We start from the raw sequence: 72,089 nt of genomic DNA, 5'->3' as shown, positions 1-72,089 counted from the left end.
CACATGATTTGGCTAATGTGAAAAAAAACATTCCACAAAAAGCTCGTATAGGGCCCGTTGACCCGCCTCATTTCGGGACCTCTCCTCCTCAATCAATCGTGCCGTGGTCTGGTCCCTCTCATCAAGAGCAGCCTGACTTGCCAAACTCTCTTTCTCAAGAGCAGCCTCAAGAGCAGCCTGGCTTGCCAATCTCTCTTTCTCAAGAGCAGCCTGGTTTGCCAATCTCTCTTTCTGAAGAGCAGCCTGAAACTCCATTCCTCGTTACCACAGTAATGATCTATGGTGACACACATAATGAAATGGATGAAAGTGTTCTTAGTCCGTACAACTAACATCGATGGCAAGATCAACTGGCCGTGGACGACGCATTATCTCAGGACAGCTACTCGCCTGGCGCGCCTTGATCTCCGGGAGAGTGAGTGGACAACGTATTATCCCATCTCCAATGGCTATCGAGCCATGGGGCCTCCCGCCACCAGATATCATCACCAGCTCTGGATCCAAAGGTTCCTGGCTAGGGTTAAAGTCATCCCCTTTCGTAGCCTTCCCCGCGTCCTTGTATGCCACGAGCTTCTGGTGGGATGATATATTGGTGAAGTTATTGGGATCATCCAGGTCAGACTCATAGAATGCCTTCGCCTTCTTGTACGAGGCAGTATGGGCCATGCCATAAAGGTCATACAAGTGTGGCATCTCCGTCTTATTGTGATGCGCCTAAAAGAGAGGAACAAAATATTAGCATCAAGAATGAATTGCATGAATCATGAAGCAAATCACATACCCAGTTTTGTCCGAACTGAAGTAAGTTGGCGCTGCCTTGATGGTGTGGCACACCAACCATTTGGCTACGCCGATCCTTCGCATTGTCGTGGACGGCTCGCCAGCTGCCTGTGCACCACTCATCAACCAACGCCTCCCAACAATACATCTTATCGCACACCATCTCGGGGGCACCTGTAAGTTATTAGAAAGAATTTTCAGCGCTACGCCTATGAATGAAATCAAGAAAACTACGTAGAAGGACATCAGAATAGGTAATTACCTTCATGTATTGCTCCTGCTTCAGAAACTCTCCGCGGCAATCCTTCTTCTTCTTCTTAATACCACGCGTGGCGTAGTAATCTCGAATAGCCTGCGGTCGAGCCTCGTGGCGCAAGTTCTGTAGTAACCGCCTACACTCGGCCTCGAGAACCCTGGCCGCCTCCTCCTCATATCCATCCTCACACCAATAGAAGGTCTGCAATCAAACGTGAAAACACCGATTAGTACAATAATTAGCTATATTGTTAATTTTAGATTCTGTAAAAGGATAATTTACCCAAAAGCTCTTGATCACCATCTCGGCCCTCGTGTGGCAGAAGACACCATCTATAATCTCCTACGGCGGGGCCTTCGCAGCCTGGTAGTGCTCCGAGGAAAATCCTAGTGTAGGAACCTGACCCTCACTAGGCAACGTGACAAACTCCGGGAAATTTGTCCGGCAAAGCACACCAAGGACGGAGTTCGGCCTGCGGACTCCAAGAGGGTGTACCCATCCCCTGCAGTATGATAAGGTCAACGCATTAGATATTTGAACAAACTTGAAGGCAAAAGATAAAAAAAGAGTAAATGTACTTACCTATCTCCTTCAGGTTTAATCACCGGCCTCTGCTCGCGGGTAGCCGACGCGACCGGGAGACGTGTACTACCACGCTTGTACACGGTGGCCCCGTCCACCTGCACATCGCCCTCACTATCCGTAAGGTCATCCCCGCCATCCCCGCCCGCTGAGCCACCCGGAACCTCGGTCCAATCCGGCAACTCGGTACGATCCGACCAGGTCTCCCATCCGGGCCTCTCCCCGTCGGGTGAAGCCTCCGGAACCGTAGTCTCGTGGGCCGAATGCACCTCGACCCGAGGCTACTCCTGGACCGGAGTCTCATGGGACGAATGCCCGTCAACACCAGGCTCCTGGAACGGAGTCCCCGTAGCCTCCTCCACAAACGGGTCGACCATAGTAGTCCTATGCTCATGTGAATGAGCTGGTGGTAGTGGCGAGGACAGCTCAACAGTCCTCCTAGATCTTCCGTGGCCACCACTTCTCCCTGTACCCTTCCGCTTCTTCCCTATCCGACCAGCACCTCCTCTCCCACGGGTGGTCTCATTGTGGGCAATGCCGCCGACAAAGAAGAACCCACGGGTGGTGTCGACAGACTGTCTTCCAAGGCTCTACGGAGAGATAGGGGTCGAAGGGAAGTACCACCCCTCATGCGGGGCGCTTGGGAAGAACCCGTCGAGCGATCTGGACCAGCGCCCACCATCTTTCCACACTTGGTGACCTGCCATGATAAAGATTAAAAGAAATTAGTACAACATAAAAAATTGAATAACTCACATGAATAATAATATGTACATGAATAATAAAGATTAAAATATATATAATTTAAGTTGTGAATCTTACAAACTAATAATCATCATCAATAAATGCATCATCATCATCACTATCACGCATGTCTTCATGAATGACGTGCTCGTCGGGTTCAACGGCCTGAAGTTGTGAAAGACCTTCCTTTAATCGTTGAAACATTGACAGGTCATCCGCATCAGTAACCTCTACGAGTTCCAGGTCTTCAGTTTCCGGCTCAGGGCTGGAGTCTGATGCATTGTCGTTGTCTACTTCCATGTTCTTGGGTGAAGCACGGCGGTTCTTGAAACGCTTCTTGGAAAGACGTGTTTCTTGGAAGAATTCTCCATTATATGTGTTTGGGTTAATGTGAGGTTCATAATCCTGTTCATTTGGGAGAGGTGGTCTAACATGTGGCGACACTTCATAAACAACATACCAACCTTCCAGATTCTTATCCGTTTGGCATGCCCACGGTAGATAGAAAACTTGGGTCGCCAGTTGAGCCGTAATATAGACATCGGGAACATCTAAATGGGTGTTTGGATTGATTTCGACTAGTCCTATATGTTCATGAGTCCTTCTAGTCTTCTTCGGCTGGAACCAATAACATTTGAAGACTACGACGTTTGGTGGGTTTTCACCATAGAATTGAAGTTCATAAATTGCTTCAACTCTTCCATAATACTGGATAACACCTTCGCCGATAGCAGAGACACCACAATTTGTAGATTTCCGGTCAGGCATAGATAGCTCTTTGCCAAAGGTACGAAAGAGATACCCGTTGATGTTGTATTTCTCAAATAAACGGACCTTATAGTCAAAACCATTAGCAACTTGTCTCAATTCGGCGTCCATAGACTCTGAATTAGCCTACAAGTTTAATACAAAACGATTGCTGCATTAGTCTCAAGTTAGACCAAGAAATGAAATGGTCCATTATTGATAATTACTGTTTGTTCGAACCAAGAGATGAAACCGGGATAGTTATGGGAAAATGAGCCGAGAACTCACTCGATGTACGGCCGCACTTCTGTTAGGTTGTTGAAGATATACAACGAAATGTTCCGCCATTCTTCAACATCCAACTTTATTGGTGTCGAAGCACCGTTGGTGCGAGCTTCCCTTTGAATAGGCTGAGGTTGGACCCACCTTATTTAGGGTCTGCATCATTGTGCCGAGGCTTCAGATTATGCAAATGATGACTTTTGGCTTCGTAGTGTGCTGTCACAAAGTTTGCCACCTCCTCAGTAATGAATGCCTCAACCATCGATGCTTCAATTCTACGCTTATTTTTACATTTAGCTCGAAGGGTCTTCTGCATCCTCTCAGTTGCATAGCACCAACGATCTTGCACGGGTCCACCCAATCTTGCCTCGGTCGGTAGATGTAAAATCAAGTGTTGCATTGGATTAAAGAAGCCCGGTGGAAAGATCTTGTCTAACTTGCACAACAACTCCGGTGCAAACTCCTCCATGTCTTCTACCACGCCAGGCGACAATTCTTTCGCACAAAGAATACGGAAGAAATAGCTCAGCTCCGCCAGTACTAGCCATTCATCCTCAGGAATAAAGCCACGTAACATCACCGCATTACCCGCTCTAGCCATATGTGCCAATCATGACTCTTGAGACCAAAGATTTTTAATTTTTCAAGACTCGCTCCCCTCTTTAGATTCGCTGCATACCCATCGGGGAACATCAAGTGCATTTTGACCCACAAGATAATTTCCCTCATAGCTGGCCTTCCAAGATTGAACCATGCCTTTGGCTTCGACCACTTCTGCTTTCCTTTGCCTTCTCGCATGTTTTGTAACGGTCTATGACATGGTGTCTCTTGATCGACTCTAGCCTTAATATTATCCTTTGTCTTCCCATATATGTCGAACAATGTACCAAAAATAGCCTCTCCGATATTCTTTTCAGTGTGCATCATGTCGATATTGTGTGGAAGAAGGAGGTCTTTGAAGTAAGGCAGATCCCAGAAGCATGGCTTGTGAGTCCAGGCATGTTTTGAATTATACCCCTTGAAATACCCTCGACGCTCTGGATCAAGCTCGAGGGCGTTTAACTGATCCAGGATCTGTTGGCCTGTGAACGCAGGTGGTGCCAAGTTTTTGACAACTTTACCTTTGGTAAAGTTCTTCTTGTCTTTTCTGAACTGATGGTCAGGAACCAGGAACTGTCTATGCAAGTCAAAGCAAGAATACTTCCGACCCTCCTGCAACCAATGAAATTGAAGAGCTGCCTTGCATTGGGGGCACAGGAACCTTCCATGCACACACCATCCAGAGAATAGCGCATAAGCTGGCAAGTCATGCATAGAGTACATGTACCACACATGCATTTTGAAGTTTTCTTTTCAAGTGGCATCGCATGTCTTGACCCCATTATCCCAAGCTTCTTCCAATTCATCCTTAAGCGGTTGCAGGTACACATTCATATTCTTCCCCAGATAATTTGGCCCTGGAATTATCAACGTCAGAAATATGTTCTTTCTTTGCATAATCTGCCCGGGGGGAGATTGAGTGGAATGACAAATACAGGCCAACAACTGTATTGGGTGGCCATCATGCCGAAGGGATTAAAACCATCTGTGGCAGCGCAGACTCGAGGATTCCTTGGATCTGCCGCTTTATCCTGATGCAATCCATCGAAATGTTTCCATGCTTCCCCATCCGATGTGTGTACCATCATCTTATTCCCATCCGCATCTAGTTCGGTTCTTTTGCCCAATTTGTGCCATGTCATCTGTCTGGCTGTCTCTTCGACCATGAAAATAAGTTGAAGTCTTGGTACGATTGGCATATACCAAAGAACACTAACTATGATTTTGGTCTTCCTCTCCTCACCCATACCGTTGTCTACCACAAGATACCTGCAAGACTCCCAATTGGGACAATAGTCCAAGTGTGCATACTCCTTCCTAAATAATACACATCCTTTCTCACATGCATCTATCTTCTCATAGGGCATCTTAAGTACACGAAGTATTTTGTCCGACTGGTACAGGTTTGCAGGCATGACATGGCCTTTGGGTAGGAAGCGTCCAAATAGTGTCATCATCGCGTCGTAGCATTCTCTTCCCAAGTTGAACTGATCCTTCAGAGCCATTACTTGTGCAATTGCATCCAGCTGACAGAGCTCAGTGTGCTCATGGAGAGGACATTTTGAAGACTCCAACATTTCATAAAAGGCCTTTGCAGATTCCTCCATCTCATCTTCTGAATCCCGAGCATCATCAAAGTATTGCACCATGTCTTCGATCCCGTTACCATGCTCCTCCGTGCGACGATGGACCACCTCAGCTCTTGTGCGTTGTATAGACTCACCATGAAATGTCCACACCGTATAATTCGGCTTAAAACCCCTCCTCTACAGGTGTTTAATCATTATAGCCTTTGTCGTCTTTTTATAGTTGTCGCATCCAGGACAGGTGCAATAGTTTCTTTCCTGGCCATTTGCGAATGCGACTTTCACAAATTCCTTTGTTTTTACAAACCATTCTTTCGTCATCTCTTTCTGACTAGGGTGACCTGTATACATCCACGCACGATCACCCATCTTGCATAGCTACTAAAGACAGAAGAAATATATTTATATATAATTTAGCATTTATATTCATCGGTTAATCAGGTTCACCATTTTTATTACGTCCAGGCAACCTACATGCTAATAGGTAAAGATAGGTCCTAATCCCACCCAAGTATATGTAGATTGGGTTCATTTTCCCATGCTCTGCTCCGGATCCAACACAAAATTTCGGCAGCACCTCCCCGCTGTTCTCCTGATACACGTCTCCGCAATAAACAGAGAGGATGTGCATCCGGAGAACAACAGGGAGGCACTGACGAAATTCCGCATCGGATCCAGAGCACAGCATACGGAAAAACAAACCCAATCTACACATACTCGGTCTGTCCATGGATAATGTTGGAAAATTCGAAAGGATGGTGGTTATAAATATGCTAAGACATGCATATTTATAGATGTCGCCCTTTCGAATGGGAGACGCATACTGGTCACGCATACTGATAAATTAATTTAATTACCTAAATCTAGAAAGTTTCATCCGGAAACCGAGCCACAGTAAATGAAGGGGCGGGGAGGATATGAAATTTGTACCGACCCACGAATGTAGGGGCGGAGCTCGTACAACGCACGGCGGGTCTTCGCACAGCAGACCTCACAGCGACGAGACAACTATCACATGTAAATCCACCCGATCAACACAAATATTCTAATTATGTCATTTTAGAGGAAAACAAGTTAAGAATATAATATTCATGAGCTAACCAAGGTTTTTATGCCATTTTGCAGCTAAATGGGCTAATTATCTCATTGTTGGGGAAAATAAGGTCAGGAGAAGAAGATAGAGGAGAAGAAAGAGGAGGAGGAGAAGAAGAATAAGAAATCAAGAAGAAGGAGAAGGAGGAGGAGGAGAAGAAGGAGGGGAAGAAGGAGGAGAAGGTATTCTTCTTCTCTTCTTCTCTTCTTCTTCTCTTCTTCTTTTTTCTTCTCCTTCTTATTTTTGTCTTCTCCTCTTCTTCTTCTTCTTCTTCTTCTTCTCCTCCTCCTCCTCCTCTTCTCCTCTTCTCCTCCTCCTCCTCTTCTTCTTCGTCCTATTAAGCTAACTAACTAACTAACCAAGCTAACTAAACCTATCGCTAAACCTAGATAGCACTAAACAGCAAAAAAAGAATCTACCACTAAGTAACTAAAAAAGAATCTAGCTACCACTAAATACCAAACAATAAAAAATCAACTTCTTCTTCTTTTTTCTCTTCTTCTCCTTCTTATTTTTTTCTTATTCTCTTCTTCTTTACTTCTTCTCCTTCTTATTTTTTCTTCTCTTCTTCTTCTTCTTCTTCTTCTTCTTCTCCTTCTTATTTTTTTCTTCTCCTCTTATTCTTATTCTTATTCTTATTTTTCTTCTCATCCTCCTCCTCCTCCTCCTCTTCTTCTTCTCCTCTTCTCGTCCTCCTCCTCCTCCTCTTCTCCTCTTCTCCTCCTCCACCTAACTAACCAAGCTAACTAACTAACCTAACTAAAACTACTAACCTAACTAAATCTACCACTAAAACTACTAACAATAATCTAGCTACCACTAATTAACAAAACAAAACTAATATGTAAATTAGCAAAAGAAGAAAAAAATGACTCACCGGAGGGAGGCGGTCGGGGAGGAGGAGGGTGCGGCGATGGAGGAGACGGCAGTGGTGGCGGAGGGGCGTGGAGAAGGGGTGAGCTCTGACGGCGGTGGTGGAGTAGGAGGTCACGGGGAGGAGGAGGGGGCGTGGTGGAGGAGGGGCACAGGGAGGAGGGGGCGCAGGGAGGCTAGAGGAGGGCGCAGGGAGGCCGGAGGAGGAGGGGGCAGCAACGCAGGGAGGACGGAGGCCGGAGGAGGGAGGAGGAGGGGGCGCAGGGAGGCCGGAGGAGGGGGGGGCGCAGGGAGGCCGGAGGACGGCGCGGCGGCGGTGGTGGTGTCGGGGGTGAGAGAGAGGGGTGTCGGGGTGACCGTAAGGGGTGAGAGAGAGGCGTGTGGGGGTGGGGCTAACGACCGTTAGGGGGGCACCCTCTTTGCCGTCCGCCTCCCGACGGCACAGAGGAGAAAAGCGGATGGCAAAGAGAGAGGCCGTTAGGGGGGAGAGGGGATACGGGGTGGGCCACCCATGCTCTTTGCCGTCTGCTTGAATGCTCTTGCCGTGAGCTAGCAGACGACAAAGAGATGGCTGATGGAAAATAGTATCTTTGGCATCAGCCTGCTCTTTGTCGTTTGGTTTTTGGTAGCTGGTGGCAAAGAGGGTCTTTGCCATCAGCCAGGAGAAGGCAAAATCTCTGATTTCAGTAGTGTCCACGGCTAGCCGAATCCACGGGTGCCCTTGATATGTCTCCAACTTATATATAATTTATGATGTATTCATGCCATGTTTACAATAGTTTTATATGATTTTGGATGTTTTTATTAGAAGTAACCCGGACAAACGTTGTTTTCAGCGGAACTACCGTGGTGTTGTTTTTGTGCAGAAATAAAAGTTCTCGGAATGGGCTGAAATTTACGGAGAATATTTTTGGAAAATATAAAAAAGACTCCAGCAAAAAGATACCGGAGAGGAGTCCCGAGGCAGTCACAAGCCTAGGGGCGCCCCCTAGGGCGCGCCCCCTCGCTTCTGGGTCCCTCGGGAGTCCCCTTGACGTGAGACCGATGCCAAAAATTCCTATAAACTCAAAAAAACCCAGAAAGAAACCTAGATCGGGATTTACACCATCTCAAACCTCTAGAGCCATGAAAAACAATCGGGAGCCCGTCCCGGCACCCTGTCGGAGAGGGGAACCATCACCACAGGCCATCTTCATCATCTTGGCGGTCTCCATGACGAGGGGGGAGTAGTTCACCCTCTGGGCTGAGGGTATGTACCAGTAGCTATGTGTTTGATCTCTCTCTCTCTCTCTCGTGTTCTTGAGATGGCACGATCTTGATGTATCGTGAGTTTTATTAATATAGATGAATCATATGGAGTTTCCCCTCTCTATCGTCTTGTGATGAATTGAGTTTTCCCTTTGAAGTTCTCTTATCGGATTGAGTCATTAAGGATTTGAGAACACTGATGTATGTCTTGCGATGGGATATCCGTGGTGATAATGGGGTGGTCTATTGATCCACTTCATGTATGTTTTGGTGGTCAACTTGCGGGTTCCATGACCTTGGGAATCTATGCATAGGGGTTGGCACATGTTGTCGTCTTGACTCTCTGGTAGAAACCTTGGGGCACTCTTTGAAGTTCTTTGTGTTGGATTGAACATGATGAATCTGAAATTGTGTGATGCATATCGTATAATCAAGCCCATGGGTACTTGTGGTGAAATTGGAGTATCTAGGTGACTTTCGGGTTTTGGTTGATGTCTATCTTAAGGTGTTATTTTAGTACGGACTCTAGGGCTGTTCGTGACACTTATATGGATAGATCATAAAATTGATCGGAAAAGATAACTTTGAGGTGTATTCGTACCCTAGAATAATTTCTTCGTTTGTTCTCCGCTATTTGTGAATTCGAAGTGAACTCTTTATCGCATGTGAGGGATTTATATATGATTCAACTATGTTCGTATTGTTGGGAGAACTTGCAATAGTGGAAGTATGGACCCTTGGCCTTGTTTCCAAGCATTTACACAATGTTTTGCTCACTTTTTACTATTTGTTACCTTGCTGTTTTTATATTTTTAGATAAAAAAACCTATATCTACCATCCATATTACACTTGTATCACCATCTCTTCGCCAAACTAGTGCACCTATACAATTTGCCATTGTATTGGGTGTGATAGCGACACAAGACACTCTTTGTTATTTGATTGTAGTGTTGCTTGAGAGAGACCATCTTCATCCTATGCCTCCCACGGATTGACAAACATTAGGTCAACTACTTGAGGGAATCTTTCTATTGTCCTACAAAACTCTGCACTTGGAGGTCCAACACGAGTCTACAAGAAGAAAGTTGTGTAGTATACATCAAGCTCTTTTCGTTGTCGGGGAGGTAAGTGCTTGAAGGTATATCTTTAGATCTTGCAATCAAATCTTTTAGTTTCTTTTTTTTCAATAGTTTGGCTTTATAATAGAAAACCACAAAAATGGAATTGAGGTTTCCTCATATGCTTCGTCTTTGTAATATCTTTCGTGAAAATGATGGAAGGGAAAATTTGCTACTGTCCTACAAAACTTTGTGCTTGGAGGCTCAACACGAGTCTACAAGAAGAAGGTTGTGTAGTAGACATCAAGCTCTTTTCTGGCACCGTTGTCGGGGAGGCTAGGTAAGCGCACTCACATCCCGTCAATGAAGCTCTTTTCTGGCGCCTTTGCCGGGGAGGTGAGTGCTTGAAGGTATATCTTTAGATCTTGCAATTAAATTTTTTTGTTTCTTATTTTTTCACTAGCTTGGTTTATAAAAGAAAACTACAAAAAATGGAATTGAGGTGGCCTCATATGCTTCATCTTTTCGATGTCTTTCGTGAAAATGATGGAAAGGAACAATGTGCTCAAGTGTTAGAAGAAGAAGTGATTAAAATGTTTGGCACTAAACTTTTAGTGATGAGCATAATAGCAATATTGCTAGTATATATGAATTCTCGGAATATTCATGATGCTAATGATATGCAAAGCCACAAGCTTGGGGATGCTATGCTTGATGAATATGATATTTTTAGTCTCCCCAAGTTTTGATAAGCTTATTATGATAGCATGCCTCCTATGTATGATGATTATTGTGTGACATGTATGCTATAAATAGTGATAGTAACCATGAAACTTCTTATCATGATTTTAATATTCAAAGTGGTTATGTCAATCAAGTACCTCATGATAGTTATTTCGTTGAGTTTGCTCCCACTAATATGAATGAGAAGAAGTTTGTTTATGTGGAGAGTGATAAATTTTATATGCTTGTAGATCATGAAAATAATGCATAATGTGCTGGTTATATTGTGAAATTCCTTCATGATGCTACTGAAAATTATTATGAGGGAGGAACATATGCTTGTAGGAATTGCAATAATATCAAGTTTCCTCTCTATGTGTTCAAAGTTTTGAGTTATGCTTGTTTTGCCTTCCCATGCTAGTTGATTCTTGCTCCCATAAGTTGTTTGTTCACAAAATCCCTATGCATATGAATGGGTTAGACTTAAATGTTCTTGTCATGAGATTCATGATGCTCTTTTGGATGTTCTAATTATTATTCTTATATGAGCATCATTGAAATCATCATGCCTAGCTAAAATCATCATGCTTGTTGGGAGACAACCCAACACTTCAACTTTCTGTTTTGATGTGTTCACATGAATAATGTACTATAGTAATCATGTTTTATGCCTTTTACTTCAATAAAGTGCCAAGCACGGCCTTTGGGATAGTGTCGATGATAGTTGACTTGATTCTGTGCAAAAACAGAAACATTTTCTCGCAGTCCAAGAATTTTGTAAATTCACCGAAACGTGCTTTCAATCTGGATGCTGTACACATGATTGATATAGAAATTTTCGGGATTGTCCTATTTTTTCAGAATTTTTAGAGACAGGAAAGTATGGTTACGCTATAGATCTTGAGAGACTGTTCTGTTTTTTGACAGATTTTGTTTTGCTTGCATAGTTTGCTGGTTTTAGTGTTCCCATAGCTTATATTAAGTGATATAAATTATGGGAATAGTATAATACAGTAGGTATCATGTGGGAACAATTTTGAATCTCTTATTGACAGTACCTATGTGAATGATCATTATTTATTATACTAACCCATCTCACGAAGTTTCGTTAAGTTTTGTATGATTGAAGTTTTCAAGTTTTGGTTGAGACACCGATATGAGGAGAATAAGGAGTGACAAGAACTATGCTTAGGGATTCCCAAGGCACCCCCAAGGAAATAACCAAGGAAGACTCAAGCGCCTAAGCTTGGGGATGCCCCGGAAGGCATCCCCTCTTTCGTCTTCAACATTATCGGTATATCTTACTTGGAGCTACATTTTTAGTCGTCACATAATATGATTTTTGCTTGGAGTGTAATTTTATTTTGTTGTTATCTGTTAGATGTTATTTATAATATTGTTTTTCAATGAAAGGTTCCAAGAATTGCATTAGGATGCTTGCATTGCATGCTTTCATTGGTGTTGTGTAAAAACAGAAACTCGTGGTGTAGTGTTTGAATTTTCATATTTTACTGGAACGTGAAAACTTTATGAAATTTTTACAAGGTGTTTTCATATAAATTTTGTATCATGCACAAAACATTTATAATTTTTTCAGTTACATAAGTACACCGTTATCATAAATTGCTTTAGACTGTTCTGTTTGGACAGATTGGTGTCGTAGTTTTGTTATCTACTTATCCTATAGTTTTCATAGCCTATATGGATAGATAAAAATTGTGGAAATGATAGTAAATAGTATATGATTTTATTAATTATTACGCAAGTTGTTTTGGCAGGTTATAAAGAGTTGATTTATTATTACGTGTACTAACCTATCTCACGAGTTCCTTTCAACTTTTGTGTGGATGAATTTTTGAGAATAGGTGAAACCGGGAAACGAGTGGATTGAACAAGATACAAACGCTCAAGCTTGGGGATGCCCAAGTCACCCCAAGTAAATATTTCAAGAAGTCTCAAGCATCTAAGCTTGGGGATGCTACACATCCAACCTCTCTTCATCAACAATTATCAGTTAGCCTATGTTGAGCCCAAATTTTTTATTCGTTCACATGATGCGTCCTATTCTTGGAGTGCTATTTTTTGTTTTCCTTGATGTTTAAATAAAATACTCATATCTGAAAATATTTATTGAGAGAGAGATAGGAAGTCCTCACATAGCTACTTGATCATTTCACTACTCATTGATCTTCATTTATATGTTTTGGAGTAGTTTTGTCATTTACTCTCATGCTTCACTTATATCCTATGAGTAAATGGTTGAATGAATTGGATATCATAAATCTCAGATTATATATGTTTTATATATTTATTCCATGGGAAGTAATGAATTCACATATAAGAAGTGTAGGTGGTAAAATTTACTGAAAGTTATCAAACACTGCATTGGTCACTTGAACAATTCATGAAAGAATATTGAAGGAAGAGAGATTTCACATATAAATATACTATCTTGGACATCTTCTATGATTGTGAATACTCGTCAATTATTTTCAAACTTGAGAAAATTAGATGAAGTTGGACAAGGAAGACAACATAATGAGTTATGCTTGGGTATATTTGTATAGAAGTTATATTGTTATGGATCCTCCAACATGTGGTGCTTGCTTCCACATCATACTAGCCAAAACTTCTGCACCAAGTAGAAATACTACTTTTGCATCCAAACACCCTTAAACCCAAAGTTGTTCCATATGAGTCCACCATACCTACCTATATGCGTTATTTACCTATCGTTCCAAGTAAATTTGCTTGTGCCAAACTCTAAACCTTCAAATAATATTCTGTTTCCTATGCCCGGGTCGCTCAATATAGTGACTAGAGGTTGTCTGTATCTTCCAACCTAGGTGAGTTATTCTCACGATATGTGTTGATTCACTATCATTCACGAGAAAGTGGCTGGTATTCGGGATGCCTAGTCCCATGCTCAAAAAAGCAAATCAAAATATAATGAAACAAAACTCCCCCAGGATTGCCGTTTGTATGGATGGTACCCGTGGATTCGGCTTGCAGTGGAGTTTGATTGATTGGTGGAGGGGGGTAAAAACTTTACCATTCTATTTGGGAACCTCCTATAATATATCTAGCATGGAAGATACCGAGATCTCTCGGTTGTTATGTTGACAATGAAAGCATACCGCTCAAAATTATTATTCGTCTCTGTTTTACAAGCTTGAGCTCTAACATCTCTGCAAATCAATGCTTCCCTCTACGAAGGGCCTATCTTTTACTTTCTAACACTTACCTTTATAAAAGAGTCGTGGTGATCTTCACCACTTCCTATATTTCGCCTTTTTCTCTTGGCAAGCATCATGTGGTGGGGAAAGATCCAAGTATATATGGCCATTGAAATAGATTTGATCATGAATTATTACTGTTGACAATTATCTATATGATAAATAAATTGGGAGGCGAAACTTTAAGCACCCTGCCGGAGGGGGAATCCATCACTGGAGACCATTTTCATCATCCCGGTGGTCTCCATGACGAGGAAGGAGTAGTTCACCCTCGGCTCTGAGGGTATGTACCAATAGCTATGTGTTTGATCTCTCTCTCTCTCTCGTGTTCTTGAGATGGCATGATCTTGATGTATCGCGAGCTTTATTAATATAGATGAATCATATGGAGTTTTCCCCTCTCTGTCTTCTTGTGATGAATTGAGTTTTCCCTTTGAAGTTTACTTATCGGATTGACTCTTTAAGGATTTGAGAACACTTAATGTATGTCTGGCGATAGGTATCCGTGGTGAAAATGGGGTGTTCTATTGATCCACTTGATGTATGTTTTGGTGGTCAACTTGCGTGTTAAGTGACCTTGGGAATCTATGCATAGGAGTTGGCACATGTTGTCGTCTTGAATCTCCGGTAGAAACTTTGGGGCACTCTTTGAAGTTCTTTGTGTTGGATTGAACATGATGAATCTGAAATTGTGAGATGCATATCGCATAATCAAGCACATGGGTACTTGTGGTGACATTGGAGTATCTAGGTGACAGTATGGTTTTGGTTGATGTGTATCTTAAGGTGTTATTTTAGTATGAACTCTAGGGCTGTTCATGACACTTAGCTCATAAGATTAATCGGAAAAGATAACTTTGAGGTGGTTTCGTACCCTACAATAATTTCTTTGTTTGTTGTCCGCTATTTGTGACTTTGGAGTGAACTCTTTGTCGCACATGAGAGATTTATATATGAGTAAACTATGTTAGTATTGTTGGGAGAACTTGCACTAGTGAAAGTATGGACCCTAGGACTTGTTTCCAAGAATATAATGTTTTGCTCGCTGTTTACTTTTTATTACTTTGCTGTTTTTATATTTTCAGATTACAAAAACCTATATCTACCATCCATATTACACTTGTATCACCATCTCTTCGACGAACTAGTGCACCTACACAATTTACCATTGTATTTGGTGTGTTGGGGACACAAGAGACTCTTTGTTATTTGATTGCAGGGTTGCTTGCGAGAGACCATCTTCATCCTGCGCCTCTCACAGATGGATAATCCTTAGGTCATCCACTTGAGGGAAACTTGCTATCGTCCGACAAAACTATGTGCTTGGAGGCCCAACACGAGTCTACAAGAAGAAGGTTGTGTAGTTGACATCAGCCGTCCATACCAACAACAATCCGGGGGGAGTTTTGTTTTATTATTTGTGATTTATGATTTCGGTATTGGGAGTCCCTTTTTACCAGCCACTCTCATGCAAGGACGAGTGAATAAACACTCATCATGATAATAACACGCTTAACATGGAAGATACTAACCGACCTATGTTGCTCCATGATCGGTCGATGCACACAAATCAAAATTTCATTTGAAGTATTAGAGGTGGCACATGCAAATTTACTTGGAACGGTAGGGTAATACCTCATATAGGTCGGTATAGTGGACTCATTTGGAATAACTTTGTTTCAAGGGTTTTGATGCACAAACAGTATTCCTGCTTAGTACAAGTGAAGGCTAGCAAATAGGTTGCAAAGCGACTAGCTAGAGAGCGAAGACGGTCATGACCATTCTTTATGAATAATTATTGTTGCACGGTAGCATGAGTAGGATATAAACACCATGAACATAAATATCGTGGAGGGTATGTTGGTTTTGATTCAACTAGATGCGTGAATATGTGCCAAGTCAAGCCACTCGAACATTCAGAGGAGGATACCATATCATCGTACTACATCACAACCATTTTAATGCATGTTGACATTGAAGATAAATCATCCACTCCTAGCTACTTAAGCATGGCATGAACAACTATAATATCCATTTGTTATTGCAAACATGTTTTTTCATGATACGCTGAATCATGGATACTGGTCTAAACGTATTTCCAAAAACAAAAACAAGTTGAGGTCATACCCACTTCTCTTTGCCACAGTCACTTCATCAAATATCATCATATTTCCTTTCACTTGCATGATCAATAAGAAAATAATAATAGTGCAAGAGTGTCATGGACTAAGCTGGAATCTGCAACATTTTATTCAAAAGGAGAAGACAAAGTAATATGGGCTCTTTATTAGATCAATAGCAATGCGTATGATGGCCACTCAATATTTTCATTACGGTCTTCCCCTTGGGTATAACTTAAATAAGGGAAAAGTAATTAAGAGAAACACACTAAAATATTGTTGAAGTTTTTTGTTTTTAAAGAAGAAAGCAAATTAAGGATGGGAAAACTAAAATAAGAAAAACTATTTAGATGAGAAAGCTCCGAATAATTAAAGAAGAACAGAGAAATCTTTTTGGGTTTTGTGCAAGTTTTTCAAACACACAAGAAGAAGGCATGAAAATAAATCTAACAAGGATAATAACATGCAAGAGTGTGAACACCGACAACTAGAATATGTGAGGATGAATGTAAAGTCGGTGGAAACACGTACACCCCCAAGATTACGTTTTTTCGCCTAGCTTGGTAATCACCACCCATAGTAGTCGTCTGACCTCATTTAAAAGTGTTTGGGAGGCGGAACTAGAGAGTCCCACACCTGGGGCTCCTACTTGGCCGCTGCGTGGGCATTCCAGTAGGCAATAATGTCCTCCGACATGATCATGTATTCGTTCCTGGCAATAGAATCAAACAAAGCAGGTGCAAGCAACGGTATAATATCTCCGGTAACCTCACTAAAAACTAAGTTATAGAGAAGGTTATCCAAGGAATCATCACTGTCAATAAGTTGATGATCAACCATAGACTAGCCATCTAGATAAGCTAGTGCTAAAAGAGAGTCATCATGACGAAAAGGGATGTTAAAGAGTTTTGCTAAGCGAGTGGCAAAAATACTATCGTGGATTTTACCCTTAGATCTGTTGTTATGTAAACATCGAGCAATAATAGCTCCCAAATTAAAGGTGTGATCATGCATATTTACAAAATAGAAATTTTAAACAAAGGATATAGTGAGGGTATGGTATTTGTCACACTTATTTGCGGTGAAGTTGGTCGACCCAGCTTTTTCCACGAATTGCACAAACTCATGGTGGAATCCGGCTTGTTCCATGAAGGGAGTTTGTGGCCATTCGTACAACCGGACCTCCGTCAATCGTGGGGTGGTGAGTTCATCACCATATGATTCACCAATAACCCCCTTGGCATTCTTCTTGGATGAACTCCTCCTAAAGAGGTTCATTTTTCCAAGAACTAATTTCAAGGAGCAATCCCCCCAAATAGTTTCAAAATGGAGTTTCGAGCAAAGAGATAAAAATCCACGGGTTTGAAAGCAAGAACATGATAGGGCGTGATACATGGATTTTTTATGGAGGTAGGTGAAGAAGTGATCTCAAAAAATAAGTGAGGGGGCCGAGGAGCCCACTAGACACAAAGCCACGCCTCCTGGGGGTGATGCGCCCTGATGTCTAGTGGCCACTTGGGACACCCTCGTGTAGTGTTTTTAGTGCCAGATATTCTCAAATATTCAGAAACAATCGTGTGAAAATTGCAGGTCATTTGGAGAATTTTATTTTTGGGCACTTTTTCATTGCACGGAAAATCAGAGAAGAGGATAATCATGACTTTTATTGCATTTAGCGAAAATAACAGGAAAAGTAAAATGGATACACAGAGTTGTGCCTACTAAATTCATCGACCTCGTGCCTCTTGAAAATGATTCTTTAACAAGGTTGACCAAGTCTTATTAACAACCACTTCCAATTAGCATGATCCCAAAGAAATTTCATAAAACACTAAGTTACCTTAATGGGGATGTGCATGTCCCCAACAATAAGTATCTCATATTTATTCTTGGCAGTAGGTAGAGGTAGTTGAAAACTTTCATTGGTGGTAGGTGGAGATTTTTCAATAACATTAACACCATTCACTTGAAATAGTTTCGTCGGAAAATGCATCGTATGTTCTTTACGATTGACATGGAAAGTGATCTTGCTTTTGTTACAATCAGTAACAACCCCTGCAGTACTTAAGAAAGGTCTACCAAGAATAATCGACATGTTATCATCCTCGGGCATATCCTCGGGCTTAACAAAGTCTGTCAAGATAGTTACATTTGCAAAAACAACGGGCACATCCTCACAAATACCGATAGGTATGGCTCTTGATTTGTGAGCCATTTGCAATGAAATTTCAGTAGGTGTGAGTTTATTCAAGTCAAGTGTTTTGTATAAAGATAAAGGCATAACACTAACACCAGCACCTAGATCACATCAAGCAGTTTTCACATAGTTATTTTTTATGGAACATGGTATAGTTGGTATTCCTGGATCTCCTAGTTTTTAGGTACTCCATCCTTAAAGGTATAATTATCAAGCAGGGTAGATATTTCAGCTTTAGGTATTTTTCTTTTATTAGTGACCGTGTATTTCCTATACTTATCATAAGGGGCCATCCTTAAAAGATCAGTCAAACGAATACGCAGAAAGACTCGCCTAAGCATTTCAGAAAGTGTTCAAATTCTTCATCATATTTTTCCTTAGTTGGTTTGGGTGGATAAGGCATGGACTTTTGAACCCATGGATCACTTTCTTCTCCATGCTTTCTAGCAACAAAATCTCCTTTATCATAACGTTAATTCTTAGGTTGTGGGTTATTGCTGCGGCAACAAAAGTCCTTCCCTCGCGCTTAGGAATTCTTCTTGTTACTTCTCTGGTTTGCGTCTGTTTTTCCCTTGCAGAGGAAAGGGTGATGCAGCATTGGAGCAGTAAGTATTTTTCTCAGTTTGTGAACCAAGGTATCGATCCAGAAGGAGGGCCTCGTCAAGTCCAAAGTACCTGCGCAAACGCAAACTAGCTTGCACCCAACGCTTCAAAGGGGTTGTCAATCCCTTCAAGATTGTTTGCAAAGTGAGATCTGACGGCAGAAAGTGCAATGAAGTAAAGAGTGTAAGGCTGAAAATATGGTGTGGAGTAGACCCTTGTCACATCCCTAACCCTTAAGCAAGTTAGTCTTGTGCTCATGTCTTCTTTGCATTTGCATCTAAGAAGTTTCAACAAAAACAACAAAGTGGCAAAGGAAAAACTCAAAACCCTAGCCACTATTTCAATTAAAGAAAATCTCAAACTAGTTCAAATCAATGAGCCCAAAATGGCCTCAAGAAATGTTCAAACTTTCTGATAAATCATGAAAGTAAATGAGCATTGGAGAAAACTATTTTCTTGACACTTTAAGCATTTTAAATAAATGCAAAAGGCTACTGGTTTCATGTTTTAAATTTGAAATCAGAATCTATAAATTTCCAAAAACGTTGAAAACTTTGGAAATGGTTGGGAATGTTATAAGAATATTTCAGGAGGTCTAAAATAGTTTTTACTTTTTGTTTAGCTGCTGAAATAATTAGCAAAACAATAGTTAGCAAAACAGAAAAACAAAAACAGAAAAAAATGGGAAACCCTTACCTGTCGCCTAGCCTGGCCCATCTCCCTCGCTCGTCCCCTCCCTCGCGCCAGTAGGCAGCAGGAGGTGGCCGCCGCCTCCTCCGGCGTGGCCACACACCTGTGCGCCTGCCTGGCCGCCGCCTCGTGCTGGCAAGGCCGGGGATAAGCCCCCTGAGGCCTCCCCTATCCATTCCCCGCATCGGCTCTCTCCCTCCTCCCGGATCTCTTCCTCCTCTTTGCTGCCGCTATTGGAGCCGAGCTCGAGCTCGAGCCGCAGCACCTCTAGCCATGGAAACCCTCCTCCGAGTAGTCTGTTAGCTCCGCCTCGTCGCCCTGGTCATCTCTGCAGAAGCCGAAGCTTCCCCAAGCTCTGCATCGCCCCCAACGCCGTCGTCTTCCACCTCCGGCCGCCGGACCTCTCCCGTCGATTCGCTACCTCCAGCGCATCCCCGAGCCCCTCTTCAGCACCATCGGAACCGCCGTGAGCTCGTCGTCGTTTCCCCTCTCGCCCACGCTCTCCCGTGCATCGTAGCCTAGTTCCCCACCAAGGCCGAGAGCTTCTCGCCGCCGGTCATGTCGTCGCCGTCGCTGTGATGTCCGATCCACGCGCTTGAGCTAGGATTCGAGCTCCTGGAGCCTCCAGGAGTGTGTCGAGCCCTCCAGCTGCCCTCCCCGTGCCCTAGAGCCGTCTCTCATAGAAGGCTGAGCTTCGGCCGCCGCTCCGGCTCGTCGCCGGCGCCTCTTCCGGCGACCCTAGCCTCCCCTGATGCCCCTGCCAGATCGGCCACTTCGCCAGCGTGCCGTAGCTGCAAACCGCGTGCGTTTCTGTGCTGTGCAGCGCCGTTTAGGTCGCCTCCGGTGAGCCCTCCGTCGCGGGCCTGGTCGCCGGCGACCACCCTCCGGTGGGGGTCGACGTGGCAAAGCTAACCCAGCAGCTCAGGACTTAATCACTCGCTGACAAGTGGGCCCAAGGCCAAGTCAAACCTCAATTAGGGCTGGTCAGCGCGGGATTAGTCCCAGAGAGGCTGACCAGTGAGGCCCCCCTGTCAGGTTTGACCTGAACAGGTCGGCTGACCTGCTGACGTCAGTCTGATGCAATAATTAGAATTTCCAGTATAAAACTAATTCCAGGAAATTGCTAAAACTTGTAAAAATCATAGAAATTAATCTGTAACTCCAATGAAAATAATTTATATATGAAAAAGTATCAAAAAAATTCAAGGATTCTGATTATGCTATTTTAAGCTATGTTTGAAAAAGTTACAGAACCCTAAATTGTGGAATAAGGAATAATTCAATTCTTATAATCACTTTTTAAATGGAATTTGTAAAAATATTCAAATTTTTATATATACAACGTTCACCACTGTCCTAATTACAAATCAGTACCATAACATGACATTTCATGCATGTTAACATCAAGTTGATCTGAGCATCAGGTCGAATCAATTAAACCGGTATTCGAGAATACCCCGTTTGAATTGCTATTCGAATGTGATTCAAATCAACTCTAAACCTAATACATGTTGAAAATAATAACTTATCACCTTGCATTCTCATGCCATACTCATGCATCATTTTGAGTGCATATGATTGTTATTCAATGATGCCATTCATTTCGGTAGGCTCCGCACCCCCGGATTCCACCGAATATCCGTCTGCCGGATATCGTTCCTCCTCTGAGCAACAAGGCAAGCAACCTTTTTGATCATCCCGATAAATCCCTTGTTCTTGCTCCTGCACCTATTTATTGCATTTAAGATCAAATGCTTCAACTGCTTTTGCCACGATAGTTGAACCCACTTCCTTTGCATGACTTAACCTTGTCACAGTAAATAGCCAAACCTTGCAACCTAGCATACCTGGTAGTTGCTTGAGCTATGATGTGCCTTATACTGCTATACATGCTATGCTTAGAGTTGTGTATGGTCTGTCATCTGGGAGATGAACAGAATTGTGGAACGTGTTTGGTGAGCAAAGGTTGTGTGTTGAACTTGAGTTGGTAAAGGTACCGGTGAAAGGCTGTGTAGGAGTACATGGCGGGTTGTTTCATTGGAACCGTCCATAGGAACTGAGTTCCGTGTATGTAATCCAAGACTAGATACTACCACATGCTGGGCCCTGAAATATGACCCCGCTCGGCCTATTAATCGCTTAGTACTCGGTCCAGGAGTTGCAAGTAGTTTCTGGTGTTTATAGTAATGCTGGAGGCCGTGCATGGTGCTGACCTGAGAGGTGGGCCGTGATGCGGTAGGAAGTGGCACGGTGTACCAAGTGGCACCCGGATGGTGGGCTTGGGAACCCTGCGCACATCGTTTGAGGCCGTGGCGGAAACCTCGGCCGGACTTCCGTACGGGTTACTCTCAGATAGGTGATAAACCTGGACTAGGTACTAGTGTGGTTAACGGTCGTGGCCGACTCCCTCACTGGGCTTCCGCTTGAAGGTTGCCGAGGTGCATGACGTGCACATGACGAAATACACCCCTACAGGGTTATGATCTATTCGAATAGCCGCGTCCGCGGATATGGACTACTTGGAGACATATGTTGTTCATAGATAACTTCAATGGCTACTCATAAAATTGCCAAGATAAGCATGAGTGTTGTGGACGGCATTTCCGTACGGAGACGGAATGATTCCACGATAGTGTATTGTTGTGGTGTTAGTGGACTCGTGTGCGAGAAATCAAGTTGTCAAAATTATTTAAAAAAATGCAAGTTGTCTAGCCACGAGTCAAATGCTGGCTTTCCGCATGAAACCCCACAACACCTTTTGATACCTTGCATGAGTAGTTAGTTATCCTAAAGTCTTGCTGAGTATATTCGTACTCATGTTTGCTTAATAAATGTTGCAGAGGTTTCTAATGACCCTAATGGAGGGTTCTTCGTAGACATCGACGACGACGAGTAGCTGGTGTCCCAGCTACGATCTGGCCCTATGTTGGATCTGTAGTATAGTCAGGCCATGTGCCTTCTAGTTGCCCTGTCTGTACTCAGACAGTTTAAACTCTTCCGCTGGCTTGTAACTGAATGACTGCTATTATGGGTCGTGAGACCCTTAATGTGTAATATTATATGTGTGGCTCTTCCGAGCCTTTTAAATAAAGCTTGTATGTTTATGGTTATGTTGTGATGCCATCGATGTATCTATACATATCGGTATGCCATGCGTACGTGTGTTATACTTGATATGTATGGGGTTCGATTACTTAGTCGTGAACTTTAGTAGCACTCCTTACAAGGAAATGCCCCTTTGTGATCCAATGAGCCTTGGTAGTTCACTACTCTCCGGATACATTGGTTGACCGGCATGTGTCCTTCTTAGCTGGTGTGTCTGTCCCCTTTGGGGAAATGTCACGCGATGTAATGGAGTCCTTGTAGCATGCTACGACTCGTCTACATTCGCTGATGACCGACACCTGCTTTGTTGGGTCATGTATGCCTGTCCTTGTCCGGTACTGCCACTTTGGTTTATGACTAGACATGTCGATCCGGGTTCTTTGACATTGGATTGCTAGAGAAACTATCACATACGTGAGTCAAAAGACGCAAACGGTCCCGGCTAAGGTAAGGCTGCAGCCGTGGAGTTAACCGTGCGTGAGACCACAAAGGGATGCGATGTGTTACAGGCTGGATTCCTATGGCTTAGGATCGGCGTCCCGACAACCCTGGGGGCCATAATGTTCACTAGAGGCTTCTCTCATAATAGCAAATATCACGGTGGGTGAACAAATTACTGTTGAGCAATTGATAGAACCGCGCAAAGTCATGACGATATCTAAGGCAATGATCATACATATAGACATCACGTCCGAGACAAGTAGACCGATACTTTCTACATCTACTACTGTTACTCCACACATCGACCGCTATCCAACATGTATCTAGTGTATTGAGTTCGTGACGAACAGAGTAACGCCTTAAGCAAGATGACATGATGTAGAGGGATAATCTCAAACCAATGATGAAAACCCCATCTTTTTACCCTTGATGGCAACAACATGATGCGTGCCTCGCTACCCCTTCTGTCACTGTGTGAGGTCACCGCACGGTATGAACCCAAAACCAAGCACTTCTCCCATTGCAAGAATCACAGATCTAGTTGGCCAGACAAAAGCCACAACTCGAAGAGAATTACAAGGATATGAAATCATGCATAAGACAGATCAGAAGAAACTCAGATAAGATTATTAGATAATCTGATCATAAATCCACAATTCATCGGATCTCGACAAACACACAACAAAAGAAGATTACATCGGATAGATCTCCATGAAGATCATGGAGAACTTTGTATTGAAGATCCAAGGAAGAGAAGAAGCCATCTAGTTACTAGCTATGGATCCGTAGGTCTATGGTGAACTACTCACGCATCATCGGAGAGGTCATGGTGTTGATGAAGAAGCCCTCCGTGTCCGAATCCCCCCTCCGGCAGGGCACCGGGACGTGCCCCAGATGGGATCTTGCGGAGACAGAAGCTTGCGGCGGCGGAAAAGTACTTTCAATGATTTCCTGTTTTTTGGGATTTTAGGGAATTTATAGGCGCAACCCCTAGGTCAGGGGACGCTCAGGGAGCCCACAAGCCTGGATGGCACGACCTCCCCCCTGGCCACGGTGTGGGGGCTTGTGGGGCCACTGGGGCTCCCCTGCCTTGGCTCCCAACCTCCCCGATCTGCTTCCGTTCCAGAAAAAATCTTTTCGGGGATATTCGTCCGTTTGGACTCCGTTTCAAAATCTCCTCTGAAAGGGGTCAAAAACATGGAAAAAATAGGAACTCGCACCTGGGACTGAGTTAATAAGTTAGTTCCAAAAAATATATAAAAGGCATGCAAAACGTCCAAAGTTTGACAAGATAATAGCATGAAACGATCCAAAATTATAGATACGTTGGAGACGTATCAAGCATCCCCAAACTTAACTCATGCTCTTCCTCGAGTAGGGAAGTGATAAAGAATGAATTTTTGATGTGGAATGCTACCTAGCATATTTGTCCTTTGCAACTTCTTTCACGTGGCATGAATGTTCAGATCCGTAAGATTCAAAACAATAGTTTGCTATTGACATGAAAACAGTAATACTTTAACCAAACTAGCAAAGCAATCATGAACTTTCGAAATAACAAGGCCAAAGAAAGTTATCCCTACAAAATCATATAGTCTGGCTATGCTCCATCATCCTCGTACAACTAATGTGAATCATGCACAACCCCGGTATTGGCCAAGTAATTGTTTTCGCACTCTTACTTTCTCAAACTTTTTATAACTATCACGCAATACATGAGCGCAAGCCATGGATATAGCACTATAGGTGGAATAGAGTGTGGTGGTGGTTGTGAGACAAAAAGGAGTAGATGGTCAAATTGACTCGGCGTATCAATAGGCTATGGAGATGCCCATTAATAGATATCAATGTGAATGAGTAGGGATTGCCATACAGAGGATGCACTAGAGCTATAAGTATGTGAAAGCTCAAAAGGAAAACTAGTGGGTGTGCATCCAACTTGCTTGCTCACGAAGACCTAGGGCAATTTTGAGGAAGCCCATCATTGGAATATACAAGCCAAGTTATTTAATGAAGATTCCCACTAGCATATGGTAGTGACGAAGCAAGAAGCTTTCTATCATGAAGAACATGGTGCTATCATGAAGCACAAGTGTGGAAAAAGATAGTAGCATTGTCCCTTCTCTCTTTTTCTCTCGTTTTTTCATTTGGGCTCTTAGGCCTCTTTTTTTCTTTTTCTTTGGGCTCTTTCGCCTTTTTTTTATTTCCTCACATGGGAAAATGCTCTAATAATGATGATCATCACACTTTTAGTTACTCACACCTCAAAGATCACAATGATGATGACTCCATAGGAAATGCCTCCGGCAGTGTACCGGGATGTGCAACGATCTAGCATGGCGTATGACGTTGAAACATCTCTCTAGCTATCTTACAATCATGCAATGGCAATATGAGAGTGACGGCACAAGTCATGAGACGGAACGATAGGAGTTGCATGGCAATATATCTCGGAATGGCTATGAAAATGCCATAGTAGGTAGATATGGTGGCTGTTTGATGAAGGAATTTGGTGGGTTTATGTACCAGCGAGAATTGTGCGGTACTAGAGAGGCTAGCAATGGTGGAAGGTGAAAGTGCATCTATACCATGGGCTCACATTAGTCATGAAGAACTCACATACTTATTGCGAAAGATTTTATTAGTAATCGAAACAAAGTGCTAAACGCACACTCCGAGGGGAAGGGTTGGTAGGTGTAAACCATCGCGCGATCCCGACCTCAACACAAAGGATGACATAGTGTTCACTAGAGGCTTCTCTCATAATAGCAAATATCATGATGGCTGAACAAATTACTGTCGAGCAATTGATAGAACCGCGCAAAGTCATGACGATATCTAAGGCAATGATCATACATATAGGCATCACGTCCGAGACAAGTAGACCGATACTTTCTGCATCTACTACTATTACTCCACACATCGACCTCTATCTAGCATGCATCTAGTGTATTGAATTCATGACGAACATAGTAACGCCTTAACCAATGATGAAAACCCCATCCTTTTACCCTTGATGGCAACAACACGATGCGTGCCTCGCTACCCCTTCTGTCACTGGGTGAGGTCACCGCACGGTATGAACCCAAAACCAAACACTTCTCCCATTGCAAGAATCAAAGATCTAGTTGGACAGACAAAAACCACAACTCGAAGAGAATTACAAGGATATGAAATCATGCATAAGAGAGATCAGCAGAAAGTCAAATAAAATTCATAGATAATCTGATCATAAATCCACAATTCATCAGATCTCGACAAACACACCACAAAAGAAGATTACATCGGATAGATCTCCATGAAGATCATGGAGAACTTTGTATTGAAGATCCCAGAGAGAAGAAGCCATCTAGTTACTAGCTATGGACCCGTAAGTCTATGGTGAACTACCCACGCATCATCGGAGAGGTGATGGTGTTGATGAAGAAGCCCTCCGTGTCCGAATCCCCCCTTCGGCAGGGCACCAGGACGTGCCCGAGATGGGATCTTGTGGAGACAGAAGCCTGCAGCGGCGAAAAAGTACTTTCGATGATCTCCTGGTTTTTTTGGAATTTTTAGGGAATTTATAGGCGCAACACCTAGGTCAAGGGACGCTCAGGGGGCCCACAAGCCTGGATGGCGCGGCCTCCCCCCTCGCCGCGGGGTGGGGGGCTTGTGGGGCCCCTGGGGCTCCCGTGCCTTGGCTCCCAAGCTCCCCGGTCTTCTTCCGTTCCAGAAAAAATCTTTTCGAGGATTTTTTTCCGTTTGGACTCCGTTTCAGAATCTCCTCTGAAAGGGGTAAAAAACATGGAAAAAACAAGAACTGGCACTTGGCACTGAGTTAATAATTTAGTTCCAAAAAATATATAAAAGGCTTGCAAAACATCCAAAGTTTGACAAGATAATAGCATGAAACCATCAAAAATTATAGATACGTTGGAGACGTAACAGTTATCAACATCAACACCAAGTTCTATCTCAACATCATTATCTAGTTCTTTATCATTGTTAGGTTGAGCATCATCATTATAATTTTCATTATCACTAGGTGAATGCTCACTACCATATTAGTTTCGGCATCCGAGATAGCGATAACATTAGCATTAGCAGAAGGTTCACTAGAAGTATGCAAGCTCCTATCATTTTTATGTTTGTTTCCCTTCCTAGAAGGACTAGGTGCATCAATATTAATTCTTCGTGAATCTTGTTTAGTTATTTTAGGATGACCTTTTGGATATATTGTATCTTGAGTCATTGTTCCTCCTCTAGTCATTACTCTAACAACACGATCATTCATATTATTAGTCATTTCATGAAGGAGCTCACTTTGAGATTTAGCAACTTGTTCTAATTGGCTTTGAACCATAGAAGCATCTTCTCCTACACCTCTTACATCATTGGTGATTATAAATAACAAGTCATTCAAGCGAGCAATCATATCCGAGTTTTTTTCAATTGTTTCATGACATAAGAGTTGAGATGATCTTGCTTTATAATATAATTATCAAACTCATATAAGCATTGACTAGGATGTTTATTGTAAGGGATGTCACTTTCATCAAACGTTAAAAGATATTTTACCTCCACCAGTTGCGGTGGTGTTTTCAGACCATGGATTTCTTTGATACGTGGTAAATTCTTAGCATCTTCAGCTTTAATGCCTTTTTCCTTCATAGATTTCTGTGCCTCTTGCATAGTTTCAGGACTAAAGAATAACACACCCCTCTTCTTCGGAGTCGGTTTAGGCGGTGGTTCACGAATCCATTCACCATAATTCTTCAATATATTAGTCAATAATTCCTCAGCTTATTCGACAGTTTGTTCCTTAAAAACTCAACCAGCACAACTATCTAGGTGGTCCCTAGAAGCATCGGTTAGTCCATTAGAAAATATATCAAGCATCTCATTTTTCTTAAGAGGATGGTCAGCCAAAGCATTAAGTAATTGGAGAAGCCTCCCCCAAGCCTGTGGGAGACTATCTTCTTCAATTTGCACAAAGTTAAATATTTCCTGTAAGGTAGCTTGTTTCATATGAACAGGAAAATATTTTTCAGAGAAGTAATAAATCATATCTTGGGGACTGCACACACAACCAGGATCAAGAGTATACCAAATCTTAGCATCACCCTTTAATGAGAAGGGGAATAATTTGAGGATATAGTAGTAGAAAATTTCCTCGTCATTAGTACATAGGGTGGCTATATCATTTAGCTTGGTAAGATGCGCCACAACAGTTTCCTTTTCATAGCCAGGAAAAGAATCAGATTTAACCAAAGTAATTATCTCTGGGTCGACAGAGAATTAATAATCCTTATCGCTAACAAAGATATTTGAAGTAGGAAACTTAGGATCATATTTCATTCTAGAATTCAAGGATTTTTATTTCAACTTGCGTAGTAGTTTATTAAGATCTTCTCTATCCTTACAAGCAAGAAAGTCTCTAGCAATTTCTTCATATATAACATAACCTTCAGGTATTTCAGGCATTTCAGTTCTAGGATACTCGTGTCTAAAAGGTATTTCAATATTTTTGGTAGCAAATACTGCATCAGTTTCAATAGTATCATCAATTTCAGTATGCTCAATTTCTTTAGCTCTAGCAGTTGTTCATCAAGAAATTCACCTAGTGGCATAGTATCATCAAGCAAGGTACTAGCATCATTATAATCATCATTCATAGGAGAGGTAGCATCACCAATAACTTGTCACATATCATGATTAAGAGCATGTGGTGGTGGTGTTGCAAGTCTATTCAAAACAAACGGGTGAATCAAGTGCAGAGCTAGATGGAAGTTCCTTACCTCCCCTCGTCTTAGAGGGAATGATCTTGGTTCTTGGGTCTTTGAGATTCTTCATAATGATCAAAAAATAGATATCCCAAGTGACTCAGCAAATATAAATATACTCCCCGACAATGGCGCCAGAAAACGTTCTTGATAACCCATCGCGATAGTTTTCGAGGGTAGAGTATTCGACCCAAATTTATAGATTCCACACAAGGGGAGCCAGAGAATATTTGCAGGTATTAGCAGATGAGTTGTGAATTCAACCACACTTGCAAATTTAGTATCTGCAGCATAGTGATTAGTAGCACAATAATATGATAGTTTTGATAGTGGTGGTAGTTGGAGCAGTAACGATAACAGTGATAGCTGTTTTGTAGAAGTTATAACAGCAATAGCAATAGTAGTAACATAGCAAGCACAATATGTGGAAAGCTCATAGGCACTGGATTATTGATATTGCTGGATAATATTCACCATATAAAAGTCACGACATAGGGTGTTACAGAACTAGGTCTAGTTCATTGATATAATGTAGGCATGTATTATGTTAGTCATACGTGCTTATGGAAGAGAACTTGCATGACATATTTTTTCCTAACCTCTATGGCAGTGGGGTCCATAAGGAAACTAAGGGATATTAAGGCCTCATTTTAATAGATAATTACAGCAAAGCGTTAACTCATAGTGAATACATCAGCTCCTCATACTACGGTAATCATCGGAAAGAATCCCAAATATTGTCACTTTGGGGTATGCGGATCTTAACACGTAGTAGGTGCCTATAACTTGCAAGATCGGATCATGAATAGAGATATAATGGTTAAAATATAAATGGTTAAAATCTGAGATCATGGCACTCACGCCCTAGTGACAAGCATTAAGCATAACAAAGTCATAGCAACATCAATCTCCCAACATAGTGGATACTAGGGATCAAGCCCTAACAAAAACAACTCGATTACATGATGAATCTAATCCAGCTCTTCACTGACCAGCAAGCCTACAAAAAGATTACTCACTCCCGGCGGAGAGCATCATGGTATTGGCGATGAAGGAGGGTTGGTGATGAAGAAGACCGAAGATTCCCCTCTCGAGAGCCCCGAACGGACTCCATATTAGGCATCCTGGTGAAGAAGAGGAGGTGGAGGCGGCTCCGTATATTGAAATGCGATGAAACTTCAACTCTTATTTTTTTCTCCGGAAATAGGACTTTATAGCACTCGAATTAGGGTCAGTCGAGCTCCTTGGGCCCCACTAGATACCAAGCCGCACCACGGGGGGCTGGCGCGCCCTAGTGTCTAGTGGGCACGTGGGGCCTCCCCTTTGGTGTGTCTTGGTTCAATCATTTTTCCTTTATTCTAGAAAATATCTCCAAAATGTTTCGTTCCATTCCGAGAAGTTTTATTTCTGCGCAAAAAAAACAGCACCATGGTAGTTGTGGTGAAAATAGCGTATGTCCGAGTTCGTTTCATTCAAATCATGCAAATTAGAGTCCAAAACAAGAGCAGAAGCGTTTGGAAAAGTAGATGCAATTGAGACACATCACGAGGATAGAGTTACTGGGGTAGAATAGAGCTAGCAAATGTTGTGGCAAAACTTTGGGAGCAATAAGAATATTTTAGAGTCAACTTCGTTTGTCCACAAGCTTGTGCTAAAGGTGTTTGATGCTATCCTAGGGCATCTAGGGGTATCCAATCGCCTTGGACTTACGAGGGATAAATGGTTAGACAAATGGGTCGTGACCACCAATTTAGAGATTATTTGATGAAACTTGACAATACAAACTTTTTAAACCCTAGAAATGGACATAAATGGATTTCCTTAGGTTTATTCAAGCAAATGTAATCTCCCCTAATGCACCACTTGGTGTTGTGACATCATTTGGGGATTAGAGCATTCCCAAAAAGTTTGGGACTAATTGAGGAAACTTGATAATGCAAAATTTCCCAATTATAGAAATCGGCACAAATAGGTTTTAGGGGATTTAGACAAGTGGATGTGTTCTCCTTGATTCACCACGTGGTGTGGATCTACACAAAGTTTAAGAATGATTGGAGACACTTGGCAATGTAAAGTTGTTCAAGTTTGGATGTGGATAGAGAGGGTTTTGGAATATTTTTGTGAACCAAAATAATTAGTATTGAGATGAAACTTGGCAATAACATCACATATATCATGTGTGATTTGCTAGTATTTTTCGGGAATTATTTGAGAATATTTCTTATAGAAATATTTCAAGTACTTGAAATACACCAAAAAGGATTTGATGGGTTTTGTCCAATATTTTAACATTACCATGTGTTTAAACTCTTATATATGGAAAATATATGTCCACTTAGTTTCCCGAAATTTTCTCAAATATTTTTGAAGCATAAAAAATATTTTTTTCCTATGAAAGAACATTTCTAGCCTCCGAAAATGTATTTCAATAAAATACAAAAATAACTTTAAAAATAATATTTTGGTGGTTTTGGAAAGTAGTTTTGATAATAGGATACAAATAAAATATTTGGGCAAAATATGTGCCCTGATTTGAGTGTTTGTAGTAAAAACCTCAATTCACGGGGGTTTAGAAAACTTAAATTAAATAAATGTTTTTTGGTCAAAATAATATTTTGTGAAAATAGTTTTAGATCCTATACACATGGTATGGTCATTGGGAAATATTTGGAGCAATAAGTTGACTCTTGAGAGGAGGACAATTTTGTGACTGAAAACACTATCAAGCAAGCAAGCAAACAACAATCAAATCAAACAACACAAGCACACACAAAAAGTTTTTGTTGGCCCTTATTTTTTAGCTATATTAACTTAGTAATATAAGGAAAAACACAGAGTGAGACAGACCTACCCCCTTACAAGAATCGTGTCCCCGAGATTCCTAGGCTAGGTGTTGAAAAAGATGCGGAAATTCGGGTGTGAGGTAGTCTTCACGTTCCCATGTTGCTCCTTCTTTGATGTGATTGCTCCACTGGATCTTAAAGTGCTTGATGATACATCTTCGAATGATTCACTCGGCTTCTTCTGAGGGTGAACGTGGTTCTTGCAACGTGCTAGGCTTGACTAAACGTCGAGGGCTTGGTGAACGAGGTTCGGACAAGGGTTTGCCTTGCCTGTGTATTCCAAAGTCGGAATACGGGGAAAAATAGTGTGTTTGTGTGCTAGTACTAAGGATACTCATGTTGTTTTCCGACATCTAGATGTCTCCTATTTCAATAGAAGGGTCAAGGTTTTGGTGTAGCTTCATGTGGACGGGAAAATCCTTGACTTCCTTAAAGCAACTGATCTTTAGTCGCGGGTGGACTTCGTCCTTGAGAGTTTTGTGGTGTGTCAACGTAGGCTTCTCGTCGAGATATTATGCTTCAGTAAGTTTCCTATGTATGCTCTTTATTCGTCTTCGGTCACTTGTCTTAGTTGTCACGGACGCACGTTTCCGGCATGACTTCGAGTGTGTGGTCTTCTAGTTCCTTCATAGTCACTCGTGGAAAAACTATGTGTTGACTCTCATCCCTAAGAGTAAGTCTAGGGGGTTTGTGTTAAAATGGGTTCTACCACCTAGGAAAGTTTTTGAGGGGGCCTAAATGAGCTAGCTACCCAAAAGTATAGATCAGCCACCCAATCTTCAAGGTCTGAGGCTTGGTAAGTGCGGTGAACCACTTTTGACAGGGGTTTCACCTTGATCCAATCACGATTCACGTCCTTGATTGGACCAAAAAGGGGCTCTTTAGCTTCTCTTGGTGTCCCAAGGCTTCATTGTGCTTGATCGTCGGTGCTTCTTGACATAGCCTAGCTGATGTAGTTGCAGAGGAGTGGTTGTTAACTTCTCTTGCTTCTTCTTCATCGTCGTGGTTTCCCAACCATAGAGGTTATTCATCTGGCTTGGGTAAGAACGTCTTCTGCTACAGGGAGGGTGCTTCGAGGAGTGCAACTTCTTCAAGGTAAAACCTTACACTTGAGAAGCATGGCACTCGGCGCTTCTCGGTGTTATCCAAATAGGACTAATGTGTTCTTTCTCTTATTGGGTAAACAAGTATGTCGTTCATGAGGACAACAACATATTCCTCCAAGTATCACGTAAACACATTGCTCATGGGATATGTGAGAGGGGCGGGCATTTGTTCCAAATGGTCACTTTTCCGGGGGTTTGTGGTCCGACATAATCTAGTCCTTCATGTCCACCTTTCTTATGGACATGATTGGTGCTGGTTGAGGTGGAGTATTGGACATAGTCTAATGACTTAGAGGCAAGACCTATGGTCATAATCCGACCATAGTATGGCTCAGTAAAGCTTCGGGTTTCAAGGATCTTAGGATGTGAGTGAACGCCTATCATCTTATCTTTGAAAACAGTCCTTGGATGCCAATAGTTCTACCTATTTCTCCAAACAGAATCATCCAATATCGTGAAAAGTACCATCCCATATAAGTCAACTCCAGCATTACATATGCTATTCAACTCCAAGGTTTGAGAGAAGGACTAAACTGAAATCTCACAAGCACACCATAGCCAACTCAAATGTATCCCTATGTAAAAATCCTCGGGAAGTATACAAGCTGATAAGCTTGTTTAAGACACTACAAATCCAAGTGCTCAGCTAAGTTATCTAAGGGCTAAGGCGATGTATCCCTATACTAAGGAAACAATTTACCAACCCAAGATATTTTTTCCTCCCTACAAATCCAATTAAGTGGTCCTTAAATGCCATTAATAACTACATGACCCACTACTCCTATAAATCCAATATCGATGGGGTTCAACATAATCACCTAGAGTCCATATAATTCACACATCATTGCCACGATTGTGAACACGGTATACCCGCGAGCTTACAATATCATGACCAAGTAATCTTCAAGGTCCAGCATATATATCGTTAAATTAATTCTGACAACTCCAATTTCTCCTACCTTACCATCGACGAGAAACCTGGTATAAAGATTAAGATCATCGGACCAAATAAAAATTACTCCATTGTTGGGGAACGTAGTAAATTCAAAAAAATTCCTATGCCATACAAGAATCTATCTATGGAGAGACCAGCAACGAGAGAGGTTGTAGAGCATCTTCATACCTTTGAAGATCGCTAAGCGGAAGTGTTACTATGAACGCGGTCGATGGAGTCGTACTCATAGCGATTCAGATATCGGTCGGTTCCGATCTATGTGCCAAATAACGGCACCTCCGCGTTCAACACACGTACAACCGGGTGACGTCTCCCAAGCCTTGATCCAGGAAGGAGGAGGGAGAGGTTGAGGGAGAGCTCCGGCATCACGACAGCGTGGTGGCGGTGGAGCTACGAGGTCTCCCGGCAGGACTTCGCCAAGCACTGTGGGAGAGGAGAAAGAGGAGAAGCAGGGCTGCACCGAGAGAGAGATTTCGTGTGTCTCAAATCAGCCAAAACCTCCACTATATATAGGGGGAGAGGGAGGGGGCACCCCCTTTAGGGTTCCCACCTCCAAAGGGTGCGGCAGCCCCATCTACGGATGGTGTTGGCTGCCAGGGCAAGAGAGAGGGGAGTGGCGCACCCTAGATGGGCCTTAGGCCCATCTGCACTAGGCTTTCCCCCCTTCCCTCTCTTGTGGCGCCTTGGGCCTAGGTGGGAGTTACACCAGCCCACTCTGGGCTGGTTCCCTTCCACCTTTTGGCCCCTGCTAGCCTTTGGGGCTGGTGGCCCCTGATCCGTCCATTTTGCATCATGTTTTCATGTTGATATTTATCGCTTCTTTGGTTGTCATTTCACTTCACGGTACTATTCTTATGCCTTTTCTATCTTATTTTGCAAGGTTTACATGAAGAGGGAGAATACCGGCAACTGGAATTTTGGCCTGAATGTGGAGCAAAGTTGAGATACCTATTCTGCGCAACTCCAAACGCCGTGAAAATCAACGGAGATTGTTTTCCCAATTTATCAAGAATACTAGGCCGAAGAAGTGCCAGAGGGGCACCAGGGGTGCCCACAAGCCTTCACGGCGCGGCCACCCCCCAGGCCGCGCCATGGGGGTTTGTGGGCAGCCCACTGGCCTACTGGTCCCCCTCTTTTGCTATATGGAGGGTTTCGTCTAGGAAAAAAATAGAAGGGAGCTTTTTCATGGTTTTGCCGCCGCCACGAGGCGGAACTTGAGCAGAACCAATCTAGTGCTTCGGCAGGACGATCGTGCCGGGGAAACTTCCCTCCCGGAGGGGGAAATCGTCGCCATCGTCATCACCAACACTCCTCTCATCGGAGGGGACTCTTCACCATCAACATCTTCATCAGCACCATCTCATCTCCAAACCCTAGTTCATCACTTGTGACCAATCTCCATCTCGCGACTCCTATGGGTACTTGTAAGGTCGCTAGTAGTGTTGATTACTCCTTGTAGTTGATGCTAGTTGGATTGTTTGATGGAAGAGTTTATGTTCAGATCCTTGATGCTACTCATTACCTCTCTGATCATGAATATGATTATGCTTTGTGAGTAGTTACTCTTGTTCCCGAGGACATGGGATAAGTCATGCTAATAGTAGTCATGTGAATTTGGTATTCGTTCGGTATTTTATGTGTTGTATGTTGTTTTTCCTCTAGTGGTTTTATGTGAACGTCGACTACATAATACTTCACCATTATTTGGGCTTAGAGGAAGGCATTGGGAAGTAGTAAGTAGATGATGGGTTGCTAGAGTGACATAAGCTTAAACCCTAGTTTATGCGTTGCTTCGTAAGGGGCTGATTTGGATCCACTAGTTTAATGCTATGGTTAGACTTTGTCTTAATTCTTCTTTCATAGTTGTGGATGCTTGCGAGAGGGGTTAATCATAAGTGCGATACTTGTCCAAGTAAGGGAAGTACCCAAGCGCCGGTCCACCCACATATTAAACTATCAAAGTAACGAAGTTGAATCATATGAATATGATGAAACTAGCATTTCAGAAATTCCCGTGTGTCCTCGGGAGCGTTTTTCCTCCTATAAGACTTTGAACAGGCTTGTCACTTGATACAAAAGGGATTGGGCCACTTTGTTGCACCTCTGCTACTTTTTTTACTTGTTGCATGCTACGAATCCTCTCACCACACAATCACTTGTTACCGAAAATATCAGTGCGTGCAGATTTTACCTTGCTGAAAACCACTTGTCAGATCCTTCTGCTCCTCGTTGGGTTCGACACTCTTGCTTATCGAAAGGACTACTTTTGATCCTCTATACTTGTGGGTCATCAAGACACTTTTCTGGCGCTGTTGCCGGCGAGTTAAGCGCCTTTGGTAAGTGGAACTTGGTAAGGAAACATTCATATAGTGTGCTGAAATTTTTTTGTCACTTGTCACTATGGATACTAATCCTTTGAGGGGCTTGTTCGGGGTATCTTCACCTCAAACGAAAGCACAAATAGTTGCTCCTCAACCTGCTGCACGTACTAAAAATATTTTCTTTGAATTTCCTTCGGGTATGCTTGAGAAACTGCTGGCTAATCCTTTTACACGAGATGGAACATCACATCCAGACTTGCATCTAATCTATGTAGATGAAGTTTGTGGTTTATTTAAGCTTGCACGTGTGCCTGAGGATGAGGTCAAGAAGAAGGTCTTTCATTTATCTTTCAAGGATAAGGAGTTGACATGGTATAGGCTATGTGATGATACTGGATCATGGGACTACAATCGGTTGAAATTGGAATTTCATCAAAAGTTTTATCCTATGCATTTAGTACATCGTGATCGGAATTATATTTATAATTTTTGGCCTCGTGATAGAGAAAGCATTGCTCAAGCTCGGGGGAGGCTTAAATCAATGCTATATTCATGCCCCAATCATGAGCTCTCGAGAGAAATTATCATTCAAAACTTCTATGCTCGGCTTTCTCATGATGATCGCACCATGCTTAACACTTCTTGTAGCGGTTATTTTATGAAGACAGATATTGACTTCAAATGGAATTTATTGGAGAGAATTAAACGCAACTCTGAAGATTGGGATCTTGAAGAAGGTAAGGAGTGAGGTATGAATTTCACTTTTGATTGCGTTAAATCCTTTGTTGAGACAAATACTTTTCGTGACTTTAGCGCTAAGTATGGACTTGATTCTGAGATAGTAGCTTCATTGTGTAAATCCTTTGCTGCTCATATTGATCTCCCCAAAGAGAAGTGGTTTAAATATCATCCTTCATTATAATTCAATGTAGTTAAACCATATCCAGTTGAAAAGAAAGTCATTGCCTATAATAATCCTGTGGTTCCCAGTGCTTACATTGAGAAACCACCTTTCCCTAGTAGGATAAATGATCATTCTAAAGCTTCAACTATGATACGTAGAGGCTATATTAGAACACCTACACCCCCTGAGCAAACTAGAGTTGAACCTAGCATTGCTATCATCAAAGATGTTCTGTCTGAAGAAGTTGAGGTACATAATATTCACTTCAGTGAAGATGCTGCTAGAATTGCTAAACCTCACGCTAGAGACAAACATAGGCCTATTGTTGGCATGCCTGTGGTTTCTGTTAAGATATGAGATCATTGTTATCATGGCTTATGTGACGTGGGTGCTAGTGTTAGTGCAATACCTCAATCCTTATATGATGAAATCAAAGATGAGATTGCACCTGTCGAGATAGAACCTATAGGTGTCACTATTCAGCTTGCCAATAGAGATACTATCTACCCTGTGGGAATTGTTAGGGATGTTGAAGTCTTGTGTGGTAAAACGAAGTATCCTGCTGATTTCCTCGTTCTTGCTACCGCACAAAATAGCTTCTGTCCCATCATATTTGGTAGACCTTTTCTCAATACCGTCAATGCTCATATTGATTGTGAGAAGCAAACTGTCACTGTTGGCTTTGAAGGTGTGTCACATGAGTTCAATTTCTCTAAGTTTGGTAGACAACCACATGAAAATGAGTTGCCTAGTAGGGATGAAACTATTGCCTTAGCCTCTATTGTCGTGCCTCCTACTGATCCCTTAGAGCAATACTTGCTCGAGCAAGAAAATGATATGCATATGCATGAAAGGGATGAAATAGATAGAGTTGTCTTAGAACAATATCATATCCTTAAGAATAACTTGCATGTTGAACTGCTTGGGAATCCACCTCCACCAAAGGGTGATCCTGTGTTCGAGCTTAAACAGTTGCGTGATGCTCTTAAGTATGCCTATCTTGATGAAAAAGAGATATATCCTGTTATAATTAGTGCTAGCCTCTCAGAGCATGAAGAAAAGAAGTTACTAAAAACTCTGAGGAAGCACCGTGCTGCTATTGGATATACTCTTGATGATCTTAAGGGCATTAGTCCTACTCTATGCCAGCACAAGATCAAAACTGATCCTGATTTCAAACCAGTTGCTGATCATCAAAGGAGATTGAATCCTAAGATGAAAGAAGTAGTGAGAAAAGAAATACTAAAGCTCCTGGAAGCGGGTATCATTTATCCTATTGCTCATAGCGATTGGGTGAGTCCGGTGCATTGCGTCCCTAAAAAGGGAGGCATTACCGTTGTCCCTAATGATAAGGATGAATTGATCCCACAGAGGATTATTACTCGCTATAGGATGGTGATTGATTTTAGGAAGTTGAATAAGGCCACTACGAAAGATCATTACCCTTTGTCTTTTATCGACCAAATGCTAGAAAGGCTGTCAAAACAAACACACTTCTCCTTTCTAGACGGTTATTCTGGTTTCTCCCAAATACGAGTTACACAATCTGATCAGGAGAAAACCACTTTCACCTGCCCTTTCGATACCTTTACCTATAGATGTATTCCTTTTTGCTTATGCAATGCACCTGCCACCTTTCAAAAATGTATGATGGCTATATTCTCTGAATTTTGTGAAAAGATTGTCGAGGTTTTCATGGATGACTTTTCCGTTTACGGGTCTTCCTTTGATGATTGCCTCAGCAACCTTGATCGAGTCTTAAAGAGATGTAAAGACACCAATCTTGTCTTGAATTGGGAGAAGTGCCACTTTATGGTTTATGAAGGCATCGTCTTAGGACATAAAATTTCCGAAAGAGGTATTGAAGTCGATAAGGCTAAGGTTGATGCAATCGAGAAAATGCCATACCCCAGAGATATCAAAGGTATAAGATGTTTCCTTGGTCATGGTGGTTTCTATAGAAGGTTCAGTAAAGACTTCTCTAAGATTTCTAGGCCTCTTACCAATCTCTTGCAAAAGTATATTCCTTTTGACTTTGACGATGATTGTGAGGAAGCCTTCGAAATACTTAAGAGGGCTTTGATAACTGCACCTAATGTTCAACCACCTGATTGGAACTTACCTTTTGAGATCATGTGTGATGCTAGTGATTATGTTGTTGGTGTTGTTCTAGGGCAAAGAGTTGATAAGAAGTTGAATGTTATTCACTACGCTAGTAAAACTCTAGACAGTGCCTAGAGAAACTATGCTACTATGGAGAAGCAATTTTTAGCAGTCGTGTTTGCATGTGAAAAGTTCAGGTCTTACATAGTTGATTCCAAAGTCACTATTCAGACTGATCATGCTGCTATTAAGTACCTTATGTAGAAGAAGGACGCTAAAGCTAGACTTATGAGATGGGTTCTCTTGCTACAAGAATTTGATTTGCACGTTGTTGACAGAAAGGGTGTTGATATCCCAGTAGCAGATCACTTCTCTAGGTTGGAGACGGTCTTGATGACCCACAACCTATTGATGATAGCTTTCCTGATGAGCAATTGAATGTCATCAATGATTCACGTAGTGCACCGTGGTATGCTGATTATGCGAACTATATCGTTGTCAAATATATACCACCTAGTTTCACGTACCAGCAAAAGAAGAAATTCTTCTTTGACTTGAGACACTACTTTTGGGATGATCCTCACCTTTATAAGGAAGGAGTAGATGGTGTTATTAGACGTTGTGTACCTGAACATGAACAGGCATAGATCCTACAGAAGTGTCACTCCGAGGCCTACGGAGGACACCATGCGGGAGATAGAACTGCACACAAGGTATTGCAATCAGGTTTCTATTGGCCCACTGTCTTCAAGGATGCTCGTAAGTTTGTCCTGTCTTGTGACAAATGTCAGAGAATAGGTAATATTAGCAAACGTCAGGAAATGCCTATGAACTATTCACTTGTCATTGAACCATTTGACGTCTGGGGCTTTGATTATATGGGACCTTTTCCAAAATCCAATGGGTATATTCACATCTTAGTTGCTGTTGATTACGTCACTAAGTGGGTAGAAGATATCCCCACTAGTAGTGCTGATCACAGCACCTCTATCAAGATGTTGAAATAAGTTATCTTCCCTAGATTTGGAGTCCCTAGATATCTAATAACCGACGGTGGTTCACACTTCATTCATGGTGCCTTCGTAAAACGCTTGCGAAGTACGATGTCAACCATAGAATTGAGTAGGTCCCTATCACCCTCAGTCCAGTGGTCTAGTAGAGCTAAGTAATAGAGATATTAAACTAATTCTGCAAAAGACTGTCAATAGGTCTAGAAAGAATTGGTCTAAGAAGCTCGATGATGCACTGTGGGCTTATAGAACTGCCTATAAGAATCCCATGGGCATGTCCCCGTACAAAATGGTGTATGGGAAAGCATGTCACTTACCTCTTGAGCTAGAGCATAAAGCTTATTGGGCAATCAAAGAGCTCAACTTTGATTTCAAACTTGCCAGTGAGAAGAGGTTATTTGATATCAGCTCGCTTGATGAGTGGAGAACTCAGGCATATGAGAATGCCAAGCTGTTCAAAGAGAAGGTTAAGAAGTGGCATGATAAGAGGATACAAAAGCATGAGTTCAATGTAGGTGATTATGTCTTGCTATATAACTCTCTTTTAAGATTCTTTGCAGGCAAGCTTCTCTCTAAATGGGAAGGTCCCTATGTTGTTGAGGAAGTATATCGTTCCGGTGCTATCAAGATCAACAACATGGAAGGTAACTGTCCGAGAGTGGTAAATGGGCAGAGAATCAAGCATTATATCTCAGGTACTCCCATAAATGTTGAAAGCAATATCATCAATACCATAACTCCGGAAGAATACCTAATGGACATTTATCAGCCTGTTTCAGACTCCGAAAACGAAGAGGTATGTGATTCGGTAAGAAAATACAGTCCAAAACTTTTCCAATAGGAAATTTTCAATGTTTTGGATTATTTGAAAAAAATACAAAAATTGGAAGTAGTCCGGAAAGTGCACGAGGAGGCGACAAGCCTGCACGGCAAGGGCCCACCACCTGGTCGCGCCGTGAGGGCTTTTGGCCACCTCGTGCGCCTCCCGGACTCCATTTTCGTGCAGGGTACTCCTTCTGGTCTGAAAAGAAACATTATATATACTCCCGTTTGGTCTGACCCCTGCATCACACAGATTTCTTCTATTTTTCGTTTCGAGCCTGTTTTCTGCCGTAGATCTAGGTCAAGATGTATTCTCAGGATTCAGTGGGGGAGAGCTATGTGGCTGATTACCTTGCTAACCCCAAGGTCTATGGGGACTTGGAACCATATGGGTGGACCACTGATGAGGAAGAAGACTATGATCCCAAGGGGAAGTAACAAACTAGTTCCTATGAAGAGGAGGCTCCTCTACCTCAACCTGGACGCACTCATGTGGAGTTCAAAAAGTCGAGCCTCCCTGACTCAAGGAAGAAGCCTAAGACCTTGTTTATCCGTTCTCGTTTCTTGCAGGAGAGTAAGCAGGAATTATGTCAAAGGGTGTTGAAGCTTGAAGAGGAAAATGTTGATCTGAGGGAGTAGAATTTCATGCTCAAGTGGAAATTAAACAAACTCAAGACCTCTTCAACAACTCCTCCACCATCACCACCAAAGGAAGACAACTGAGCATTGGTATGGTCAATCCCCTTGGCTTGTGCCAAGCTTGGGGGAGTTGCCCTGGTATCGTATCACCATCACATCTTTTGCCTTTACCTTTGTTTTAGTTTTCCTTTTCAGTTTTCTTTTTCTCTAGTAGTTTAAAAGTCTTAGTGTTTTATCTTGAGTTTTGCTTTGTGTCACCCCCAATGTATTCTTGCTCGTGAGCCTTATAATAAAGAGTGTCTTAGTTGAAGGGCTTTGCCTCTTGCCATGATCAAAAGAGTGAGAATAGAACAAAAGCATGAAAGATCCTGTAATGATCTTATGGGAAGTGATGGCTTCACATATAAATAGAATGAGGATTGAAACTTGTTGAGGGTAGGCAAACGTAGACCTTGGTCATTGTTGCAATTAATAGGAAGTGATAAAGAAGGAGAGGTTCGCATATAAATATATCATCTCTGACACCATCTATGATTGTGAACACTCACTAAACTATGGCATGCCTAGAATTAGATGTTGGACAAGGAATACAACGTAATGAATTGTGTTTGCTTGGCTTTGAACAATGTTATATGATTAGAGATCCCTTAGCATGTGACGATTGCTTCCACCTCATATTAGCCAAAACCTCCCGCACCAAGTAGAGATACTACTTGTGCATCCATAAACCATCAACCCAATTTTGCCATGAGTGTCCACCATACCTACCTATGGATGGAATAAGATCCCTCAAGTAAGTTGTCATCGGTGCAAGCAATAAAAATTGCTCTCTAATATGTATGATCTATTAGTGTGTGGAAAATAAGCTTTATACGAACCTGTGATGAGGAAGACATAAAAGCGACAGACTGCATAATAAAGTTCTTTATCACAGGAGGCAATATAAAGTGACGTTCCTCCGCACTAAGAGGACACGCATCCAAACCTCAAAAGCGCATGACAACCTCTGCTTCCCTCTGCGAAGGGCCTATCTTGTACCTTTACTTTTTGCCCCTGAAAGAGTCATGGTGATCTTCACCAATTCCTTATTTCGCCTTTATCTTGGCTAATGTCATATGCTTGGGAAAGATCTATATTCATATGTTAACTTGGAGTTAGGCATTCATTAATTATTATTGTTGACATTACCCTTGAGGTAAGTAGTTGGGAGGCAAAACTATAATCCCCTATCTTTCTCTGTGTCCAGCTGAAACTTTGATCTCATGAGTACCACGTGACTTGTAGCAATTGTAGAGAACGAAAGAATGATTGAGTATGTCAATTGGCTTTACAAGCTCTTATTTGACTCTTTCTGATGTTGTGATAAATTACAATTGCTTCAATGACTAAAGTATATTGGTTGTTACTTCCTGGTAAGGTTCTTGATCCATGCTTTACTTGTGAAGGAATCATCACTTTAGCATGAGAGATTATATGTTGGTATTGCTGTTCTAATCATGATCATGATTCATGCATGTTCGTATCTTGTTTTGTCGACACCTCTCTCCCTAAGCATGTGGACATATTTATTGAGCTTGGCATTCGCTAGAGGACAAGCGAGGTCTAAGCTTGGGGGAGTTGATACGTCCATTTTGCATCATGTTTTCATGTTGATATTTATCGCTTCTTTGGCTGTTATTTCACTTCACGATACTATTCTTATGCCTTTTCTCTCTTCTTTTGCAAGGTTTACATGAAGAGGGAGAACACCGGCAACTGGAGTTCTGGCCTGAAAGTGGAGCAAAGTTGATATACCTATTCTGTGCAACTCCAAACGCTGTGAAAATCAACAAAGATTTTTTTCCCAATTTATCAAAAATACTGGGCCGAAGAAGTGCTAGAGGGGCACCATGCGGTGCCCACAAGCCTACACGACGCGGCCACCGCCCAGGCCCCGCCATGGGTGCTTGTGGTCAGACCACTGTCCCACTGGCCCCCCTCTTTTGTTATATGGAGGGTTTCGTCCAGGAAAAAATCAGAAGGGAGCTTTCTCGTGGTTTTTCCGCCGCCACGAGGCGGAACTTGAGCAGAACCAATCTAGAGCTCCGGCAGGACGATCCTGCCGGGGAAAGTTCCCTCCCAGAAGGGGAAATCGTCGCCATCGTCATCACCAACACTCCTCTCATCAGAGGGGACTCGTCACCATCAACATCTTCATCAGCATCATCTCATATCCAAACCCTAGTTCATCACTTGTAACCAATCTCCGTCTCGCGACTCCGATTGGTACTTGTAAGGTTGCTAGTAGTGTTGATTACTCCTTGTAGTGGATGCTAGTTGGATTATTTGGTGGAAGAGTTTATGTTCACATCCTTGATGCTACTCATTACCTCTCTAATCATGAATATGATTATGCTTTGTGAGTAGTTACTTTTGTTCCTCAGGACATGGGATAAGTCATGCTAATAGTAGTCATGTGAATTTGGTATTCGTTCGGTATTTTGATGTGTTGTATGTTGTTTTTCCTCTAGTGGTGTTATTTGAACGTCGACTACATAACACTCCACCATTATTTGGGGCTATAGGAAGGCATTGGGAAGTAGTAAGTAGATGATGGGTTGCTAGAGTGACACAAGCTTAAACCCTAGTTTATGCGTTGGTTCGTAAGGGGCTGATTTGGATCCACTAGTTTAATGCTATGGTTAGACTTTGTCTTAATTCTTCTTTTGTAGTTGCAAATGCTTGCGAGAGGGGTTAATCATAAGTGGGATGCTTTTCCATGTAATGGTAGTACCCAAGCGCCGGTCCGCCCACATATCAAACTATCAAAGTAAAGAACGTGAATCATATGAATATGATGAAACTAGCATGACAGAAATTCCCGTGTGTCCTCGGGAGCGTTTTTCCTCCTATAAGACTTTGTCCAAGCTTGTCCTTTGATACAAAATGGATTGGGCCACTTTGTTGCACCGCTGCTACTTTTGTTACTTGTTGCTTGCTACGAGTCTTCTCACCACACAATCACTTGTTACCGACAATTTCAGTGCCTGCAGATTTTACCTTGCTAAAAACCACTTGTCAGATCCTTCTGCTCCTCGTTGGGTTTGACACTCTTACTTATTGAAAGGACTAAAATTGATCCCCTATACTTTTGGGTCATCAGCCCCTCCCGGTGGACCCCATGAAACCTTTTCGGTGGTGCCGGTACATTACCGGTGTCGCCCAAAATAATTCCGGCGTCCAAACCTATCCATCCTATATATCAATCTTTCCTCTGGACTATTCTGGAGCTCCTCGTGACGTACGGGATCTCATCTGGGACTCTGAACAACCTTCAGTAACCTCGTACAACAATTCCCTATAACCCTAGCGTCATCAAACCTTAAGTGTGTAGACCCTACGGGTTCGGGAGGCATGCACACATGACCGAGACACCTCTCCGACCAATAACCATCAGCGGGGTCTGGATACCCATGGTGGCTCCCACATGTTCCACGATGACCTCATCGGATGAACCATGATGTCAAGGATTCAATCAATCCCATATACAATTCCCTTTGTCTATCAGTATAGAACTTGCCCGAGATTCGATCGTCGGTATCCCTATACCTTGTTCAATCTCGTTACCGGCAAGTCTATTTACTCCTTCCATAGCACATCATCTCGTGACTAACTCCTTAGTCACATTGAGCTCATTATGATGACGTTCTACCGAGTGGGCCCAGAGATACCTCTCCGTCATACGGAGTGACAAATCCTGGTCTCGATTCGTACCAACTCAACATACAATTTCGGAGATACCCGTAGTGCACCTTTATAGTCACCCAGTTACGTTGTGACATTTCATATACCCAAAACACTCCTACGGTATCTGGGAGTTGCACAACCTCATGCTCGAAGGAAAAGATACTTGACATTAGAAAAGCTTTAGCATGCGAACAACACGATCTAGTGCTATGCTTAGGATTGGGTCTTGTCCATCACATCATTCTCCTAATGATGTGATCCCGTCATCAATGACATCCAATGTCCATGATCAGGAAACCATGATCATCTATTGATTAACGAGTTAGCCAACTAGAGGCTTGCTAGGGACATATTGTGATCTATTTATCCACACATGTATTATTGTTTCCTATTAATACAATTATAGCATGAACAATAGACGATTATCATGAACAAGGAAATATGATAATACCATTTTATTATTGACTGTAGGGCATATTTCCAATAGTGTCCCACTTGCACTAGAGTCAATAATCTAGTTCACATCACTATGTGATTACAATGAATTCAACACCCATACAGTTCTGGGGTTCGATCATGTCTTGCTTGTGAGAGAGGTTTATAGTCAACGGGTCTCAACCTTTCAGATCCGCGTGTGCTTTACAAATATCTACGTCATCCTATAGATGCTACTACACCCCATCTCGAACCATTCCAAATGATTGATCCACTATACGAATCCGGTTTACTACTAATAGTCCTCCTAATTAGTGACAAAACTTGCATCGGCATAACTCCTTTACGACGAACTATTTAATCACCTCCATAATTGAGAAAAATTCTTTAGTCCATTAGTTACTAAGGATAACTTCGACCGCTGTCTAGTGATCCATTCCTGGATCACTCTTGTACCCCACGACTATCTCATGGAAAGGCACGCTTTAGGTGTGGTACACAGCATAGCATACTTGTAGAGCCTACGACTGATGCATAGGGGACGACATTTGTCCTTTCTCTTTCTGCTGCCATGGTCGGGCTTTGAGCCGTACTCAAATTTAGACCTTGCAACATAGCCAAGAACTCCTTCTTTGCTGATCTATTTTGAACTCCTTCAAAAACTTATCAAGGCATGCGTTTCGTTGAAAGTTCCATTAAGCACTTTGATCTATCTTTATAGATCTTGATGCTCAACTCTCAAGTAGCTACATCTAGGTTTTCCTTTGAAAAAACTCCTTTCAAACAACCCTTTATTCTTTGCAGAAATTCTACATTATTTCCGATCAACAGTATGTCAACCATATATATTCATCAGAAATTCTATAGTGCTCCCACTCACCTGTAACATCCCAAATTTTGGAATGTTAATATAATTATTAGATTGATTGTTTGTTTGTTTGAGTGATTGAAACTTGAGTGAAGTTTGAAACTTTTAAAAACTTTTGAATGAGAGGGAATAAAATGACTTTCCCCTTTTTCCTGTGAATTCAAATTCATCTTTTTAAAACTAGCGAGAGGAGATAGTAGGAGTTCTTCAACTATAAAGAATTTGAATCAAGGTGGCATTTGAATTCCTTTCGATTTTTGCTTTGCATTTGGTTTCTTTCTTCACTCAAGAAATGTCGGGAATAAATTCTTGCCAAGCAAGAAAGAGAGGAGGAACATGACCCTCCAGAACCAGGGGCATTCATTGAAATATTTTGACCCAAGAAAACCAAAATTTAATTGAGAAAATATTTGCAAAAAGAAATAAAGCATTTAGGGGATTTTCGGAAAGAAAAAAAAATTAAAAGTTTTTTATTTTGGCCGTGGAAAAATGTCCATCATTTCGATTTTATTTTTCTGATAATTTTAGTATATAGAAACTCTATATTCAGAATTTATTTGGTTTCCCTTTTTCTGAAAATAGGAAGGGAATCGTGTTTAAATGGAAATAAAGAGGTGGACCATTAAGACCTTTTCAAAAATTGGCCCAACAGGATCTTCTTCTTCCTTTGTCTCCTTCCTCACGTGCACACGACCTCCCATAGCCATGGTGAGAGGAACCTCCACCTTCCCGATCTCCCTCTCCTTTCCTCCCCTCGCCCTCCCGAGACCGCTATAAGAACCACCACCCCCCTCCTCTCTCCATTTTTCCCAAGAGACGCCCCTCCCCTCGCCTCTAGCGCCGCCCTCCACTCTCGCCGGTTCCCTGCCTGACTGACCGAGCCAGGAGCTCGCCCATGAGCGCCCCCTCGCCCAGGAGCACCCCCCGACGCCCATGGAACCTCGCCGCCGGCCGCCCCCTCCGCTGGATCCCCCTCCCCTCTGCCCCCCTAAATTATCGGAGCTCCACCCCGACCACCACCCACCTTCGGCCACCATTGCCAGTGCTGGAGATCCTCCCAGCCACGGTGAGCTCCTGTCTCTCTCCCGCCACCGTTAGATATTTATCAACGCCCCATATTAGATCTTAGATAACCTTTCGGTTCAGTGAGAAAAACCAGATGGGTTTTCTTTTAGTAACTTTTAGCCGCAGGTTTTTCTTATATTGCGGCCGCCCTCTAGATAGCCAAAAAAACGTGCACACCCGACAACCAATCAGGATCCGCCACGTCACTTTTTCATTTTTATCTTTTTTAGTTTTTATTTCCGAAACAGAACCAGTTCCCATTTTGTTTCCCTTATAACTTTTACTCCACAGATCCAATGAAGTTGATTCGTTTTGCAGTAGATCACAATTTTATTGTAGTTTCCAAAAACATATTATTTGCCCATGTCTGAAATTTCAAAATTTGAATTAGAACAGATTTAGTTTAAATCTTGTTTCGCTTATTGTGGGAGTTTAAAAATTGCTTTTAATTTAATTATTTTTGCTGTTGTTTCCTATTGATCATATCTTTGAGTAGTTTAAGTTTCAACGTTTTTTAAAATATTTTGACATGGGGTTTTTACCAAAACAAATTATGTTTTAGTTCTTTTAGGATTATGGCTATTTCATTTTCTATAATTATTTTTAAATTATTTTCTTTTATACTTGAGAAAGTTTATATTTTGTTTTTATGTTAGATAACAGTAGGTTATCAACAGCAACAAAATTTTATTTGTATTTGATATCATGGAATAAATTCTAGTTCTATAATAACTTGCAATTGATTTCCCTACTAGTTTAACTCCCGTTTGAAAATACTTTCAAATAGTTTTATGAAAAAAATACTTTTTGTTATCTTATTTAAATTTCTATTTTTCCTTTCTGTTATTTTACTAGTTTAGTTTTTTATTTTTCTGATTTTAACAAAAACTATTTAGTGTTTGATGTAGTTGAAGACTCCCTAGTTTTCTTTGAAATTTTCCTTTGGATTCTTATTCGATCTTTCTTATTGTTTTGGATTGCATCAAATTTTATTGTTGTTTGTTATTTGATTGCTAGAATGATTGCTAGTGTGAGTGCTTATGTGAATACTATGTTTGATTATATAGATTTCATCGGAGAGTGACGAATAGTTCAATCAAGTTATTTCTCGAGAGCGATAATTCTTCTTCGTCAACCTCATCAGGCAAGTCACGTTGATCATATTATTACCTATGTTTTATATGCATTGTAGTTCTACCTTTCTTCACCCAATTGCATGCAAAGTAGGTACTTGGAAATTTTGGATCTTGATGTAGTATCATGTGGTAGGCACCCACCCCCTTGTTACTCTGGCTGGGACGTTGTTATGCTATGCTCCTAGTAGGCAGGGTTAAGGTTGAGTGTTTACCATGAGTGTTGTGAGAACTTAATAATCAAGACCTGAAGGACTCCAAGACTTGCAAGATCTCAAAACGAAATATACCTCTGGGTGAAGGACAGTTTAGATGGGCTCCCTGGAGAAACCAGTGGACGACCCGGGATCCATGGGGAAGCGCCATGACATCTTGCGGAAAGCTTCACCCAGGCTCAAAGAGATGGATGGATATTTCAAGACCCAAGGCTTACCTGCACAACCACAAGTCATTATGGGCTCTGGCTTGGTTGGACAACATGGCGACTCTAGACAGGCGGTGCTAGAAGATGTAGAAGAACGGTAGGATTGGATGGGCACCGACACGGGATCAGAGGGACCCGTTGAAATACCATGTTCTGATCATCCGATCTTCAAACACCCTGAAGTGCGAGGACATACTCGCAGGCGATCTAATCTTGTGAGGAACGTGTGCAAAATTCTGCAGAGTATCCAAACCTAATCGATTAGCCGTGTCCAGGGTCATGGACAACTTGAGCCAAAGGAATTGAAACTATCAAGAATTCTCAACACCATTATATATATTTGATGTGGGTAATATTGATAACTTGGGTATTAGAACTGGTTGGCGGAACCATCAATTTAACAACCAACATCGTAGTAATATTTTTCTTTTAGCCCCTCTCTTGTTGTAGGAGAAAACTTTGCTTTCCTCTAAAAACTTACAGCCCCACCTGTCATGTATGCATATAGTATAGATGATATTTTTAGCCCTCTCTTTTGTGACTTGCCGGCATATTCAATATGCCGACCTACACGGCTGCAACATCTTATGTTGCACATACTTTCTTCAACAAGTAAGAGTACGATTCAGGGTTACGGTCCACACTCAACCTGCCGTTGGTGTTATTTGGGACTCCACTCCGTTTGACGGTTTCCGCTGAGATTATGAGGTATATATCAATTTAACGTTATTTACATGTGATTGCACTTTGATATATACATTGATGTACTGTGAGTGCTAGCATACTGATCCAGGGATGGTACAGATACTCAGAGGCTTGACTCTTTTTGAGTCGTGTCGCTACATCACCTTTTGTAAATACAAGTTTCTTACAATGTTTGTATAGAACCAAAACCTTTGTTCATCTCATCAAAGTGTATATTCCAACTCCGAGATGCTTGCTCCAGTCCATAGAAGGATCGCCGGAGCTTTGCATACTTGTTAGCACCTTTTATGATCTACAAAATCTTCTGGTTGTATCACAGACAACCTTTCCACAAGGAAACCGTCGAGGAAACAATATTTTGACATCATATCTGCAATATTTCATAAATGATGCAGCAACTACTAACATAATTTCAACAGACTTTCAGCATTGCTATGAGTGAGAAAGTCTCATCGTAGTCAACTCTTTGAACTTTGTCGAAAACACCTTTGCGACAAGTCGAGCTTTCTTAATGTTGACTTTTCACCATCATCGTCTGTCTTCCTTTTAAAGATCCATTCACAGTTAATAGTCTTATGACTAGCAAGTGGTTCCTACAAAGTCTATACTTTGTTTTTCATACATGGATCCTCTCTCGGATTTCATGGCCTCCAGCCATTTGTTGGAATCCGGGACCACCATCGCTTCTCCATATCTCGTAGGTTCATTGTTGTCCAACAACATGACCTCTAAGACAGGTTTACCATACCACTCTGTAGTAGTACGCATCCTTGTCCTCCTACGAGGGTTTTGGCAGTGACTTGATCTGAAACTTTATGATCACCATCATAAGCTTCCACTTCAATTGGTGTAGGCGCCACAGGAACAACTTCCTGCGCCCTGCCATACACTGGTTGAAGTGATGGTTCAATAACCTCATCAAGTATCCACCATACTCCCACTCAACTCTTTCGAGAGAAACCATTCCTCGAGGAAGGACCCATTTCTAGAAGCAAACACTTTTGCTTCGGGATATGAGATAGGAGGTATACCCAACTATTTTGGGTGTCCTATGACGATGCATTTATCCGCTTTTGGGTTCGAGCTTATCCGACTAAAACTCTTTCACATAAGCATCACATCCCAAACTCTTAACAAATGACAGCTAAGGTTTCTCTAAACCATAGTTCATATGATTTCATCTCAACGGAATTGAGTGTTGCCCTATTCAAAGTGAATGTTGTTGTCTCTATTGCCTAACCCATAAACGATAGTGGTAATTTGATAAGAAATATCATAGTATGAACTATATCTAATAGTGCACGACTATGACATACGGACACACCATTAGACCATGGTGTTCCAGGTGGCATGAGCTGTGAATCAATTTTCACGTGAAACAATTTTCACCTTGTCTTAAACATTTACCAAACTCGTAACTCAGATATATATGTTTGCCCCCACGATCACATCGGAGACATACTATCCTCTTGTCACGATCATCTTCTAATTCACTTTGAAATTACTTGAACCTTTTTCAATATTTCAGACCAGTGTTTCATCAAGTAAATACACTAGTATCTACTCAAATCATTTGTCCAGTATGAACATAATTATATCCACTGCGTGCCTCAGTACTCATCGGACTGCACACATCAAAATGTATTACTTCCAACAAGTTATATTCTTGTTCCATCTCACTGGAAAAATAGGTCTTCAATCATCTTTCCCATGTGGTACGATTTGCATGTGTCAAGTGATTCAAAAATCAAGTGACTCAAACGATCCATCAACATGGAGCTTCTTCATGCATTTTATACCAATATGACTCAAGCAGCAGTGCCACAAGTAAGTGGTACTATAATTACTACTTTGTATCTTTTGGCAACAATATTATGAACATGTGTATCACTACGGTCGAGATTCAATAAAACATTCATTCTAGGTGCAAGACCATTTAAGGTATCATTCAATTAAACAGAATAACCATTATTCTCTTTCGATGAATAATCGTTTTTGCCATTAACATAATCCAATCATGTCTATGCTCAACGCAAACACCAAATAACAATTATTTAGGTTTAACACTAATCTCGATGGTAGAGGGAGCGTGCGATGTGTGATCATATCAATCTTGGAAACACTTCCAACACACATGATCACCTCGCCTTTAGCTAGTCTTTGTTTATTCCGTAGCTTTTATTTCGAGTTACTAACACTTAGCAACCTAACCGGTATCTAATACCCTTGTGCTACTAGGAGTACTAGTAAAGTACACATCAATATCATATATATCCAATATAATTTTTTTTGACTATGCCAGCCTTCTCATCTACCAAGTGTCTAGGGTAGTTCCTCTTCAGTGACCGTTCCCCTCATTACAGAAGCACTTAGTCTCGGGTTTGGGTTCAACCTTGGGTCTCTTCACTAGAGCAGCAACTGGTTTGCGTTTAATGAAGTATCCCTTCATGCCTTTTCCCTTCTTGAAACTAGCGGTTTCACAAACCATCAACAATTGATGCTCCTTTTCGATTTCTTCTTTTTGTGGTGTCAAACATCGCGAATAGCTCAAGGATCATCATATCCATCCTTGATATGTTATAGCTCATCACGAAGCTCTAGTAGCTTGGTTTCAATGACCTTGGAGAACTATCATTGTCTCATCTGGAAGATCAACTCCCACTCGATTCAAGTGATTGTAGTACTCAAACAATCTGAGCACATGCTCAATGAATGAGCTCTTCTCCTTTACTTTTCTAAAGAAAGAACCTCGTCGAAGGTCTCATACCTCTCAACAAGGGCACGAGCATGAAATCCCAATTGCGTCTCTTGGATCATCATGTATCTCCTACGATGTTCGAAACGTCTTTAACGCCTTAATTCTAAGTCGTCCAAGCAATATGCACTGAACTATCATGTAGTTATCAAAAAACGTGTATGTCAGATGTTCGCAACATCCATAGATCACGCTTCGGGTTCAGCACACCGAGCGGTGCGTTAAGGACATAAGCCTTCTGTTTAGCAAAGAGGACAATCTTCAGTTAATGAACCAAGTGCGCATAATTGCTACTTCTATCTTTCAACCATATTTTCTCTAGGAATGTATCAAATACCGTAGATCTATAGCGTAAGTTACAACATAATTTGCAAAGACCTATGTGACTATGTTCATGATAATTAAGTTCATCTGATGAACTCCCACTTAGATCGACATCCCTCTAGTCATCCAAGTGTTACACGATCCACGTCGACTAGCCCATGTCCGATCATCACAAGAGACGGACTAGTCATCAATGGTGAGCATCTCCATGCTGATCGTATCAACCACACGACTCATGTTCGACCTTTCGGTCTCCTGTATTTGAGGCCATGTCTTTACATGCTAGGCTCGTCGAGTCAACCTAAGTGTTCTACGTATGTAAACTGGCTTACACCCGTTGTATGCAAACGTTAGAATCTATCACACCCAATCATAACGTGGTGCTTCGAGACAACTATTATTCGCAACGGTGCACACTTAGGGGAATACTTTCTCGAAATTTTCATGAGGGGTCATCTTATCTTTGCTACCGTTGTTCTAAGCAATAAGATGTAAAAAACATGATAAACATCACATGCAATCATATAGTGACATGATATGGCCATTATCATCTTGCTCCTTTGATCACCATCTTCGGGGCACCATGATCATCATCGTCACCGGCATGACACCATGATCTCCATCATTGTGTCTCCGTAAAGTCATCACGCCAATCTATTACTTCTACTACTATAGCTAACGTTTAGCAATAAAGTAAAGTAACCAACATGGCGTTACATCTCATACAATAAATTAAGACAACTCCTATGGCTCCTGCCGGTTTTCATACTCATCAACATGCAAGTCGTGAATCCTATTACAAGAACATGATCAATCTCATACATCACATATGCAACATCACATTCTTTTGGCCATATCACATCACATAGCATACCCTGCAAAAACAAGTTAGACGTCCTCTAATTATTGTTGCAAGTTTTACGTGGCTGGTTTGGGTTTCTAGCAAGAACGTTTCTTACCTACATGACAGACACAATGTTGATATGCCAATGCTATTTACCCTTCATAAGGACCCTCTTCATCGAATCTGATCCGAATAAAGTGGGAGAGACAGACACCCGCTAGCCACCTTATGCAACTGGTGCATGTCTGTCGGTGGAACCATTCTCATGTAAGAGTACGTGTAAAGTCGGTCCGGGCCGCTTCATCCCATGATGCCGCCAAATCAAGATAAGACTAGTAAAGGCAAGAAATTGACAAAATTGGCGCCTACAACTTTTGTGTTCTACTCGTGCATAGAATCTACGCATAGAACCTTGGCTCTAATACCACTCTTGGGGAAGGTAATAAATTCAAAACATTTCCTACGCCATACAAGGATCTATCTATGGACAGACCAGCAACAAGAGAGGTTGTAGAGCATATTCATACCTTTGAAGTTCGCTAAGAGGAAGCGATACTATGAACGCGGTCCATGGAGTCGTACTCGCAACGATTCAAATCGCGGTCGGTTTCGATCTATGTGCCGAATCACGGCACCTCCGCGTTCAACACACGTACAGCCCGGTGACGTATCCCACGCCTTGATCCAGCAAGGAGGAGGGAGAGGTTGAGGGAGAGCTCTGGCATCCCGAGGGTGTGGTGGCGGTGGATCTACGAGGTCTCCCGGTAGGGCTTCGCCAAGCACCGTGGGAGAGGAGAAAGAGGAGAAGAAGGGCTGCACCGAGAGAGAGATTTCGTGTGCCTCAAATCATCCAAAATCTCCACTATATATAGGGGGAGAGGGAGGGGGAGCCCCTTTAGGGTTCCCACCCCCAAAGGGTGCGGCAGCCCCATCTAGGGCTGGTGGTGTCGGTCAGGGCAAGAGAGAGGGGGGTGGCGCACCCCAAATGGGCCTTAGGCCCATCTGCACTAGGGTTTCCCCCCATCCCTATCTTGTGGCTCCTTGGGCCTAGGTGGGAGGCGCACCAGCCAACTCTGGGCTGGTTCCCTTCCACCTTTTGGCCCATGCTAGCCTTTGGGGCTGGTGGCCCCTCCCGGTGGAGAAACCCTTTCGGTGGTCCCGGTGCATTACCAGTGTTGCCCGAAACAATTCCAGCGTCCAAACCCATCCATCCTATATATCAATATTTACCTCCGGACTATTTTGGAGCTCCTCATGATGTCCGGGATCTCATCCGGAACTCCGAACAACCTTCGGTAACCTCGTACAACAATTCCCTATAACCCTACCGTCATCGAACCTTAAGTGTGTAGACCCTATGGGTTCGGGAGGCATGCAGACATGACCGTGACACCTCTCCGGCCAATAACCATCAACGGGGTCTGGATACCCATGGTGGCTCCCACATGTTCCACGATGATCTCATTGGATGAACCACGATGTCAAGGATTCAATCAATCCCGTATACAATTCCCTTAGTCTATCGGTATAGAACTTGCCCGAGATTCGATCGTCGGTATCCCTATACCTTGTTCAATCTCGTTATCGGCAAGTCTCTTTACTCATTCCGTAGCACATTATCCCGTGACTAACTCCTTAGTAACGTCGAGCCCATTACGATGACGTTCTACCAAGTGGGCCCAGAGATACCTCTCCGTCATACGGAGTGACAAATCCCGGTCTCGATTCGTACCAACTCAACTGACACTTTCGGAGATACCCGTAGTGCAACTTCATAGTCACCCAGTTACGTTGCGACGTTTGATACACCCAAAGCACTCCTTCGGTATCCGTGAGTTGCACAACCTCATGGTCGAAGGAAAAGATACTTGACATTAGAAAAGCTTTAGCATGCGAACAACACAATCTAGTGCTATGCTTAGGATTGGGTCTTGTCCATCACATCATTCTCCCAATGATGTGATCCCGTCATCAATGACATCCAATGTCCATGATCAGGAAACCATGATCATCTATTGATCAATGAGCTAGCCAACTAGAGGCTTGCTAGGGACACATTGTGATCTATTTATCCACACATGTATTCTGTTTCCTGTTAATACAATTATGGCATGAACAATAGACGATTATCATGAACAAGGAAATATGATAATAACCATTTTATTATTGCCTCTAGGGCATATTTCCAACATCCATACCATGTAGTCTTACTTAAAACCAAAATCCTATTAGGATCACGTATTTAATTCCAAATCTCATGTCCAATGAGAATTTCTACTTGTTCCTGCAAGTCGTTATTGTAACCTCATCAATCCATTAATATTACTTGACAAATTTAGCTATAATACCACCAAGTATTTTCGACTTGTGATCACAATCATCCTACTAAATCCAATCCGCACAAGGGAGAAGCAAGTTATGCTACCCTATCAACTTTGATCCACCAAGTTCATTTACCAATATAAGGGCATTACGATCCACCAAGGGGGCTTAGCTACATCCTCAATATGCCTATTATAGTCACATCAAATTATTATCTACAAAGCATAAATCCTTAGAACGATCCTTCCTATGGCATCAAGGTTCTGGTGCTAGCTTAAGAAGGAAATATATTTGTCAACTATGATCATTAGTTCCATAATGAACCTTGTGCTGAGTGATACGTCTCCAATGTATCTATAATTTTTTATCGTTCCATGCTATTATATTATCAACTTTGGATGTTTTATATGCATGAATATGCTATTTTATATTATTTTTGGGACTAACCTATTGACCTAGAGCCCAGTGCCAGTTCCTGTTTTTTCCTTGTTTTTGACCTTTTTCAGATAGGAATATCAAACGGAGTCCAAATGGAAAAGAACTTTCGTCGTGATTGTTTATGGAAAATATCAAAAATACCAGAAGAAAAAGATACCGGAGAGGAGTCCCGAGGAAGCCACGATCCAGGGAGGCGCGCCCACCCCCCTGGGTGCGCGTGGGGGGCTCGTGACTCCCTCGTGGGTCCCCCTAACTTGTTCTCGATGCCATCTCGTCTTATAAATACAGAAACCTCCATAAATAACCCTAGATCGGGAGTTCCGCCGCCGCAAACCTCTGTAGCCACCAAAAACCAATCGGGAGCCCGTTCCGGCACCCTACAGGAGGGAGAATCCATCTCCGGTGGCCTTCTTCATCATCACGGCGATCTCCAAGACGGGGAGGGAGTAGTTCTCCCTCAGGGCTGAGGGTATGTACCAGTAGCTATGTGTTTGATCTCTCTCTCTCTCTCGTGTTCTTGAGATGTCATGATCTCGATGTACCGCGGGCTTTGCTACTATAGTTGGATCCTATGATGTTTTTCCCCCTCTCCCTTCTTGTAATGAATTTAGTTTCCCCTTTGAAGTTATCCTATCGGATTGAGTCTTTAAGAACACTTGATGTATGTCTTGCACGTGTCTATCTATGGTGACAATGGGATATTCATGTGAGTAGTTGATGTATGTTTTGGTGATCAACTTGCGGGTTTCGTGACATTGGGAACCTATGCATATGGGTTGGCACACGTTTTGACTCTCCGGTAGAAACTTTGGGGCACTCTTTCAAGTTTTATGTGTTGGTTGAATAGATCATTCTGAGATTGTGTGATGCATATCGTATAATCATGCCCACGGATATTTGAGGTGATAATGGAGTATCTAGGTGACATTAGGGTCTTGGTTTATGTGTGTCTTAAGGTGTTATTCTAGTACGAACTCTAGGATAGATTGAACGGAAAGAATAGCTTCGTGTTATTTTACAACAGACTCTTGAATAGATCGATCAGAAAGAATAACTTTGTGGTGGTTTCGTACCTGACAATAATCTCTTCGTTTGTTCTCCGCTATTAGTGACTTTGGAGTGACTCTTTGTTGCATGTTGAGGGCTAGTTATATGATCCAATTATGTTATCATTGTTGAGAGAACTTCACTAGTACAAGTATGAACCCCAGGCCTTGTTTCCACGCGTTGCAATACCATTCGTGCTCACTTTTATTATTAATTACCTTGCTGTTTTTATATTTTCAGATTACAAAAACCTATATCTACTATCCATATTGCACTTGTATCACCATCTCTTCGCCGAACTAGTGCACCTATACAACATACCATTGTCTTGGGTGTGTTGGGGACACAAGAGACTCTTTGTTATTTGGTTGCAGGGTTGCTTGAGAGAGACCATCTTCATCCTACGCCTCCTGCGGATTGATAAACCTTAGATCACCCACTTGAGGGAAAATTGCTACTGTCGTACAAACCTCTCCACTTGGAGGCCCAACAACGTCTACAAGGAGAAGGTTGCGTAGTAGACATCAAGCTCTTTTCTGGGCCATTGCCGGGGAGGTTAGCGCTTGAAGGTATATCTTTAGATCTTGCAGTTGAATCTTTTAGTTTCTTGTTTTATCACTAGTTTAGTTTATTAATAGAAGACCACAAAAAAATGGAATTAAGGTTGCCTCATATGCTTCATCTTTTTAATGTCTTTCGTGAAAATGATGGAAATGAAAATTGTGCTCAAGTGCTATAAGAAGAATTGCATAGAATGCTTGGCATAAAATATGTGAATGATGAGCATGATTGCAATGTTGTTTGTATGAATTCTTTGAATACCCATGATGCTAATGATATGCAAATCCACAAGCTTGGGGATGCTATGTTTGATGAAGATGATCTTTTCAGTTCCCCCACTTTGAATGATCAAAATTATTATGATGAAAGCATGCCCCCTATCTATGATGATTATTGTGATGATACTTATGCTATAAAGAAGAATGATAATAAAACTTGTCACAATTATGAGTACCCTCTTACTAAACATTACTCTTTTAATGTGGAAACAATTCGTAGTGTTCAAGTCTTTTACGATACTCCCACTACTATTGATGAGAATAAATTTCCTTATGTGGAGAGTAGTAAATTTTCTATGCTTGTAGATCATGAAAATAATGCTTTAGGTGCTGGTTATATTGTTGAATTCATTCATGATGCTACTGAAAATTATTATGAGAGAGGATCATATGCTTCTACATATTGCAATAATATCAAGCTTCCTCTCCATGTGTTGAAACTTTTGAAGTCATGCTTGTTATATCTTCCTATGCTAGTTGATTCTTGGTCCAATAAATTGTTTGATCACAAAATCCCTATTCATAGGAAGTGGTTTAGACTTAAATGTGCTAGTCATATGCTCCATGATGCTTCCATTATATTTCAATCCTTATCTTCTATGTGAGCATCATTGAAATCATCATGCCTAGCTTGAAAGGCCTTAAAGAAAAGTGCTTGTTGGGAGAAAAAAAAATATGTATCCTTAATGTTTTTGTGTGGTAACATGATTAAGCTACTGTATTAATCATGTTTTATAGCTTTTATTTCAATAAAGTGCCAAGTAAAGTATTTATGATTAGTTTGGGTGATAGTTGTTTGATCATGCTGAAAAAGACAGAAACTTTGCGCTCGCAGAATCATTTCTAATTTCTATCCAGAGAGTGATTTCAGGTTGATTATTTTTTATGATGATTTATATACAAATTTCCTTAATTGACATATTTGTTTCAGAATTTTTGGAAGTGCAGAAGTATGGTTATCATTCAGATTATTACAGACTGTTCTGTTTTTGACAGATTCTGTTTTCAATGCATAGTTTGCTTGATTTGGTGTTTCCATAGATTATAATGAGTAATATAAATTGTGGAAATAGTAAGATACAGTAGGCATTGTGTGAAAATAATTATGAATCTTGTTTTGATACTACTCAAGTGATTGATTTGCTCATTATCATACTAACCCATCTCACGAAGTTCCGTTAAGTTTTGTGTTGTGAAGTTTTCAAGTTTTGGGTAGATTTTTGATGGACTATGGAACAAGGAGTGGCAAGAGCCCAAGCTTGGGTATGACCAAGGCACCCCAAAGCCATATTCAAGTACACCAAATAGCCTAAGCTTGGGGATGCCCCGGGAAGGCATCCCCTCTTTCGTCTTCAATCCATCGGTAACTTTACTTGGGGCTATATTTTTATTCACCACATGATATGTGTTTTGCTTGTAGTGTCATTTTATTTTATTTGTACTTGATTGATTTTATTTATATTAATCTTTTGCATAATTTAGTTAAATAAAAATGTCAAGGATAGCCTTTACCATGCTTAATTTGCAAGTATAGGAGTTGCTGTTCCAAAACAGAAAGTTTGCTTGGAGTGAAAATTTCCCTAGAATTTTCTGTATGTAAAAATAACTTGAAATTTGTACACATTGTGATCTTATGAATTCTATACAGCGTGGAATTCTTTCACATTTTTTGGAGTTAATTAGTTATGGATCTTGCTGCATTCTTTATAGACTGTTCTGTTTAGGCAGATTGCTATTATATTTGCATTGTTTGCATATGTTTGCTTATTTAATGATCCTATTTGAGGATAGGAGTTTTAAATATGCAGAGGCATTTAGTATGCAATGTGAAATAATAATTTTAGTGATTTACTACAGTAGAGGATGATAAAGTTTTGCATTTATTTATACTAATCTATCTCACGAGTTCTTGTTGAGTTTTGTGTGGATGAAGTTTTTAAGATTTCGGAAACCGTCATATGAGAGGAATTAAGGATACACAAAAAGATCAAGCTTGGGGATTCCCAAGGCATCCCCAATTCATATTTCAATAAGTCTCAAGCACCTAAGCTTGGGGATGCCCCGGATGGCATCCCACCTTTCTTCTTCAAACAATTATCGGTTAGTATCGGTTGAACCTAAGTTTTTGCTTCTTCACATGATTCGTGCTATCCTTGAAGTGTCATTTTATTTTGTTTGAATAAGGTACTTAAGATCTTAAATTCTTAGATGGGAGAGTCTTCACATAGCCAAATAATTATTCACTACTCATTGAGCTTCACTTATATCTTTTGGAGTAGTTTTTCTTTTACACTCATGCTTCACTTATATCATTTTGAGAGTCTTAAACAGCATGGTAATTTTCTTAGGTTATGAATCTAGTCCTAATATGATGTCCATCCAAGAGAGATATAATAAAAACTTTCATATAGAGTGCATCGAGTACTATGAGAAGTTTGATTATTTGCATATAGTTTTGAGACATAAGGATGGTGATATTAGAGTCATGCTAGTTAGTATTTATGGATTGGTAGAAATACTAGTGTTAGAGTTTGTGTTTCCAGTATCATGCACATATGGTGAAGCGCTATGTTAGGAAGTCGGAGCATGATGTTTTTATTGAGTGTCATCCTTTGTGTGGAGGTCGGGGTCGCGGATAGTTAACTCCTACCAACCCTTCCGCTAGGAGCATGCGTCTAATACTTTGTTTCGATTACTAATAAAACTTTCGCAACAAGTATGTGAGTTCTCTCTGACTAATGTAAGTCCATGGTATATACACACTCTCACCCTTCCACCATTGCTAGCCTCTCTAGTGCCGCGCAACTTTCACCGGTGCATTACACCCACCATATATCCTTCCTCAAAACAGCCACCATACCTACCCATCATGGCATTTCCATAGCCATTCCAAAATATATTGCCATGCAACTTCCACAGTTCCGTTTATTATGACGCGCGCCATCATTGTAATATTGCTTTGCATGATCATGTAGTTAACATCGTATTTGGGGCAAAGCCACGTTCATATCTTTCATACATGTCACACATGAGTCATTGCACATCCCGGTACACCGCCAGAGGCATTCATATAGAGTCATATATTTGTTCTAAGAATCGAGTTGTAAGTAAATAAAAGTGTGATGATCATCACTATTAGAGCATTGTCCCATGTGAGGAAAGGAAGGAAGCTATGATTCCCTCACATGTTGGGATGAGACTCCGAACTATAAAAATAAAATAAAAGAGGCCAAAGAGCCCACAAAAAATGAAAATGGAAAAAGAAAGAAAAAAAGAGGCCAAAGAGCCCAAACAAAAAAATGAGAGAAAAAGAGAGAAGGGAAAATGTTACTATCCTTTACCACACTTGTGCTTCAAAGTAGCACCATCATCTTCATGACAGAGAGTCTCATATATTGTCACTTTCACATACTAGTGGGAATTTCATTATAAAACTTGGCTTGTATATTCCAATGATGGGCTTCCTCAAATTGCCCTAGGTCTTCGTGAGCAAGCAAGTTGGATGCACACCCACTTAGTTTATTTTTGAGCTTTCATACACTTATAGCTCTAGTGCATCTGTTGCATGGCAATCCCTACTCACTCACATTGATATCTATTGATGGGCATCTCCATAGCCCGTTGATACGCCTAGGTGACCATCTCCTCCTTTTTGCCTCACAACCTCCACCATATTCTATTCCACCTATAGTGCTATGTCCATGGCTCACGCTCATGTATTGCGTGAGAGTTGAAAAGGTTTGAGAAAGTAAAAATGTGAAAACAATTGATTGACTAAGACCGGGGTTGTTCATGATTTAAATACGTTGTGTGGGGAAGATGGAGCATAGCCACACTATATGATATTCTAGGGATAACTTTCTTTGGCCATGTTATTTCGAGAAGAAATGATTGCTTTGTTAGTATGCTTGAAGTATTATTGTTCTTATGTCAATATTAAACTTTTTGCTTTGAATCATATGGATATGAATATTCATCTTACAATATATGTTAGGTAGCATTCCACATGAAAAATTCTGTTTTTATCATTTACCTGCTCGAGGACGAGCAGGAATTAAGATTGTGGATGCTTGATATGTCTCCAACGTATCTATAATTTTTGATCGTTCCATGCTATTATATTATCAATTTTGGATGTTTTATATGCATGTATATGCTATTTTATATTATTTTTGGGACTAACCTATTGACCTAGAGCCCAGTGCCAGTTCCTGTTTTTACCTTGTTTTTGACCTTTTTCAGATAGGAATATCAAACGGAATAAAACTTTCGCCGTGATTTTTAATGGAAAATATCAAAAATACCAGAAGAAAAAGATACCGGAGAGGAGTCCCGAGGAAGCCACGAGTCAGGGAGGCGCACCCACCCCCTGGGCGTGCCTCGGGGACTCGTGACTCCCTCGTGGGTCCCCCTGACTGGTTCTCGATGCCATCTGGTCTTATAAATACACAAACCTCCAGAAATAAACCTAGATCGGGAGTTCCGCCGCCGCAAGCCTCTGTAGCCACCAAAACACAATCGGGAGCCCGTTCCTGCACCCTGTCGGAGGGGGAATCCACCTCTGGTGGCCTTCTTCATCATCCCGACAATCTCCATGACGTGGAGGGAGTAGTTCTCCCTCGGGGCGGAGGGTATGTACCAGTAGCTATGTGTTTGACCTCTCTCTCGTGTTCTTGAGATGCCATGATCTCGATGTACTAAGGGCTTTGCTACTATAGTTGGATCCTATGATGTTCTTCCCTCTCTCCCTTCTTGTAATGAATTGAGTTTCCCCTTTGAAGTTATCTTATCGAATTGAGTCTTTAAGAACACTTGATGTATGTCTTGCACGTGTCTATGTGTGGTGACAATGGGATATTCATGTCAGTACTTGATGTATATTTTGGTGATCAACTTGCGGGTTTCGTGACATCGGGAACCTATGCATATGGGTTGGCACACGTTTTGACTCTCCGGTAGAAACATTGGGTCACTCTTTGAAGTTCTATGGGTTGGTTGATTAGATGATTCTGAGATTGTGTGATGCATATCGTATAATCATGCCCACGGATACTTGAGGTGACAATGGAGTATCTAGGTGACATTAGGGTCTTGGTTTATGTGTGTCTTAAGGTGTTATTCTAGTACGAACTCTAGGATAGATTGAACGGAAAGAATAGCTTCGTGTTATTTTACTACGGACTCTTGAATAGATCGATCAGAAAGAATAACTTTGTGGTGGTTTCGTACCTGACAATAATCTCTTCATTTGTTTTCCGCTATTAGTGACTTTGGAGTGACTCTTTGTTGCATGTTGAGGGCTAGTTATATGATCCAATTATGTTATCATTGTTGAGAGAACTTCACTAGTGAAAGTATGAACCCTAGGCCTTGTTTCCATGCATTGCAATACCGTTTGTGCTCACTTTTATTATTAATTACCTTGCTGGTTTTATATTTTCAGATTACCCACAAGGAGTACAAGTGATGTGGGTTAATGTCTCGCAAGGTGGATTCCTTCCAGGTTACCCACAAGGAGTACAAGGAATTTAGTGGTCAGGGTCATAAGGGCACTAGCGACCATTTGCAAGGTTTTGAATAATAAGATGAGGAGAGTCAAGTGAATAAGGGTAGAAGTGCTAAGGCAAAAACCTTTGCTTCCTTTGAAAATTCTGAAAAGGTGAGAAATATAGGGGTTTCGTAAGTGATTTTGAAGGTCCTAGAAAAATAGTTTGTCCTAACTAACATACATGCTAACTAAGGGCTTCCTATAGTCACGGTGGCTTTGTTACCACCTCTGTGGATATCCTGACTCGTAAGTCGTGGTCACTGAATGTACGTACATAGTGAACCCAGAGATCAATACTCGTTGGACACACAAAAACTAAATAAAAAGAGTCTTACATCCATTACGTACTGTTTTACTCGAATGTGGCCTTTATGGCCAACTCTTCATATATTTGGAGCGGAAATCTTCAACGATAGCTAGAACTCGTGCCATCTGCCTTAACCCTATGAGCATTCTAACTGGGAAGCGTCCTAGCTCGCACGTATGTCACCAAAGTACTCCTCATTATATTCTTTGCTCTCATGCCTGGCTAATAAAATAACTAGTGGCAAGCCAATGAGTACTTTGAATGTACTCGCAAGCAACCCATGTTTCGAACGAGGCAATAACAATGCATGATATAGCACTAAGTAGGTAAGTTGCAGAAAACTAGTTTTGAGTGCAGTGACATGATCAATCAACTTGTAAAAGCATGCATCAACAGGTTTAAGATATCCATATGAACAAGTTATAGATATCAACATATGTAGGGTTTGAACATTTCATGTTCATTCATCATGTAAAGTCATCTGACTTAGCTCAAGTATCATCTTTCCCACCCACTATCACATCCCTGATCCCTATTAGAGTCTAGCAAGTTGTGCCCATGTCTTCTTATTTGCATCCAAGAAAATGAAATGAAATCCAAAAGCAAAGCAAAGAAAACCAAAGCAAAACCTAGCAACTCTATATTCAAAAGCTTTCAATTTTGGTGGCAAATTAGAAATTCCAAAATGGCCAATAGAAAAGTTCATGATTTCTGATAAATGTTGAAAACAAAATATCAAGGGTGAAATATATTTTCAATGTGATTTTGGCATTTTAAATTTAAGTTAAAAGCTACTCAAATCAACTATATAATTGATTTCAAATAATTCAAAGTTTTCAAAAATGCTGAAACTTTTATATATGTTTGGAAATATTCCAAATAACATTTCAGCATGTTTCAAACTATTTTAGAAATAGTATGGGGCCAAAAATAAAATAAGACAAAGTCAGAAAGGAATTAACAGAAACTGGAATGGAAAGAAAATAGAAAATACCTATCTAACGCTTACCTTGGCCCAGGCCGAGCATCCCCTGTCGTCTACCTTCTGCCAGTCGGCAGCAGGAGGTGGCCGCCGTGGCCACGCACCTGCGTGCCTGCCTGGCCGCCGCTTCACGCTGGCGAGGAAGGGATAAGCCTCCCACGACCTCCTCCCGTGCTCTCCCCATCTCCATTCTCTCTCATGCGCCATTTCTCTCGGCTGCCATTAGAGCCGAGCTCGAGCTCGAGCTGGCCGTCGCTCCGACCGTCCTTCCTCGCCTCCGAGCAGCGCAGAAGCTCCGCCAAGACGTCACGAAGCTTCCCATCTAGCCACACGACACCGAGAGTCCCTGAATCACCGGATCGCCATCAGCTTCAACCTTCGGCCGCCGCCAAGCTCCTCGCCGGCGTCAATTCCGGCCACCCCAGCAGCTGGGGTTTGCTCCATCGTGCGTGCGGTCGAGTGCCCGTTTTCCCTGTGGCCTTTGTCATGCGTTTGGTCATCAGAGATGCATTTCCGATGCCCTTCGCCGTCTGTGGTGCTGCCGGAGGCTCACCGCCGACGAGATCGACCTCGTCGCCGGTGGGTTCACCCCCCCAGACCCTATGGTAGGTGGGGCCAGCCCATGAGTAGTTAAGTTTAACTTAATAAAGATAAATAAATAATTAAATCATTAACGAATCACTGACATGTGGGTCTAGCTCTGTTAATTAGCTAATTAAGTTTAAACTTAATCTAACACTGGCCAGAGTCAGTGACCAGTGGGTCCCACTCGTCACGTTTGACTTTCAACGGCGAGCTGACCTGATCATGTCATGCTGATGCAATAAATCTAATTCTGGATTTAATATAATTCCAGAATAATTGCAAAACTTTGGAAATGCATGGAAAATTGAATATAACTCCAAATTAGAAAAATAATATATGCAAATTGATTATAAAAAATCAATGAACACAATGGTGCTACTTCCATGCATGAAAAATAAAGTTATGAAACAGCATCACGTCAAATCAATTAAATGATTATAATAAATATGCCATTTCAAATAATATTTGAATTTGGTTTTCAAACCAGATGCAAACTAAGGTTTCACCAACCACATTGAAACATATCACCCTTCATTTCATGCCATGTTCATGCATCATCATTGTTGCATATGATTGATATTGATTGTATGTTGTTATTCAGTAGGCCCCGCCCCTTCGGATAAGACTAATTATCCGACCGACGGATAGCACACCTCTGCTGAGCAACAAGGCAAGCAACCATTTTTTATCATCCCGATAAATCCCATGTTCTCGCTCCTCCTCTTAATTATTGCATTAGGTCAAAATGCTTTCAATGCTTTTACCACGTTACTTGATCCCACTTCCTTTGCATGACATGTCCTTGTCACTGTAAATAGCTGAATCTTGCAACCTAGCATACCTGGTAGATGCTTGAGCCTTGATGTGCCATATCCTGCTATGCATGCTATGCTTAGAGTTGTGTATGGTCTGTCATCTGGGTGATGAACAGGATCGTGAGAATGTGTTCAGATAATAAAGGTTGTGTGTTGAACCCGATTTGGTAAAGGTACCGGTGAAAGGCTATGTAGGAGTACATGGCGGGTTGTTTCATTGGAACCGTCCTTAGGAACTGAGTTCCGTGTATGTAATCCAAGACAAGATACTACCACATGCTCGTCCCTGAAATATGACCGCGCTCGACTTATTAATCGCTTAGTACTTGGTCCAGGAGTTGCAACTAGTTTCTGGTGTTTATAGTCATGCTGGAGGCCGTGCATGGTGCTGACCTTAGAGGTGGGCTATGATGCGGTAGGCAGTGGTACGGTGTACCAATGGCACCCGGATGGTGGGCTTGGGAACCCTGCGCACATCGTTTGGGGTCGTGGCGGAAACCTCGGCCGGACTTCCGTGCGGGTTACCCTCACATAGGCGAAAAACCTAGACTAGGTATCAGAGTGATTAATGGTCGTGGCCGGCTCCCTCGATGGGCATCCGCTTGAAGGTTGCCGAGGTGCATGACGTGCACATAGCGATAAGTGGCGAGAGCGTGTGTGAAGAAGTACACCCCTGCAGGGTTTCGATCTATTCGAATAGCCGCGTCCGCGGATATGGACTACTTGGAAACATATGTTGTTCATAGATAACTATAATTGCTACTCATAAAAATGTCAAGATAAGTGTGAGTGTCGTGGATGGCATTTCCATAGGGTAACGGAATGATTCCATGATGGAGTATTGTTGTGGAGTTAGTGGACTCGTGTGCAAGAAAACAAAGTTGTCGAAATTATTTAAAAATGTGGCTTTGTCTAGCCAAGAGTCAAAAGCTGGCTTTCTCCATGAAACCCCACAACTCCTTGTTGATACATTGCATGAGTAGATAGATTATCCTAAAGTCTTGCTGAGTACCTTTGTACTCACATTTGCTTAATAATTTGTTGTAGAGGTTGTTAATGACCCTAATGGTGGGTTCTATCTAGATGTTGACGGCGATGAGTAGTTGGTGTCCCAGCTACGATCTGGCCCTAGGTTGGGTCCGTAGATAGTCAGGCCATGTGCCTTTACCTTTACATCTGTCCGTACTCACACAGCTTTAACCTTCCGCTGGCTTGTAAGACTTGTTTGAATAACTTGTGATGATGGGTCGTGAGACCCCTATCTGTGTAATATTATGTGTGAGGCTCTTCCGAGCCCTCTAAATAAAGTTGTATGATTATGGTTATGTTGTGATGCCATCGATGTATCTATGCATATCGGTATGCCATGCGTACGTGTGTTGTACTTGATATGCATGGGGTTCAATCACCTAGCTGTATGCCTTAGTAGCACTCCTTACGGGGAAATGCCCCTTTGTGATTCACCGAGCCATGGTAGTTCGCTACTGCTCCGGACATATTGGTTGACTGGCATGTGTCCTTCTTAGCTGCTGTGTCTGTCCCTTTTGGGAAATGTCACACGGTGTAATGGAGTCCTTGTAGCTTGCTATGACTCGTCTACACTCGCTGATGACCGACACATGCTTTGCTGGGTCATGTATGCTTGTCCCTGTACGGAACTGCCGTTGAGTTTATGACTAGACATGTCGATCCGGGTTTTTGACATTGGAATGCTAGCGACACAATTGCATACGCGAGTCAAAAGGCGCAAACGGTCCTGGCTAAGGTAAGGCTGCAGCCGTGGGGATAACCATGCGTGAGACCGCAAAGAGATGTGATGTGTTACACGCTGGATTCCTATGGCTTAGGATCGGGGTCCCGACAGCGTTGGTATCAGAGCCCGACTGACTAAAGGATTACTAAGCCAAACTGGTCGAAGTTGAGTCTAGAATTGCTTTAGTTATATATAAGGGAATTGTTTGTGGAAGGGAACGTAAGATTCTTGCTTCTCTTCTTAAATTATTCTATTCTATCCATCCTCGTCTTTTCTGCGGGGATTAAGACCTAGGTTACTTATCTTTCTCTCAGGATCATGTTTTACTGATCAGTAGATTATAGGATAACGAGTCGAGAGTTACTCCAGGTTTCTTTTATTCCAAGGATAGGAAAGTAAGTTTTGATGACCATGGTATTGAACTTGATAGTTGAGTGGTTATGCTATCTTGTGTGTTGTGGGTTGTCTCAAAATTGTTTTTGAACATTTACAGCTGTTATGCTGCCCAATTTTGTCTTTAGAGCTCTAATGCCTTTGCATTACCCTCTATTTCAGATGCCTGGCCGTCCTTCTCGTCAGGTGGTCCGTCTGACTAGGTGCATTGATGTGCCGGGTCACACGACCAAGCTAGTCAGGATGATGTCAGTAGCCGGTTACCACTGGTACCCAGAGTATACTGTGGAGGAGCAGTACCGGGATTTTAATCAGAGTCAGTATCTGTGCACTCTTAGGGTATTCCCAGATTACCCTGGAGCCGAGGAGCCGATCCATTGGTCTTATGGATTGGGGGTTACTGTTGACATGACAGTACAAGATGCTGCCTATTCAATGTTGACCGTTATGAGGGCCAGACATGCACTGCTGCAGAACTCAGAATTCTGCTATCTTCCCGCCTCTCTGCCAGGAGAAGAAGGATACCTCAGTGGGGTCTACTTTATTTCCTCTATGGAGGATGCGCTGCTGCAGTCCACCATTGAGATGCTAGAGAATAGAGACACGGATGCTCGAGCCCTTCGTATGGAGCTCTATGCAACACGTGCCCGTCTGTGGACGGCTTTGACAGAGCTCGCACCTGTAGTCCAGACAGGATATGGAGACATGGAGATGTTGAACCCTGTTAGAACCCATCTTCCGGCTCATGTTGACTGGCCTGCTATAGGAGGAGTCACCCCTCTTCGGGGACCTCTACTACCACCAGTCAGGGGACCAAGGCCACACCCGTGTCCTTACGGTTCCCACGGGTCTGAGGCTCGAGTATTTCCTAATCCGCAGGTCGAACTCCCAGGCCATGGAGGCAACCTTTATGAGATGTTCTATGCGGATGCCTGAATCCGTGAGTGGAAGAGTAGTATGGTAGTAGCTATACTTCCACAGTCCTGTGTGTCTTGTGGAGTATGCTTATGTCGTGAGATGAGTTCCGGAGGCATAGATAAATAATGTATAGGAAGCCTGGAAAGCCTCAGATGAGTAGTATCATCTTTTCAGTAGTTTTCTCTTTGGTTAAGGTTGTATTGAACTATGTAATGGTGTATATGAACCATGGTGTATATATAGCAGTTGCTTGTTACCATGTTGTTCGGATGTTCATTTATCGCTTTATGGGCTGTTATTACACTTCACGGTACAATACTTATGCCTTTTCTCTCTTATTTTATAAGGTTTACATGCAGAGGGAGAATGCCGGCAGTTGGAATTCTGGTCTGGAAAAGGAGCAAGTTTGAGATACCTATTCTGCGCAGCTGCAAAAGCCGTGAAAATCAACGAGGAATTATTTTGGATTTTATAAAAAATACTAGGCAGAATAAGTACCGGAGGGGAGCCACCAGGAGGCCACAAGCTTGCCAGGTGCGGCCCACCCCCTAGCCGCGGCTAGGTGGCTTGTGGGCCCCCTGCCGCCCCTCCGGCTCCCATCTTTTGCTCTAAGGAGGGTTTTGTTCCAGAAAAAATCAAGAGGATGCTTTCGGGAGGATTCGCCGCCGCCACGAGGCGGAACTTGAGCAGAACCAATCTAGAGCTCCGGCAGGGCCGTCCTGCCGTGGAAACTTCCCTCCCGGAGGGGGAAATCGTCGCCATCGTCATCACCAACACTCGTCTCATCGGAGGGGACTCATCACCATCAACATCTTCATCAGCACCATCTCATCTCCAAACCCTAGTTCATCTCTTGTAACCAATCTCCGTCTCACGACTCCGATTTGTACTAGTAAGGTTGCTAGAAGTGTTAATTACTCTTTGTAGTTGATGCTAGTTGGATTACTCGGTGGAATATCATATGTTCAGATCCTTAATGCTATTCAATACCTCTTTGGTAATGAACATAATTATGCTTTGTGAGTAGTCACTTTTGTTCCTGAGGACATGGGATAAGTCTTGCTATAAGTAGCCATGTGAATTTGGTATTCGTTCGATATTTTGATGCGATGTATGTTGTCTTTCCTCTAGTGGTGTTATGTGAACGTCGACTACATAACACTTCACCATTATTTGGTCCTAGAGGAAGGCATTGGGAAGTAATAAGTAGATGATGGGTTCCTAGAGTGACACAAGCTTAAACCCTAGTTTATGCGTTGCTTCGTAAGGGGCTGATTTGGATCCACTAGTTTAATGCTATGGTTAGACTTTGTCTTAATTCTTCTTTCGTAGTTGCGGATGCTTGTGAGAGGGGTTAATGATAAGTGTGATGTTTGTCCAAGTAAGGGAAGCACCCAAGCACCGGTTCACCCACATATCAAATTATCAAAGTAGCGAACGCGAATCATATGAACATGATGAAAACTAGCTTGACAGAAATTCCCATGTGTCCTCGGGAGCGTTTCACCTCATATAAGAGTTTGTCTAGGCTTGTTCCTTGCTAAAAAAGGGATTGCGCCATCTTGCTGCACCTGTGTTACTATTGGTACTTGCTACTCGCTACGAATTATTTTATCACACAACTATCTGTTACCGATAATTTCAGTGCCTGCAGAGAATACCTTGCTGGAAACCACTTGGCATTTCCTTCTGCTCGTCGTTGGGTTCGACACTATTACTTATCGAAAGGACTATGATAGATCCCCTACACTTGTGGGTCATCAAGCCTGTGTACACTCACGGATGCATTAGTCTCTTAACCTATAAGTCTTCAACACACCAAAATCAATAACGGGCACTAGAAGCACTTACACAAGGCGTCTCGAGTATTTTGTCCAACGCGACCGGGCATTGAAAGGCTTCTTCTTGGGTCCACGCTTGGAGTGGCTAAATCCAGCATTAACTGCCGTATCATCGGCCTCACTGCTCTTGTGCCGACACTTATTCTTGTTGCGTTGTGTCTTTCCATTACTATCCCGGATTATATAAGTGCCGGGGTTTGAGGGAGGGCTACTCCGACGAGATAGCCAAGTATCCTCACCCGCGCAATTGCGGGTCCTGAGAGAAGTAAGGGTGACCATTGTCCTTGGCCTTTCCTGCCCGAGCGTCCAAGCTAGCCATTCATCTTGTATGTCATTGTGGAAGGAAGCTAGTGTTTCAGCATCAGAACAATCAACAATCTGATTCTTCTTGGTGAGGAATGTGTTCCATAATTGCCGAGATGACTCATCGGGCTGCTGGATTATGTGGCAAAGTGGTGTCTGACAAATTTTGGCATGCGTGCATTAATTAACATGAGGAATTAGTATCCGAGGGAAAACATTTCAAAAGTGTCAGACCACCATCGGGTATAAGTTTACAACTCATACAACCAAACACTTCATAAGAATG

This window comes from Hordeum vulgare, chromosome 1H (assembly GCF_904849725.1).
Source record: "Hordeum vulgare subsp. vulgare chromosome 1H, MorexV3_pseudomolecules_assembly, whole genome shotgun sequence".
Taxonomy (NCBI): Eukaryota; Viridiplantae; Streptophyta; class Magnoliopsida; order Poales; family Poaceae; genus Hordeum; species Hordeum vulgare.
Note: the sequence above shows the minus strand (reverse complement) of the source record.